Below are 72,089 nucleotides of genomic sequence, written 5' to 3'. Positions count from 1 at the left end.
GATAAGGGGAAAAAAAAGGATGGCATTTGTACAAGATTCAGAGGATGGTGGGAAATCAGCTGGGAGAAGGGTATAAGAGAAGGGAAGGATTTAACCTCACACATTTATGTTTTGGACATATGAGGTTGAATAATTCCCTGTTCAGAATTAATGTGCATGATACGGGCATTTGTAGGGAGTGCATTTGTCAAGAAACAGTGAAGCATATATTGTTTGAATGCAGATCCTATGAGGTGGAAAGGAATCTTCTAATTGCTAAATTGAGATGATTGGGACAGACAGAGCTTAACTGGGAAAGTTTGTTAGCATATCAACGTCATTGTAATATACATAATGTGCATTTGACTTTCTGAATTTTTTGATAATACTTGAGTTTTTTTGGGGGGTGGAATTTTGTGGGCATACTTTGTGTCTCTTTGCTCCACACGCCAACTCAGTAGGTGTCAGTAACACACCTATGTTGTTGTGCCAAACGCCACTAAACGTTACAACAAGAATCCTCACAATGACTCTGTTCTCAGTATTATTTTTGTTTTAATTTGCAGTTTGGCATCTAGTGGCTAATATGAGGGGGCATAATTTTAAAACGATTGGAAAATATATGTCAGAGTAAGTTATTTCCATGGAGAGTGGTGGGTGCATGGGTGAGTGGTGGTAGAGGCAAATACATTAGGGACATTCACGCGATTCTTAGTGAGGCATATGGATGATAGAAACATAGAGGGTTATACAAGAGTGACAGGTAAGATTGATCTTAGAGTAGGTTAAAATGTTGGCACAACATCATGGGCCAATGGGCCTGTACTGTGTTGTACTGTTCTATGTTTTGTCTGTCTTTGCCTGTTGAAACACTATTATATTTTTCCTATAAATTCCTGCATGATGCCATATATCTACCTCGAGAACACACTTACTTTGATCTTTGAAGTATTGGAGACATCCTCCATACTTCCCCCAGCAAACCCCCCCCCCCCACAATCACCACCTCCTCCCAGCCCTATAACAAACACTCTTTCCCAGTTCTGAGGAACTATGATCTGTATCTACTCTTCTCTCCTTGGACACTGCCTGACCTGCTGAGTGCTTCTTGTTTCCAATTTCCAGCATCTGGAGCTTTTGTTGTGTGAGTTTTTGCTTAGGACTTGGGATAAGTGATCAGCTGGTTAAATCTAGTTGCCTTGGGGTCACTGCTAAGATTTTGGAATTTGACTGGGTATTTTTAACGAGCCACATAACAGCACTGCGATCCTCCTGTGCATGATGAGGTAGCATTGCGGTGAAATATCTGCAATATGTAATGGAACCTTTTTAATAACCAGGTTATTGAGCAAAAAACCATTGTATGAGGCATTCATCTTCAGAATGGAAAATTCTAGAATGGAACAGACTCAAAAACAGTTTCTTTTCCCAAGCAAGGAAGGCTGCTCAACACCTCCACCCACTAACCAACTGCTCCACATCCTCCATCACTTTATCATCTCCTGTCAGAGTCACCTTATGCAAGATGCACCTGTGCCTAGAGTCACTTTATGTACAGACAATCAATCAATCTATGTATATAAGCTATCCTGCGCCATCAATGTCATCATGTATGATGTGAGCGATCATGGTCTTTCTATGACCATGATTGTTCTTGGCAAATTTTTCTACAGAAGTGGTTTGCCATTGCCTTCTGAACAGTGTCTTTACAAGACGGGTGACCACCAGCCATTATCAATACTCTTCACAGATTGTCTGCCTGGCGTCAGTGGTCACATAACCAGAACATGTGATATGCACCGCTGCACATACGATCATCCACCACCTGCCCCCATGACTTCACTTGACCCTGATTTTGGGTGGGGGGGGGTTGCTAAGCAGGTGCTACACCTTGCCCAAGGGTGACCTGCAGGTTAGCAGAGGAAAGGAGTGCCTTACATCTCCTTTGGTAAAGACGCAACTCCACCCTGACACTGACAAGACAAATATCTTGTGTATTTATAGTCACTCTAACTGGCTGCATCACCATCTGGTATGGGGGGGGGGGCTACTGCACAGAATCAAAACAGGTTGCAGAAAGTGGTGAACTCAGTCATCTTCATCAAGGGCACTAGACTCCCCAGCATCCAGGACGTCTTCAAAGAATTATGCCTCAGAAAATGCGCCACTCAACATTAAGGACCCTCCTCACCCAGGACATACCCCCTTCTCATTGCAACCATCAGGAAGGAGGTACAGAAACCTGAAGGCACAGGCACAGCTTTTTGGAAACAGCTTCTTCCCCTGTGCCATCAGATTTCTAAATAGACATTGAACCCATGAACACTACCTCACTACTTTTTTTTTGCACTATTTATTCAATTGAACTATTATATATGTAAATTTACTAAATAAGTTTAATAAATATAATAAATTACACAGTCTGGTTTTGAGAATTAGCACCTCAATCAGAATCAGGTTTAATATCACTGGCAGATGCCGTGAAATTCATTCATTCCATTCAGAAATCAGATGGTAGAGGGGAAGAAGCTGTTCATGAATCGCTGAGTGTGAGCCTGCAGACTCCTGTACCTCCTTCCTGATGGTAACAGTGAGAAGAGGGCATGTCCTGGGTGATGGGGATCCTTAATGATGGGGGCTACCTTTTTGCCTTTTTGAGGCATTGCTCCTGGCACATTGATACGTTGGAGCTAGTGCCCATGATGGAGTTGAATAAGTTCACAACTTTCTGCAGCTTACTTTGATCCTGTGTAGAAGCCCCTGCACCCCCCTCCATACCTGACAGTAAAGTAGCTAGTTAGAAAATCTCCTCCGTCTGTAATGTCGACAGTTTACTCTTTTCCATAGATGCTGCCTAACCTGCTGAGTTCCTCCAGCATTTTGTGTATGTTGTCTAGATTTACTTAAATATAAGTTAGTTTAATTAGTATATAATTTAAGATAGTTGCAGGATCCTGGACATTAGATGGTAATTATGTTGAATTGCGGCTGCTTCCCCATTTTCTTTTTTGGATAACATCAGATAGATTTTAAACTCACCGGAGCAGACTTTGCTGTCATTAACTATTCTGAAGCATTACAGCCACTGATCATCCATGGAGTAAGGAGAAGAACAGATGCAAATTGACTGCTAGGTCTTGGTTTCGTGGTTCCAAATTCATCTCAGATGATAGTCCTGCTACTAGTGACCAAGCTGTATCAGGTTGACATTTGTCTTGGGTTATTTGGGTCAAAAGTTGTAATCTCTGTGTGAAGAAGACTCTTCCATTCAACCTTGAGGTCACACTTTTCATTATTATGTACTTCTGGCACATAAATAACATATTTCATGTTATATGCTGGTGATCAAGGTTCAAAGTTCAAAATACATTTAGAACATAGAACATAGAACATAGAATAGTACAGCACAGTACAGGCCCTTCGGCCCACAATGTTGTGCCGACCCTCAAACCCTGCCTCCCATATAAGCCCCCACCTTAGATTCCTCCATATACCTGTCTAGTAGTCTCTTAAACTTCACCAGTGTATCTGCCTCCACCACTGACCCAGGCAGTGCATTCCACGCACCAACCACTCTCTGAGTAAAAAACCTTCCTCTAATATCCCCCTTGAACTTCCCACCCCTTACCTTAAAGCCATGTCCTCTTGTATTGAGCAGTGGTGCCCTGGGGAAGAGGCACTGGCTATCCACTCTATCTATTCCTCTTATTATCTTGTATACCTCTATCATGTCTCCTCTCATCCTCCTTCTCTCCAAAGAGTAAAGCCCTAGCTCCTTTAATCTCAATTCATTTATTATGCAAGTATGTGTGCAGTATACAACCCTGATATTCGTCTTCCCACAGACAGTCATGAAACAAAAAAAATCCATGGAACCCATCTCAAAAAAAAATCAACATCCCACCCCACGCACAGTAGCAAATCACGTAAATATCATCACGAACATCAAACACCCTCTTCACACAACAGAAACAGCAAATCACACAAACAGCAGCAACAAACTCCCCTTTCATACAACAAAGACAGCAAATCACACAAACAACAGCAAGAACAACAAACCCACCCTTCACACAACAAAAACAGAAAATCACACAAACAGCAACAACAACAAACCCCTTCACACAACAAAAACAGAAAATCACACAAACAGCAACAACAACAAACCCCTTCACACAACAAAAACAGCAAATCACACAAACAGCAACAACAATTAACCCCCTTCACACAACAAAAACAGCAAATCACACAAACAGTAACAACAATTAACCCCCTTCACACAACAAAACAGCAAATCACACAAACGGCAACAACAACAAACCCACCCTTCACACAACAAAAACAGAAAATCACACAAACAGCAACAACAATTAACCCCCTTCACACAACAAAAACAGCAAATCACACAAACAACAACAGCAACAAACCCCTTCACACAACAAAAACAGAAAATCACACTAACAGTAACAACAACAAACCCCCTTCACACAACAAAAATTATCAAATCATGCAAATGACAACAAGAAAGACCAGACAAAAATATAGAATATAAAAACATAAAACTGACAGAGTCCAATTTGAGCGACACTGCAATCCATAAATGACAGAACTTCAGTAACAGCCTCCGACAGCTTCATGGGAGAGAGTGGAATGCAGGGTCTTTCCGTCGGGTAGCAGCGAGCGAGGGACCGTCACATGCAGGCACATTTCGCCAGGCAGCAGCCAGTGAGAGGCAAACAACGCAGAACACCTGCACACCTTCTGCATTCACCTCAAGGTTTCAATCTTCCTTTAATCGGCAAGATCGATGAGAAATAGAGTCAACCATGGGCTTGCATTCCATCTCTAAGCTTCTTTGTTTTGAGGCCGCTCACCTTCTGGAATCTTCTCGGAGAGAGCAAAGTACCAGATCACTCAATTGATCTTCTGATTGTAGATCACAATACCAGAAGCTCAGTTAAAATAAAAAGATGGCATAGAAGAAATGAAATAAACGGTTTAGTGGGCAAATCAGAAGATGTGGCCTGAGGTAGCGTCACTCACTGGCGCTAACTTGGCCTGATTCTGATTGAGTATTTTTAATTATTATTGTGTTCTTTATCTTGTTCTGTTCCTTTTTGTGCTACATTGGATCTGGAGTAACAATTCTTTCACTCTCCTTTCTACTTGTGTATAGGAAACTACATTAAACAATCTAGAGTACAGAGAACATATTCACCCTAAATAATCCACTTTATCAGAAGTATCTGCTCTTATCAGAAGTATCACTTATTCAATTCTATAATCTCCAGACCCATTGAATGAATTACTGTAATGAACTAAAGGTCCAATTGGACTGGCCTCCGCTGTTTCTTTAATGAGGACGTGACAACTGGCGGTTACGGGTCCTGGATTTAATCAGCAGGAAGCAGCCACCCAGCTGTCTATCATTCACAGCCAACCATGAAGCCTGTTATTTAACAAAGGCTCATTTCAGAAGTGGTTAGGTAGTGCCCAATTAAAAGGAGTTGGAGAAGAGCGCTGCTACAAACTCCCACGCAACACCAGCTCCAGAGGTTACAGCAGGAGTTCTGGGTGAACCAGATCTCATTCAATCCATGGTAGTCTGCATGTGTTGTCTGTCTTGTTCCGGAGGACTGGAAGATTGCAAATGTCGCTCCGCTCTTTAATCCAAGATCCTATCAACCTCTCTATTAAATATATCCAATCACATGGCCTTTACAGCCATCTGTAGCAAAGAATTCCACAGATTCAGCACCTTCTGGCTAAAGAAATTCCTTCTCAGTTCTTTGTTCTAAATGGACATCCTTTTATTGAGAGGCTGTGTTCTCGGGTCCTAGACTCACCCACTTCTGGAAGCATCCTCTCCTCATCTACTCTGTCTAGGTCTTTCAATATTCAATGGGTTTCAATTAAATTTCCACTCACCTCAACCTTCTAAACTTCAGCAAATACGGCCCAAAGCCATCAAATGCTTCTCATGTTACAGACCAACGCCCTATAAAACTCAGCATTACATCCGTGCACTTATATTCTAGTTCTCTTGAAATTTATGCTAACATTGTATTTGGCTTCTTCACCATTGACTCAACCTGCAAGTTAACCTTTAGGGAATCCTGCACAAGGACTCCCAAGTCCTTTACACCTCTATTTTTTGAATTTCCTGCCCATTTAGAAAATAGGCTACTTCTTTATTTTTTCTACCAAAGTGGATGATCATAAACTTCCCAAACTGTAGTCCACCTGCCACTTCTTTGTTCATTCTCCCAATCTGTCCACGTCCTTTCACAGACACCTTTCTTCGTCATCATCACCTGCCCCTCCAACTAACTTGGTATTACCTGCAAACTTGGCCACAAAGCCAAAAATTCCATCATACAAATCACTGACATTTAGCATGAAAAGAAGCGGTCCCAAACCAAACCCCTGCGGACACCACTTGTCGCTGGCAGCCAAACAGGAAAGGCCCCCTTTATTCCGACTCTTTGCATCTTGCTAATCAGCAATTCTATCCATGATAGTACCATGGGCTCTTATCTTGTTAAGCAGCCTCATGTGAAAATCCAAATAAACAACATCCACTGACTCTCCTCTGTCCTTTGTTGTTCCTCTCCGCACCTTGTGGCACATCAGGCGGCACTTTGCCAGCTCTTCAGCATTCTGTCTGTTGCTTACAAGGCCGAGTGGCTGGCCCGATGCTGAACTAGGCGTGATGGAAAGTGTACCAGGAGTCAGCTGGATTCCAACCTGGGTCCACCAGCCTCGAGTTCCGGTGCTGATGCCTCAGCAACACTGGCCGGCATCCTTGGTATCCTGTCCGTTATTTCCTCAAAGAATTCCAATAGATTTGTCTGGCAAGACTTCCCCTTAAGATATGGGTTCCCAAATTGTTTTATGCAACGGACCCTACTATTAACCCAGATTTGGAACCCCTGTCTTTAAGGAAACCAAACTGAGTTTGGCCTGCTTTATCATATGCTCCTAAGTACCCCGAAACCTCATCCTGGACTCCACCATCTTCTCAGACACCAGAGTCAGGCTAACTGGCCTACAATTTCCTTTCTTCCACCTCCCTCCCTGAAGTTTAGAAGATTGAGGTGGGTGGAAATTTCATTGAAACCCATTGAATATTGAAAGACCTAGACAGAGTAGATGAGGAGAGGATGCTTCCAGAAGTGGGTGAGTCTACGACCTGAGGACACAGCCTCTCAATAAAAGGATGTCCATTTAGAACAAAGAACTGAGAAGGAATTTCCTTAGTCAGAAGGTGCTGAATCTGTGGAATTCTTTGCTACAGATGGCTGTAAAGGCCATGTGATTGGATATATTTAATAGAGAGGTTGAAAGGATCTTGATTAGTAAGAGCATCAAAGGTTACTGGGAGAAGGCAGGAAATTAGGTAGTGGGGGATAATAAATCAGCCATGTTGGTATGGCAGAGCATTCTTGATGGGCCGAGTGGCCTAATTCTGCTCTGGGACCGGATGAGATATACCCCAGGCTACTGTGAGAGGCGAGGGAGGAGATTGCTGATCCTCTGGCAATGATCTTTGCATCATCAATGGGGATGGGAGAGGTTCTGGAGGACTTGAGGGTTGCAGATTATTCAAGAAAGGAAGTAGAGATAGCTCAGGAAATTATAGACCAGTGAGTCTTACTTCAGTGGTTGGTAAGTTGATGGAGAAGATCCTGAGAGGCAGGATTTATGAACATCTGGAGAGGCATAATATGATTAGGAATAGTCAGCATGGCTTTGTCAAAGGCAGGTTGTGCCTTACGAGCCTGATTTAATTTTTTGAGGATGTGACTAAACACATTGATGAAGGTAGAGCAGTAGATGTAGTGTATATGAGTTTCATCATGGCATTTGATAAGGTACCCCATGCAAGGCTTATAGAGAAAGTAAGGAGGCATGGGATCCAAGGGAACATTGCTTTGTGGATCCAGAATTGGCTTGCCCACAGAAGGCAAAGAGTGGTTGTAGATGGGTCATATTCTGCATGGAGGTTGGTGACCAGTGGTGTGCCTCAGCGATCCCTACTTTTCATGATTTTTATAAGTGACCTGGATGAGGAAGTGGGAGGGAAGGGTTAGTAAATTTGCTGATGACACAAAGGTTGGGTGTGTTGTGGATAGTGTGGAGGGCTGTCAGAGGTTGTAGCGGGACATTGATAGGATGCAAAACTGGGCTGAAAAGTGGCAGATGAAGTTCAACCCAGATAAGTGTGAGGTAGTTCATTTTGGTCAAATATGATGATGGAATATGGTATTAACGGTAAGACTCTTGGCAGTGTGGAGGATCAGAGGGATCTTGGGGTCTGAGTCCATAGGACACTCAAAGCTGCTGCGCAGGTTGACTGTGTGGTTAAGAAGGTATACGGTGCATTGGCCTTCATCAACCATGGGATTGAGTTTAAGAGCCAAGAGGAAATGTTACAGCTCTATAGGACCCTGGTTAGACCCCACTTGGAGTATTGTGCTCAGTTCTGGTCACCTCACTATGGGAAACTATAGAAAGGGTGCAGAGGAGATTTACAAGGATGTTGCCTGGATTGGGGAGCATACCCTATGAGAATAGGTTGATTGAACTTGGCCTTTTCTCCTTGGAGTGATGGAGGATGAGAGATGACCTGATAGAGGTGGTTAAGATGATGAGAGGCATTGATCATGTGGATAGTCAGAGGCTTTTTCCCAGGGCTGAAATAGCTAACACAAGAGGGCACAGTTTTAAAGTGCTTGGAAGTAGGTACAGAGGAGATGTCTTATGGTCTAAGATATCAGATGTTAAGTCTTTCCCATGTCAAACACTTTCCCTCCTTGACGAATGGTCTGAGCTCCTCATAGGACAGGACCAACATCAATGGAAGCTCAGATCATGCCCCGATTTTCCCCAATCAAAGTTTGGGTCAGAGGTTACAACCCCAATGTCATTTGTGCTGGTAGATCATTCTGTGCGTGTGCATGAGTACCACGCAGGGATTACACTCGCTGCTTCAGAAATTTGGGGTGGTACGGTAGTGCCGTGATTAGCACAGTGCTTTACAGTACCGGCGACCTGGGTTCAATTCCCACCACTATCTCTTAGAAGCCTTATGTTCTCCACTTGGTCACGTGGATTTCCTCCGGGTGCTCTGGTTTCCACCCACGTGTGAAAGGCATATGGGTTAGTAGGCCACATGGCTGCAATCGGGCAGCATTGGCTCAGGGGTGTAATAGGGCAATGTGACACACGGATGTAATTGAACAACATGGGGTGGAAGATTCTGCAACCATGTTGTATCCCTAAATAAAATAAAATTAATTAAATAAAAGGTAATATGTGGGTGGTCTCTGGGCAGGTATTTGAACGCTGCCATTGATCTGTATGCAACATTAATCATAGTCATTGCCTGGTGCCCTGAACAAAGTTGCTCCTGATCTGCTGACAGGAGATGAGGTCCATGCTGGGTATGTCCATGGCAGTGTATTAGTTGTGAATATTGAGAGATCTGTAGTGATCTGGTTGCATCACCAGGTATCTGAGAAGACACACTGTGAAATCGTGCATACCACAAGTGAGCTGAAGGCCACCCAATTCATGTTAGGTTCTTTAAACACTCCCATCAGTCCCAATCTCCCATCAGCCCCAATTACACATCAGCCAAATCTTCCATCATCCTCAATTCTCATCGGTCCCAGTCCCCGTCAGACCCAATCTCCCGTCACCTATCAGGGCACTGGAGCAGGGATCCAATCGCAGACCTAATACTGTGCACACAGTGATATTAACTGAGTAACAAATCCCAAACAAATAAAGTCGGTGTCAACGTTCAGGCAGAAATCAAAACATTCAGGGAAATCCAAATACCAGAATCTGGAAACAGCCAGAGTCATTATTCAGACGGACATAGTACAGATACAAATGCTGGAGAGGCTCAGGAAAATTCACTGGCACAATCTGGCAACAAACAGGTGAAAACACAGCACTAAAATTCACTGAGCAGTAAACAGAGAGGCAGATGATAGGTGGAGAACAATGAAACAGAAGTGGCAGCAAAACAAGTAATAATAAGGAACAGATGAGAGGCGGAGTACTCAGTAATACAGGGGCCAGAGTAGAGCAGGAGCGGGGACAGCAGCACATGGGGCATGAAAACAAACAAGAGCGCAAAGAGTGGGGGAAAATGCACAAAAAGTCAAAGTTCAGCTGGAGGTACTGACATCACCCCAATCTCCCATCAGCCCCAATCACTCATCATCCCCAATCTCCCATCAGTCCCAATCACTCATCATCCCCAATCTCCCATCAGTCCCAATCACTCATCATCCCCAATCTCCCATCAGCCCCAATCACTCATCATCCCCAATCTCCCATCAGCCCCAATCACTCATCATCCCCAATCTCCCATCAGTCCCAATCACTCATCATCCCCAATCTCCCATCAGTCCCAATCACTCATCATCCCCAATCTCCCATCAGCCCCAATCACTCATCATCCCCAATCTCCCATCAGTCCCAATCACTCATCATCCCCAATCTCCCATCAGTCCCAATCACTCATCACCCCAATCTCCCATCAGTCCCAATCACTCATCATCCCCAATCTCCCATCAGTCCCAATCACTCATCATCCCCAATCTCCCATCAGTCCCAATCACTCATCATCCCCAATCTCCCATCAGTCCCAATCACTCATCATCCCCAATCTCCCATCAGCCTCAATTACCATCAGTCCCAATCTCCCATCAGTCCCAATCACTCATCATCCCCAATCTCCCATCAGCCTCAATTACCATCAGTCCCAATCTCCCATCAGTCCCAATCACTCATCATCCCCAATCTCCCATCAATCCTAACCTTCCATCGGCCCCAATCTCCCATCATTTTTAATCACTCATCAGACCCAGTCTCCCATCATCCTCAAATCCCATCAGTCCCAATCTCCCATCATTCCAAATCTCCCATCAGTCCCAATCTCCCATCATCCACAATCTCCCATCATCCTCAATCTGCTATCAACCTCAATCTTCCATTAATCTCAGTCTCCCATCAGACCCAATCACTCATCATCCTCACTCTCCCATCATCCCCAATCTCCCATCAGTCCCAATCTCCCATCAGACCCAATCACTTATCATCCCCAATCTCACATCATCCCCAATCTTCCATGAATCCTCATCATCCCCAACCTCCCATCATCCTCAAGCTCCCATAAATCCCAGTCTCCCATCAGTCCCAATCGCTCAACACCCCCAATCCCTCTGCAGCACCAGTCAAGCTGAGCTTCAAATTCTCCATAAGGTTCTTCGATGTTATTGTTCCATGGCTTTCAGGTGTCTACTGTAGGTGGTCCATGATTCAGCTCCATTCAGTAATGAAGGAAGGAAAACTTCTCTCTTGACACATTGGGGAATTTTTCAGAGTGTGCTGTGATGCTGTTGTCATCTGTTATGTTATAGTAATGGTGCTGACCTTGTTACTGGCTTTGAACTGGTTCTGACTTTGTTCTTGGCCTTGAATCCAGTGTCCAATTACACCTTCCTTTTACCTTCTCTGCCCTGAGAGGAAGCTGCAGTTACTCTGTCTCTCCAGAGAACCACGATGCCAAGTCCATCCTGGGAATTAAAGATGCTCCTTCACACATGTCTGCGCTGGCCAGATTTCTAATCTATTCCAATTACATTTGCCGATGTTTGACCCATATCCTTTTAGATCTTTCCTAACCATGTATCTGTCCGAATGCTTTTGGAATCCTATGATTGGATCCACCTTTACCATCTCCACCAACAGCTTGTCCATGGTCCAGCCACCCTGTGTGTGTGTGAAACAGTTAAATATTTACCCTCTCACGTTGAACCCATGTCCTTGTTTTAGGCTCCTCTCCCTGGGAAAGCCGCTGTGACCATCTTCCTTTTCTCTGCCACTCCTTATTTTAATAACCCCCTATCAAGTCATTCCCCTTGTCCAGCTGCAGGGACAAATCCAGCCTTTCCAATCGCTACTGGTAACTGCAGCCCTGGGTCTCTCCACTGTCCGTTTCTCTGCTGGCATTTAGAGTGTTACGTACCCCGTAACTGGGTTGCCAAACCAGCAGAAATGGATCACTCAGTTGGAGTCTGGATTACTAGAACTAAGAAAGTTTTATTAAAGAAACAAGCAACACAGTAATCGAAAGGATAATAAATGCAACAGTTCAGCAATGATAAACACACATGTGCACAGAATTAAGATAACAGCATCAATCAAGCTCTATCATTGTCTAGGGGTAAATGACCAATTTCAAAGTGACACAAAGTTCAGTCCAATTTAGTTCAGTTCGCAGTAATCGTTGCCGTGGCGATGGACAACGTGGGGGGGGAGGGAGAGAGAGAATGAGAACGACTGATCATTCAGAACGGCTTCCACTCACAGACGGGCGATATTGCTCACAAGCAGCTTTCGGGCGAGTCCTTTGTGATGTCACCTGAGGTCACCGACTGTGACCCCTCCTCCAGATGCGGTCGATCCTCTGCAGTGAACCTGGCACCCAAGCGAGGGTGGACACACACCGGGTTCCCGCTGATCGTACTTTTCCACTCTGTGCATTTAAGGCTGATCCTCCGATCAGCCGTCCAAGAGCTTCCCACCGACTCGTGAGAGGCGCACCGCTTCCAGGGTCTCGTTACCTCGGGTGTCGTGTGTGTGTCCTGCCTTAGCGAACCTGTCCCTTTTTATCCCCCTGCTGGGGTATCGCCTGTCCATCACTTCAAACAGTTCAGGGTTCAAAGGGGGAGCCGCTCTAGACAGCTCTCTCTCCCGTCCCTTCATTACACATCTCCAGATCGCTTGTCCATCACTTCAAACAGTTCAGGGTTCAAAGGGGGAGCCGCTCTAGACAGCTCTCTCTCCCGTCCCTTCATTACACATCTCCAGATGCTGCTTCATTGTTCCTTATCTCTCCTTCCCCTGAGGACAGGTGGCAGACCAACTGCTGATGCCACTGATGCTAGCCCAGGCCAGCAAACATCTTAATTTATGTGTATTCTCCTCACAAGAGCACCAATGAAGGTCCACTATCTCTGGTGGTGTTCATGGATTCCTTCTTCATGTCAGTAGCTCAGTTTTCACTACTCTAGTCATGCAAGTCCATAAGACCATAAGACGTAGGAGCAAAATTAGGCCATTCAGCCGATTGAGTCTGCTCCACCATTCCACCATGGCTGATCCTGGATCCTACTCAACCCCACACACCTGCCTTCTCGCTATCTCCTTTGATGCCCTGACCAATCAGGAAATGATCCTTAAATATCCCCACAGACTTGACCTCCTCTGCAGTCTGTGGCAGAGCATTCCACAGATTTACTACTCTCTGGCTAAAATAATTCCTCCTTACCTCTGTTCTAAAGGGTCGCCCCTCAATTTTGAGGCTGTGCCCTCTAGTTCTGGATACCGTCACCATAGGAAAGATCCTCTCCACATCCACCCTACCTAGTCCTTCCAATATTCGGTACCTTTCAATGAGATCGCCCTGCATTCTTCTAAATTGTAGTGAGTACAGGCCCAAAGCTGCCAAATGCTCCTCATAAGTTAACCCCTTCATTCCTGGAATCATCCTCTTGAACGCTGGACTCTCTCCAGTGACAACACATCCTTTCTGAGACAGGAGGCCCAAAACTGTTGACAATTCTCTAAGTGTGGCCTGACTAGTGTCCCCTTATAAAAGCTCAGCATTATCTCCTTGTTTTTATTTTCTATTCTCTTTGAAATAAATGCCAACATTACATTTGCCTTCTTTACTGAAGACTCAACCTGTAAATTAACCTTCCGGGGGTCTTGCACAAAGTCCCTCTGCACCTCCGATGTTTGAACCTCCCCATTTAGATAACAGTCTGCACTATCGTTCCTTTCACCAAAATGCATCATTTTTCATTATTATTATCATTCCCCAAGTCTCCCTGGTGGAGATTCAGGAATACCGTCACACTCAGATGCAGAAGGATTCTTCATTGCTGTTTCCATAACAATTTTGTTTGACCAGCCAGGGTTGTTAGCCCTGAGCTGAACCCCTGAACCTGGAGGACCGGTGGACCACTCTTAGTCTGGCCTCTACACTTTGACCTGTTTGGCATAGCTGACCCTACCAAGAGCCAAAGCATAAAGCCCTGACTCCAGTCAACACAGCTCTCTGGGTCATTGAGGCACGCAAGCCTACAAACCACAACAACATTATGGTCCTCTTGGAGGACAGCCGTGGTTTGCAGGCGACACTTTGGTGCGTCCCTTCTGCCCCAAACCTGGAAACAGCTCAGTTCAGTTCCATCTCAACCTCGCCTGTGGGAATCCCCTTGTTCCACCAGCCCCAATTTCCATGGCGCTTTCAGATGCACCTTTAGAGTTTTTGCACCTGGTTGTTTTTGCTTACTGCTGTGTTCCTGAGATTATCTTTTATTTTTGGGGGCTGGTAATTGGGAGAAACCAACTCTGAGATGTTAGTCTCGACCTGGTTTGATTTTCTTTTTCTGTCATTCATTCTTTGGGTTTTTCTTCGGTTCTGTGGATGTCTGTGAAGAGTAAGAATCTCAGGTTGCATACTGTATACATTCTCTGATATTAAATGGAACCATTGAACCATTGAAATTCCTCCTCACCTACTTAATTGGGTTAGTAGAACAGTTAATTAACAGATAAGTCTTTTCACATGAGGACAGTGTGCTCAGAGGCACTACTTTACCGATGATGTCTGTACACCTCCTAATTAATGTTGTACTAGCCCTCATCTCCACAAACACACAATGTTCCTGAGCTAGGAGTAATTATATATTCTCGTGAACATTACCAATGACAAATTAAATTAAACAATCCGCTGGGATTGGTTTCCTTTGCTGTAAGCTGATTCAGTTAACTTTTTTTTCCTGGAAATTGGAAGCTACTGGTCAAGTGTGTGTGTGTGTGTGTGTGTGTGTGTGTGTGTGTGTGTGTGTTTATCTCTCTCTCTGTGTCTCTTTTGCTCTCTCTCTCTCAGTAATTAAACAAATTATAAATTATAAATGTATATGTATCTACATTTATGTACATTGCCTATAAAAAGTTTTCACAACACCCTTGGAAGTTTTCATGTTTTATTGTTTTAGAACATTGAATCACAGTGGATTTAATTTGGCTTTTTTGACACTGATCAACAGAAAAAAAAACTCTTGTGTCATAGCGAAAACAGATCTCTACAAAGTGATCTATATTAATTACAAATATAAAACACAAAATAATTGATTGCATAGTATGATACATCAAATCATTACTGGTACAGCCAATTGGTTTTAGAGGTCATATAATTAGTTAAATGGAGATCTGTGTGCAGTCAAGGTGTTTCAGTTGATTGTAGTGAAAATACACCTCTATCTGGAAGGTCCAACTGCTGGTGAGTCAGTGTCCTGGCAAAAATGACACCATGAAGACAAAAGAATGCTTCAAGCAATTCCGTGAAGAGGCTATTGAAAGCACAAGTCAGGAGATGGATACAAGAACATTTCCAAGTCATCTTGGAGTACCTTGAAGTCAATCATCAAAAAATAGGAAGAATATGGCCCAGCTGTAAATCTGCCTAGAGCCGGCTGTCCTCAAAAACCGAGTGACCGTGCAAGAAGGGGACTAGTGAAGGAGGCCACCAAGAGACCTATGACAACTCTGGAGGAGTTACAAGCTTCAGAGACTGAAATGGGAGAGACTGCATACATTTGTTGCCTGGGTACTTCATTAGTCCTAGCTTTGTGGGAGAGTGGCAAAGAGAAAGCCACCATTGAAAAAATCTCACATGAAATCTCAGCTGAAGTTTGCCAGAAGACATGCGGGAGACTCTGAATTCAGCTGGAAGAAGGTCCTTTAGTCTGATGAAACCAAAATTGAGCTCTTTGGCCTTCAGACTAAATGCTATGTTTGGCATAAGCCAAACACCACATGTCATCAAAAACATGCCATCTCTACCATGAAGCATGGTGGTGGCTGCATCATGCTGTGGGGATGCTTCACTGCAGCAGGCCCTGGAAGGCTTGTGAAGGTAGAGGGTAAAATGAATGTAGCAAGATATGGGGAAATCCTGGAGGAAAACCTGCTGCAGTCTGCAAGAGAATTGTGACTTGGGAGAAGCTTTGTTTCCAGCAAGACAATGGCCCCAAGCATAAAGCTAAAATTACACAGGAATGGCTTAAAAACAAGAAAGTTAATGTCCTGGAGTAGTCAAGTCAGAGTCCAGACCTCAATCCAATTTAGAATTTGTGGCTGGACTTGAAAAGGGCTGTTCAATCACGATCCCCGTGCAATCTGACAGAGCTTGAGCAGTTTTATAAAGAAGAATGGGGAAAAACTGCAGTGTCCAGATGTGCAAGCTGATAGAGGCCTGTCCACACTGACTCAAAGCTATAATTGTTCCCAAAGGTGCGTCTACTAAATACTGACTTGAAGGGGGTGAGTAATTATGCAGCCAATTACTTGGTGTTTAATAAGTAGTAAATTTGGACGAGTTTGGAGAAATTTGTTTTCACTTTGACACAAAAGAGTCTTTTCTGTTGATCAGAGTGTAAAAGCCAAATTAAATGCACTGTGGTGTATGTGCACACAATGTGTGTGTTGTGTGTGTTTCTGTGTGCTGTCTGCTGTCTGTGTTCATGCATCTGTGCATGAACAAAATCCACAGCGATGTCTCTGCACTCTTGCTGATCGCGGCTGTCAGTGTCTCCTGGTTCCAGTCCACCCTCCCCTTTGTGCTCAGGTGCCGGGCTTTACCCTGATCTGTACACCTGTCCAACTACTGCATCTGACCAGTCCTCAGATCCCCTGCTCCTAGTAACGATGGGTTGGACGTTAATCCCGGGAAGACTCTCAAAATGATCCCGTGGCAGATCCCATGGTTGTTGCAGGTATCCTTAGAGGGTAGGGAGAGAGGCTGTTGGAGGAAGTTCTCTTTGTTCCCTGGAAGAGAACTAATTGTAAGGAGGCAGAAGGCTTGATTGAGAGTGAAGAGATGACAGTAGTGACAGAGTCTGGGACCGGAGCAGAGTCTACAAGGGTAGCCAGAGCTTCAGCTGGAAACACTTCTACAGCCCGGAGTGATTTGGAGCAGAAATAGGCCTCACCCAGGACAGTTCTAACTCTAAGTTAGATTCAAAAAATTCAAAGTAAATATACTGTATTATCGAAGTACTTATTTGTCATTATATACAACTCTGAGATTCCATTTTCTGCAGGCATTCACAGTAAATACAATTAAAACAAAAAAAACCCAAAATAATAATAAATAAATAAGCAATCAATATTGAGAACATGAAATGAAGAGTCCTTGAAAGTGAGTACCCAGCAGTGGTCCCAACTTGGGGTCCACAGATTCCTCGGTTACTGGTCGGGGTCCATGGCATAAAAAAGGTTGGAAAGCCCTGGTCTACAGGTTGTGGGAACAGTTCAGTGATGGGGTGAGTGAGCCTGGTGTTTGAGAGGTAATAACTGTTCCTGAACCTGGTGGTGTGAATGTTGATGCTCCTGTACCTTCTTCCTGATGGCAGCAGTGAGAAGAGGGCACGTCCTGGGCGGTGGGGGTCCCTGATGATGGATGTTGCTTTCCTGTATCAGTGATCGTGTAAACATGCTCAGTGGTTGGGTGGCCACTGAGTCTAAGGGTCCATGGTCTTCTGCTGCTGTAGCCCATCCACTTCAAGGTCTGAAGTGTTGAGCATTCAGAGATGCTCTTCTGCACACCACTGTTGTAACACCGGGTTACTTGAGTTACTGTTACCTTCTTGTTAGCTTGAACCATTCTGCCGTTCTCCTCTCACCTCCCTCGTTAACAAGACGTTTTCATCCACAAAACTGATACTTAATAGATTTTTTAAAAGTTCACAGCATTTTCTGTAAACTTTTAAGTGGGGGTTCCCAACCTGTTTGATGTCATGGAGCCTTACAATTAACCGAGGGGTCTGTGGACCTGAGGTTGGGGGCCCCCGCTTTAGAGACTGTTATTTGTGAAAACCCCCAGTAGTTCTACAGTTTCTGAGATACTCAAACCACCCCATCTGGCACCAACAATTATTCCATGGTTAAAGTCACTTGGATCACATTTCTTCCCCATCCTGATGTTTGGTCTGAACAACAACTGAACCTCTGGACCATGTCTGCATGCATTTATGCATTGAGTTGCTGCCATGTGATTGGCTGATTAGGTATTGGCATTAACGAGCAGGTTACAGGTGTACCGAATAAAATCAAATCTACACTCTAATCAAACAGCCCCTTGATAGTGACACATCTTTCCAAAATCAGAATCAGGTTATTATCACTGGTTGTGTCAGGAAATTTGTTGTTTTGCGGCAGCAGTACAATGCAATAAATAATTACAAGCAATTGTAAATTACAGTGAGTTACACTTAACCCCTAGGTTCGGCCAGCTTGCGTTTGTCTAGAGTAAGACAGCCTCTGTCTGCCAAACTGAGAAACCTTGTTTGTGTGGATGTTGCGTGATGTGTTGCCCAGTTACAAATCTGAACCGCAAAACATCAGACAGTATACCACATGCAATTAAACGATTGAACTTTATAAATCTTGATCGGACTATAGGGTTAGTAAAGAAAATAAAATGAAGAAGGGCCCATTTTAATGAAACAGTCTAAGGTGCACGTTGGAGGTCACAGAATCATCCATTAGTTCCCCATTGACCTCCTCAGAGCATCGCTGACCGTCGGACCCTCGTTCCGAGTCCACTCCATCCAGCGGTCCACCAACTCTTTCTATTCGTGTTTTCTCTCTTCATCTCTCACCGACACATGACCATGAAATCCCTGCTCCCAGACCCACAAGGAAGAACAACATGCCTCTCATTGGCTAGTAGACATTCCAAAGGTCCCGTTATCTCTAGTCATAACCCAAACTTTGCTGCTACAGAGAAGCTATTACCTTAGCAGTGAAACATTACAGAGAGGCCATTACATTAGCAGTGAACCCTTACAGCGTGTTACACTCTCCCCCCACCAAATTTAGTCATGTCCTCATGATGTCGAGATAATTCGGCAACCCTTCCTGCAAAACACAAAACCTAATCCAGGTGTAAAAGGCAGTGACATAGCACCACAAAACAGTAGGGGTCACACTCTGTTCCCCTGGTGCTACGTAGGCCAGCCTATCCAGTGGTCTCCTAATTCTCTGAGACCTCCATACCCCCTAACCTAACTCTTCAGGTTCAGACACTATTGGGGAGACTTCCGGTCTATCTGGCGAGGCCTCCCCCGGCCCACATGCCCGCCTGCAACTTGGACCCCTCTTTCCCGTGGCCAAGCCCCGCTTCAGCCTTTGCAGGGTCCCACTGCAACCCAGGCTGTCTCCCGCTTCACCTGACTCACCGGGAGAAGGGCTTCCTCAGTCCATGGGGAGTTAGCAAAAGGCAGCATATACCACATATCCAGGTCCTCATCCTCCGAATCAATATCCCTCTTAGGGGTGGGGGCCAGCCTAACCTCTCCTGCTGTGGGCCTTGCAGCCTCCCTGATTCCGGCCACTGCCTGTAAGGCGTTTGTACCTTCTCTCTAGACCGTGTGGGTTTCCTCCGGATGCTCTGGTTTCCAAAGACATACCGGTTGGTAGGTTAACCGATCATTGTAAATTGTCCTGGATTAAATGGGGGGATTGCTGGTCAGTGTGGCTCAAAGGGCTGGGAGGGCCTACTACATGTTGAATCTCACTAAAAAGAACGTGGCAGCCTCACCGGGAGGGGGAAACTGGTTCAGGAGTCTGACAGCAGTGTGAAGCAGCTGCTCTTGGGTCTGGCTCCTGTATCTTCTCCCAGAAGGCAGATGAGTCTTTGCTGCATTTCCTTGTCATTTAGATCAGGAGACTGGCATCTTAAGCCATCATCCAGGTATTGTCTCACAGAGGCTCTGTCGACGTAAACGTTAACACCATGTGCTCTAACCTGGGCATTAACCTCTGTGTGAGATATTCCCTTTAAGAAATCCACATACAACACCACCTCCAGTTCCACTCATCTTCGTTGCACATTCTCAAAAACATTCCAATAGGTCAAACAATTTCTCCTTTCATGAAAACAATCTGATTTTGTTCAACCAACGTTACTCACCCTAAACCTGTCATAAATTTCATCTCTTCCCCTATGACCAAGATTATAAAGCCATAAGATATAGGAGCATAATTAGGCCATTCAGCCCATCTACTTCACCATTCCATCATGACTGGTTATGGTCCCTCTCAATCCAATTCTCCTGTCTTCTCCCTATCCCCTTTGATGCCCTGACTAATCACGAACCTATCAACCTCCACTTTAAATATACCCAATGACTTGACCTCCACAGCCACCTGTGGCAACGAATTCCATAGATTCCCCACCCTATGAAATTCCTAAAGAAGTTCCTCCTCATCTTTGTTTTAAAAAGTTGTTCTATTCTGCGACTGTTCCCTCTGGTCCTAGATTCCCCCACTGTAGGAAACATTCTCCCTACTCCACTCTATGTAGGCCTTTCAATATTTGGATTGTTTCAAACCTCTCTCCTTCTTCTAAAACTCCAGTAAATACATGCCGAGAGCCGTCAAATGCTCCTTTTTCTGCCTCCTTTATTTATTGATTGATTGATTGACTTATTGAGATACAGTGAGGAACAGGCCCTTCCAGCCCTTTGAGCCTCACCGCCCAGCAATCCCTCGATTTAACCCCAGCCTAATCAGGGGACGTTTGACAATGAGAAATTAACTTACAAACTGGATGTGGCTTTGGACTGTGGGAGGAGACTGGAGCACCTGGAGGAAACCAACGCGGTCACGGGGAGAACATACAAACTCCTGACAGGCGGCGGTGGGACCTGAACAAGATTGCCAGTACTGTAAAATGTTGTGCTGGCCACTACGCTACCCTGCACCTTGTTTCCTTTCTCTACTCTTACGTCATTTGCCAACACCTCAGTCTTCAGGAACCATTCCAAAATCTGTAGACATTTGGAAAATGATAACTAGAGCATCTAGAATCTCCACAGCCTCCTGCTTCTAAATTCAGCGATGCAGATCACTGAGTCTCCTGGATTCATCTGCCTTGGACTCATTGGGGTGCAGCATTTCTTTACTGATATTAATTTCTTTTAAGTTCTCTTTTGTTCCAGATCCATGATTCTCCAGTATTTCTGGAAGTTATTCTGTGATGACACACTCTGAGGGGGTGGACTTTTTCTGTCATTGATCTCCATTCTATGTTCTCTCTCCTTGTGCGTAGGGGAGCCTTAGTCGTCACCTCCTCTCCCTATGTCTGCTGAGGCCTCCATTGTTCATTTTTATGTTCCTCTCATGCTCGATTTTCCTTTTTTCAGTCTTATTTTTTGTTGAATTCTAAAACACGCCCCACTCCTCTGCTGTCCTGCTCTTCTGGTCATGTTGTAAGCTCTGGCCTTGGATTTACCTCTGGCTTTACACGCCAAGTTCCCAGCCTCACTCCCTCACTGTAAGTCTACATAGACCAGTGCAGCACAGGTACTTGTTTGTCATTGGCTATTTCACTTGCTTTCAAATACCGTTCAATTATGTGATGGAGAACGCTCGGTAAACGCTCTCCGTACACATAGAGTCATAGAAAAGTACAGCCCAGCAACAGACTCTTTGGCCCATCTGGTCCATGTCAAAGCCATTTCAATTTCCTACTCCCACCGACATGCACCAGGACCATAGCCGTCCATACCCCTACCATCCACGTACCTATCCGAACCTCGCTGAAACTTTGAAATCGAGCTTGCATGCACTGCTTCAAATGGCAGCTCATTCCACACTCTTATCAACTTCTGAGTGAAGAAGTTTCCCCTCATGTTCCCCTTAAACTTTTCACCTTTCACTCTTAACCCGTGACCTCTGGTTGTAGTCCCAGTGGAGAATCCCTGCTTGCATTTACCCTATCCATACCCCTCATAATTTTGTATACCTCTATCAAATTTCCTCTCAACTTTGTGCACGCACACATGCACGCTCGCATGCACGCACGCATACACACACAGCTTTGTCATTTTGCTGTCATTACACTGAGTGTGAGCACTCCAGTGTCTTCTCTGCTATATTCTTATAATGGGTCCTAAGCTGCTGGGCTCAGTTTGTCTTTATGATGCTTTTCCCACCAAACACAGCAGAATATTCCATTTCTTTAGTAATGAGGATGTGTAAATGGGTACATGTTGTTTGTATACTGTATTTAATGTAGACATTGCTGTTTATTTTGTAATGATTGTAACTCATTGTGGGATGCAACATATTCTAATTCATGTGTAGTTTTAAGTTAACCTTGTGGGTAAGTAGAGACAGTATTGTATGTCCTGGTGTAAAAATTATGAGCAGGTCACTCTTGGTAAGACAGACAGAGATCAAGCTGCCAGGATTTTTATACTGGACATAGCATGTAGCTATAATTGTGATTTCTGGGAGATATCTTTTTATAAATATTGTCAGTTTTCTTTTCACTATTTTTGCTAATTTTTGCAAGTTTGACTTTTTTGACACACCGAATAAACACTCTTGCATGAGAGTGCTAAGCAACCCCAGCCATTTTTTCTTTTGTATTGAAATCCGTGTATATTAACAAATTAGCTCTGTATACAAGCCAGTTATCTACTGTGCAATTGAACAGCTCTATCTTTCCGACGTATCCAGCCATTTCTATCCTTTTTATTATTACCATTTGGTATAGTTTATGAACCCGTGAATTCTTCCATTTTCTATTTTTTTAAAACTCGATCGTGTCTTCCCCTCTGAAGAACATGTGCCGCACTGCTTTTTTTAAAAACTCAAACTTCGCACTGCAATTCAACAGGTAGATGGTTGTCCCAGGTTCGCTTTAAAAATACCTCGTCGCCTCTTTTATGTTTTGTAGCTTCAAAAGAAGAAAAGCAAGGAGCTGAGGGATGTGAGTCTAAATTTGTTCTTTACCGTAAGCAAGGTGTGCTTGTATCACGTGGTGGTGTCATGACGTATGCGACTTACATATTTTTTACAAATAGCCACAATGAATTATGCAAACAACAAACAATGCTTAATCAAACAATACATAGTTATAAGATTATCCAATTATTACTGAAATGTTAGGTACACAATGTAAGCCCACAGTCAGATCACAGACTAGTACAGCATACGATCAGGCCCTATAGCCCGCAATGACTGTGCTGAACACAATGCTGAATTAAATGAAATCTTTTCTGCCTACACATAGTCCATATCCCTTCATTCCGTGCCTATTCATGTCTAACACCTCATATCCAATCTGTTTCCACCTGTCCCCCCAGCAGTCTGTTCCAGGAACCAATCACATATTATGTGTTTAAAAAAATAGCCAGCAAATCTTCTCTCAACCCTCCCTCTCTAACCTTTAAATGTACATCCTCCAGTATTTTAGATTTAGACCATATGATATTGGAGCAAAATTCATCCATTTGGCCCATCGAGTCTGCTCCACAATTTCATCATGGCTGATCCATTTCCCTCTCAGCCCCAATCTCCTCATTACTTCCCGTCCCCTTTCATGCCCTGACTAATCAAGAGTCTATCAACCTTCTGCCTTAAATATACCCAATGGGTTGGCCTCCACGGCTACCTGTGGCATTGAATTCCACAGTTTCATCACTCTGTGGCTAAAGGAATGCCTCCTCATCTCCGTTCTAAATGAATGTCCCTTTATTCTGAGGCTGATTTCTATCCTAAGTAACAAGAATCCAACTGTCTGTTCCATCTATGCCTCTCAGAATATTATAAACCCCCTTTCTCTTGGGCCCTTAGATCCCAGTGGAGCATCGGCCATCGATAACCTCCCATCACGGTCATTCTCTGAAGTCGATGGCACGGTTGGAGTTCATCAACGATTCTGCAATCCATTGTATCCGCTGTACAGGGGTTGGCCTGCGTAGCTTTACCAGAGCCCTGTTGGCTGGCCTTACCCTTCTCCATCTCTCACAACGGGGATATAGAGTTGGACTTTGGGAGGTATAACCTCCTTGAAACCCCTCAACCCCTCAAATATGTTCCATCTCAGAGGGTCACATGAGCAGCACAGTGCTAATGATGTGTTGGAACGCAATACAGTTCAAACGTCAAGAGGTTATGTTGCAACTTTACAGAACTCTGGTTGGGCCACTTCTGGATTATTGCATACTGTTCTCTCGCCCCACTATAGGAAGGATGTTGAGACTTTGGAGAAGAGGTTTACCAGGATGCTGCATGGTTTAGAGGGCATGTGCTATCACAAGATAAACTTCGGTTTTTTTTCTCCGGAGTACCGGAGGCTGAGGGAGCGGGCAATCTGATAGAGGTTTATAAGATTATGAGGGGCATAGATAGAGCGGACAGAGAGTATCTGTTCCCCAGGGTAGAAATGTCAAAAACCAGAGGGCATGCACTGAAGGCGAGAGGGGGTAGGTTCAAAGGGGATCTGAGGGGGTAAGTTTTTTTACTCAGAGTGGTGTATGCCTGGTATGGTAGTAGAGGCAAAGGCATTACAGGCACCCTGGTGAACTTCTTCTGCACCTTCTCCACTTCCGTCCTGTAATGGAGTGACCAGAACTGAGCACAAGGCACCAAAAGCCCCCTAACCAAGGATGGGGCAGAGTTTAGCACAGTTCGCAGTGAATTCCTAATACATGTAATAGAAGGTGAATAAAGTTGATCCTTAAAGAGACTTTTACAGGGGTTCCAACCTGGGGTCCATGGACCCCTTGCTTAATGGTAATGGTCCATGGCATAAAAAAGGTTGGGAACCCCCGAATCTATATCTCTTGTGTGAACTGACACATCTTGGGTAAACTCACACTTTCGAGTCCACAGCTCTAGTGTAAGCCCATATTTCCTGTTGAAACTCACACTCTCATGCAGGGGTTCCAAACTTTTTTTATGCCATGGACCAATATCATTGTAGGTTTTTGTAACTAAAACAGCAGAGACATTTTACGTTTAAGGGAAACTGTAACAACTTCTTTATTCTCAACCAAGCACAGAACATAAAACGTGGTAAAAAAACGTCACAACATCGTGTCCTCACCTCAGACCAGCCTCTTAAAGTGAACCCCAACTCAATGTGGGTGGTTGTGAATTGTACACGTTTCCACCCATTGCATTACCCGTGGAGCCCAGATTGGGAAACTCTGCTCTAGTGTTACCCACACCTCCTGCAGAATTAGGATGAAAATATAAACAGTGTTAGCCAGGCAGGAACAGTTTGGATAATGATAACACTCGTACAGATCTGTAATCAACCATGGGTTTCAGGCACTCTTTAATCCATGCTTTCAAGCAGCAATCTCCGTGTTAAACTCACACAACAGGCATTGCCTTTTTCAGAACTCATCATTTATTGATGAAGCCATTCTGATCTGCAGACCTGCAATTTGTATCTAATTATTTCAAAGCTCGAGCCTCCTAAGCTTGAGGTGCTGCTGACACCCTGTCACCTTCCACTTCCTCTCTCTGCCTCACCCATGAATCACTCGAGGAGAAGTGCTCCTTGCTGCTCATTGCAAAACCTTCCCCGAGGAGGTGGCAGTGATTTCCATACGGTAGCTTGGGAAAGGTGGCAGCAGGGAGATTCAGGTCTGTTTGACATGGGCAAGCATGAGAACCACAAATGTGTCTGAGGAACCCCGGCTTGGTTGCCCCAGAGCCTGCCTATGCTAGTATTGCAATCACTCGAGTCGAGTTTGATGTCTATTGCTGGGTCCATCCGAGGCTGATCCGGGATCCACATGTCAAAGTCAGATTGGATATCACCAAGACTTGTCATGAAATCTGTTATTATGCAGCAGCAGTGCATTGCAATTCATAATAATGAAAACCGTGAATTAAAGTGTATACATAATACAAACGTTTGTAGTTCAATAAGTAGCACCAAAAAAGTTAGTGAGGTCATGTCCATAGGTTCAATAACCATTCAGAAATCAGATGGCAGAGGGGAAGGAGCTGTTTCTGAGTGTGTGCCTTCAGGCTTCTGTACCTCCTTCCTAATGGTAGCTATGAGAAGAGGTGGTGGGGGTCCCTAATGATGGACGCTGCCTTTTTGCAGCATTGGTCCTGGACGATGTCCTGGATATTACAGAGGCTAGTGCCTGTGATGGAGCTGACTGAGTTTACAGCTCACTGCAGCTCATGTTAATCCTCTGCAGTAGCCCCCTGGCCATACCAGACGCTGACGCAGCCAGTTAGAATGCTCTGTATGGTACATCTGTAGAAATTTGCAAGTGTCTTTGGTACAAAATCTCCTCAAACTCCGAATGAAGTATAGCCACTGCCATACCTTCTTTGTAGCTGCATCAATACGTTGGGCCCAGGATAGATCTTCAAAGATATTGGCACCCAGGAACTTGAAATTGTTCACTCTTTTCACTTCTGATCTCTGTATGAGGACTGGTGTGTGTTCCCTCGTCTTACCCTTTCTGAAGTCCACCATCAGTTTCTTAATCTTACTGACATTGAGTGCAAGGCTGTTGCTGCGGCACCATGTATCTAGCTGATATATCTCACCCAAGGATGCATGTCCAGGAAGTTAAGGATTCTTTTAATGGTGAATGCCTGTGCATGACTTTGTTTAACATGGGGAGGCTGATACATGGACAGCCACCACACGGTCATTGACAGATCAGGGACAGGGTCCAGTGGCACGGAATGTAAGATGAGTAGGGACCCTTCACTTCTTCAGCTTTCCTTCGCCTTATGATGTGTCATCGTCTTCTGCTAACTCCACTCTTTGTTAGATCGCTCTTTGTCTGGCACCCTCTCCCTCCCTAAAAACCTCACCACCATGGGTGACTCTACCAGGAGCTAGGCGTCAAATGGCTTAACTCCAGGTGGCATTGCTCTCAGAATCTCAGGAACTTACAAGGTCTCTCTATTCCAGAGGACCTGGTTATGAAAACCTCATGAGCTGGCGATGTGAATCTCTTCCTAAAGCCCATCTACACTGGAGATGGGATTGACCATGAAATTGTTGCATTCCGGAGCAAACTTAAGAAGAATTTGTGGCTGCTCTCAGTCCTTGTGTTCACAGCCATGCTCTCCTGTTCACTGGTCTGATCTTGTGGGGAAGCTTACTGCCAGCACACTGTGGACCAAACTCTTTCTGTGACCAAGGATCTGTTCCCTGACTTGTATTTTGGAATCCATCATGGCAGACGTGCCTTCACTACACAGCCTCGTGAGACCTCAGGACCCACACCACCAGGTTCAGGAACAGTTATTACCCCACAAGCATCAGGCTCCTGAACCAGTGTGGATAACTTCACTCACCACACTGAGCCTCAGGTCCCACACCACCAGGTTCAGGAACAGTTATTACCCCTCAACCATCAGGCTCCTGAACCAGTGTGGATAACTTCACTCAACTTCACTTACCCCATCACTGAAATGTTCCCACAATCTATGGAATTACTTTCAAGCACTCTTTATCTCATATTCTCGATATTTATTGTTTATTTATTTATTAGGAGGCAAAGAGTGGGAATAAAGGGAGCCCTTTCTGGTTAGCTGCTGATGATTAGTAGTGTTCCATTGGGGTTTGTGTTGGGACCGATTCTTTATACGTTATATGTCAATGATTTGGATGATGGGATTGATGGCTTTGTTGCAAAGTTTGCAGACAATATAAAGATAAGTGGAGGGGCAGGTAGTTTTGAGGAAGTGAGAGGCTACAGAAGGACTTGGACAGGTTAGGAGAGTGGGCAAAGAAGTGTCAGATGGAATAGTGTTTGGGAAGTGTGTGGTCACGCACTTCAGTAGAAGAAATGAAAGTGTTGACTATTTTCTAAATGGAGAGAAAATACAAAAAAAGCTGAGGTGCAAACGGACTTGGAAGTGCTTGTACAGGATTCCCTAAAGGTTAATTTGCAGAATTGAGTATGTGGTGTGACGTTAGCATTCATTTCAAGAGGATAAAAAAGCAAGGATGTTACAAAGCACTGGTGAGGCTTCTCTTTGGAGTATTGTGAGCAGGTTTGGGCCCCTTAATCTTAGAAAGGATGTGCTGACCTGGAGAGGGTGCAAAGGAGGTTTGCAAAAATTATTTCAGGATTGAATGCTTGTCATATGAAGAATGTTTAATGGCTCTGCGCCTGTATTCACTAGAATTTAGAAGAATGAGGGGTGACCTCATTGAAACCTATCGAATGGTAAAAGGTCTTGATGGAGTGTACGTGGAGAGGATTCTTTCTAAGGAGGGAGCGTCTAAGAACAGAGGACATCCTCAGAATAGAGGAGTGTCCTTTCAGAATGTAAATGGAGAAAAATTTCTTTAGTCAGAGTGGTGAATCTAGGAAATTTGTTGCCACAGACACCTGTGGAGGCCAAGTCATTGGGTATATTTAAGGCAGAGGTTGATAGATTCTTTATTGGTCAGGGCATGAAGAGATACAGGGGGAAGGCAAGAGGTTGGGGCGGAGAGGAATATTGGATCAGCCATGATGAAATGGCAGAACAGACCTGATGGGCCAAATAGCCCAATTCTGTCCTATCTTATGGTCTAATTATTACTATTTTGTCTTTTTTTTTGTATTTGCTCGGTTTGTTGTCTCTTTCACACTGGTTGCTCACCCTGTTGGTGCACTCTTTCATTGATTCTATTATGACTATTGGATTTATTGAGTATGCCCGCAAGAAAATGAATAAACTTTGATAATCAATTTAGTTTACACTTTGAAAGGTAAAGCGCAGTACTAACCACTGTGTGTGGCCTTTTCTGTCATAACAAACGCATGACTCATTCTGTATTGAGCCTCTGTAGAACATTTTCACAGGGTTGGCTGTCCATAGACATTTTCTTCCACTGTAAGTCTGTTGCACAATGGCAGCAATAGCACGATGCTTACCAATGGGCTTTCAATACGGCCAGTCACAGGCTCTCAGTTATTCTGTTATTGTCACCACAGCATGTCTGTTTGCCCGGCTTCAGATCTCTGTCCCATTTCATGACCGTAAGATATAGGAACAGAATTAAGCCATTTAGCTCATCAAGTCTGCTCTCAGCCTCAATCTCCTACCTTCTCCCTGTATTCCTTCATGCCCTATTCAAGAACCTATCAAGCTCTGTCTTAAATATTCCCAATGACTTGGCTTCCATAGCTGCCCATGGCAACAAATTCCACAGATTCCCCACTCTCTGGCTGAAGGAATACCTCCTTATCTCCGTTCTAAATGGATGTCCCTCTTTTCTGAGGCTGTGTCCTCTGATTATGCTTGTTATTAGAGTCACGGAGCGCCGTAGCACAAAAAGAGGCCCTTCGGCCCATCTTGCCATGCCAAACTATTATTCTGTCTAATTCCATTGACCTGCACCTGAACCATAGCCCTCCATACCCCTCTCATCCATGTACCTATCCAAACTTCTCTTAAATGTTGACATCAAGCCTGCAACCACCACTCCCTCTGGCAGCTTGTTCCATACTCTCACCACCCTGTAAGTGAAGAAGTTCCCCTTCAGGTTCTCCTTAAGTATTTCACCTTTGACCCATGACCTCTAGTTCTAGTCTTACCCAACCTCAGTGCAAAAGGCCTGCTTGCACTTGGCCTGTCTCTACCGTCTCATAATTTTGTATACCTCTATCAAATCTCCACTCGTTCTCCTACACTCCAGGGAATAAAGTGCTAATCTATTCAACCTTTCCTGGTGACTCCGGTCCTCCAGTCCCAGCAACATCGTCTTTTTTCCTCGAGTCCTGATGAAGGGTCTCAGCCTGAAATGTCAACTGTTTACTTTTTTCCACAGATGCTGCCTGACTTGCTGAGTTCCTCCGGCACTTTGTGTGTGTTTCTTTAATTTCCAGCATCTGCAGATTTTCTCTTGTTTGTCCTTGTAAATTTCCTCTATACTCTTTCATTTATTTATTGTTTGTATTTATTGTTGCATTTATTGCCATATACACTGTTTATTCCATGAATTTCCGGTGCACAAGGAGTTCCATTAAACCCTGGTGTACGTAACAAACTCTGAGGCCTCTGCCGGCTGGGCCTGACCATAGGTGTTGTAAATAGGCAGCCAGGCCAGTACAATATGGAGAGCGAGCAAACTCCCCCTCACCATACGTCTGATGAACACAAAGGAATGGCAGAGACTGCTACAGTTTGGCACCAGAAGTGTCGCAGGTGTTCCCAGTCAATGTTGAACTCAACGTAGGTCTGCCTCAGGCACCTTAGCTCCTTTATTTAACTCCCCCCCAGGATTTACTCCTGAAGCCTTCCCCATAAGTGGGTATAGCCGCAAAGCAGCGAAGGTTTGAGATCAGAGTTTTACCTTCTCCTAGGTGAGCTGCTGATCACAGCTGATAAATCCATCTGTCTGAAGCGACTGGTTTTCAGGTGCCAGTAACCCACCTTTGTCCTTTCTCCTGTCAGTGGAAACTGTTCCACGGGCTGAGTAGCTGAGCCACACGCGAAGGCCAGGAGCTGGACTTGGTTGTCAGAGGCTATTTGAGGTGCATGCCATTGGGAGCATTTAATAGGTAGTGGGAGCTTATCCCCATTACCACTCCTGGCTAAAACAACCTTAAGGAATCTATGTGACAAAGTAATCTAATCTAATCGGAAGGAACTGCTTAGCATGAAGAGCAGTCAGGTAGGAGCAGAATTTGATTAGACTCACATTGTGTCAAATAGCGGGGCCTCTGACACATCAAGGTGAGTGGCACCATGGTATTGGGTAGACTTGTCTTCAAAGGTGTCTAATGCTGACAAGGTTGTGGGACTGCTTCGTCGAGCGGTTTTGCTCCGTCCGCCACAAAAGCCAGGACTTCCCAGTGGTCACCCATTTCAATCCAACTTCCCATTCCGACATGTCTGTCCACGGATTCCTCCACTGTCATGATGAGGCCTCTCAAAGGTGGGAGCAGCAACTCCTCATGTTCTGTCTGGGTAGCCTCCAACCTGATGGCATGAACAGCAATGTTCTCCAACTTTCGGTAATTGCTCCTCCTACTCTCTTCCATTCCCCATCCTAACCCCCCCTTTACCCCTTCTCTCCTCCTCACCTGCCCATCACCTCCCTCCTCCTTCTCTTTTACCCATGGTCCCCTATCTCGGAGCATCAGATTTCTTGTTCTTTCGTCTCTTACCTCTTCCGCCTATCACCTCCTAGCTTCATACTTCATCCACCCTCCTCAAGCCTCCCACCTTCCCCCTTACCTGGTCTCACCTACCACCTGCCAGCTTGTACTCCTTCCTTTCCCCCTCCCTCCACCCACCCATCACCTTATTCCAGCTTCTTCCCCTTTCCTTTCCTGTCCTGAGTCACAGCCCAAAATGTTGACTGTTTATTTCTCTACATAGATGCTGCCTGACCTGCTGAGTTCCTCCATATTTTGGGTGTGTTGCTCTGGATTTCCAGGGTCTGCAGAATTTCTTTCGTTCTTGATAATGCTGCTTCTTTCTTCTTCCTTCACAGAACCTCTGGTCTGACTGATGATGGAGCGGTTCCTCTTCTCCCTGCTGGTGCTCAGCCTGGCCGTGAAGGCCCAACTTTGCCCGAAGCGCTGCATCTGCCAGAACCTCTCGCCTTCCCTCGCCATCCTCTGTGCCAAAACCGGGCTGCTCTTCGTACCTCCGTTAATCGACCGGAGGACTGTGGAGCTGCGGCTGACCGATAACTTCATCACCACGGTGAGGAAGAAAGACTTTGCCAACATGACCAGCCTGGTGCACCTGACCTTGTCCAGGAATACTATCAGCCAGATCATGCCGCTGACCTTCGGTGACCTTCGAGGCCTCCGGGCTCTTCACCTGGACAGCAACAGGCTGACCAAGCTGGTGAATGAGCACCTGAAGGGTCTGGTGAACCTTCGCCACCTGATCCTCAACAACAATCAGCTCCACCACATCTCTGAGGGTTCCTTCAATGACTTCCTCACCTGCCTTGAAGATCTGGACCTATCCTACAACAACCTGGAGTATTTCCCCTGGGAGGCAATCGCCAAGATGGTCAACCTAAACACTTTGACCTTGGACCACAATCTCATCGACCACATAGAGGAAGGGACGTTCTCTGTCCTGCACAAGTTGTCCCGGTTGGACATGACCTCGAATAGGTTGCAGAAACTTCCCCCTGACCCTCTTTTCTTAAGGACTCAGCTACTGGTCAATGCCAAGGGTGCTCAGTACTTCTCCCTGACTCTCAGCTTTGGGGGTAATCCTCTCCACTGTAACTGTGAACTACTGTGGCTCAGGCGGCTAACCCGGATGGATGACCTGGAGACCTGTGCGTCACCGCCCCACTTGATGGGCAAGTATTTCTGGTCGATCTCCGAAGAGGACTTTGTCTGTGAGCCTCCTCTTATAACTCGGCTTCAGGCCACCAAGGTGTTTGTGGTGGAGGGCCAGGGAGTGACTCTTAAATGCAAGGCCATTGGTGACCCAGATCCCTCCATTCTCTGGAGCTCACCGGAGGGGAAGCTGGTATCTAACTCATCCAGAACAATCATCTACGATAATGGAACCCTGGACATCCTGATCACCACACTCAAGGACAACGGCATGTTCACCTGCATCGCCTCCAACGCCGCAGGTGAATCGGCCGCCAACCTCACCATCGGGATCATCCCCCTCCCTCACCTGGTCAACTTCACCAGCCAGCAGAAAGAACCTGCCCCCGGATCGTCCGACATCACCACCTCCACTAAATCAGGCTCCTCCTCCAACAGCAGTGACACGAAAAGCTCTCAGGAGAGGAAAGTGGTGGTGACAGACTTGAGCACAACTTCTGCCCTGATCCGGTGGCCTTCTCAGCACCCCATCCCTAGGATCCGCATGTACCAGATTCAGTACAACAGCTCCACTGACAACACCCTGGTCTACAGGTAAGCGCACCTCATCGACACACCCTGAGTGCAGGTGGAGTCGACAGCCGAAACAGCCATATAATTTCAGCGGCCACTTTATTAGGTACCTCTCATATGAGGTTCAATGTATTGTACGTTCAGGGATGCTCTTCTGCACACCGCTGTTGTAATACGTGGTTATTTGAGTTACTGTTGCTTGAATCAGTCTGGCCATTCTCCTCTGACTTCTCTCATTAATAAGGCATTTTCACCCACAGAACTGCTATACATGGGACTTTTTTTTTTGTTTTATCAACCATTATCCGTAAACTCTAGACTGTTGTGCATGAAAAGCCCAGGAGATCAGTTTCTGAGATACTCCAACCACCCCGCCAGGCACCAACAATCACCCCACTGTCAAAGACACTGAGATCACATTTCTTCCCCACCCTGGTGTTTGGTCTGAATGACAACTGAACCTCTTGACCGTCTCCGTGTGCCTTCATGCATTGGGCTGCTGCCACGTGATTGACTGCCTAGATGTTTGCATTAACGGGCAGGTGTACAGGTGTGCTCCTCTACGTTGGTGAGACCCGTCATAAATTGGGGGACTGCTTCGTCAACGGCCTCCGCTCCATCTGCCAACAGCGGAACTTCCCAGTGGCCAAACATTTTAATTCCGATTCTCATTCCCATTCCGACCTTTTGGTCCATAGCTTCCACTCGCGCCAGGATGAGGCCTCCGTCAGGGTGGTGCAGCAACAACTTATATTCTGTCTGGCTAGCCTCCAATCTGATGGCATGAATATTTATTTCCCCTTCCGGTAAACAATTTTTTCCCTTCCCTCCCCTCTGCTTTTCTTCTATTCCCCTCTCTGGACTCTTACCTCTTCTCACCTGCCTATCACTTCCCCATAAGTCCCCTCCTATTTCCCTTTCTCCTATGGTCCACTCTCCTCTCCTATCAGATTCCTTCCTCTCCAGCCCTTTACCTTTCCCACCCACCTGGTTTCACCTATCACCTTCTAGCTATCCTCCTTCTTCTCCCCCCAACTTTTTATTCTACCGTCTTTCCCCCTTCTTTCTTGGTCCTGAAGAAGGGTCTCGGCCGGAAATGTCAACTGTTTATTCATTTCCATAGACCTGCTGAGTTCCTCCAGCATCTTGTGTGTGTTGCTCTGGATTTCCAGCATCTGTAGAATCTCCTACGTTTTGGACAAATTGGATTGTTTACTTTGGAGAGTAGATGCCTTGTTTATCAAATTATGGGGGCAGAGGTAGGGTGGATAGTCATAGACTTCTTCCCAGGGTGGGAATGTCAAATCCAAGAGTGTATAGGTTTAAAGTGAGAAGTGGAAACTTTAAAAGAGTTGTGAGGGGTAGGACCTTCTCCCTAGAGAAAGTTAAGTACAACAAGTACCAGGGAGTACACATCAAGGATGACCTCTTTGGTCCTTTAATAACACCTCACAAAACAAGATAGCACAGCAGCACCTCCACTTCCTAAGGAGATGGAGGCAAGCGAGACTCCCGTACCATCTTAAATGAATTTTACAGCAGCACCACTGAGAGCGTCCTGCAAATTCCATCTCTATCTGGTATGGGAACAGCCAAGCATTGGACTGAATGTCCCTACAAAGTACTGTGAAAATGACTGAGAGAATTATGAGGGTCTCCCGACCATCCATTGGGCATATCGATCAGGAGCACTGCGTACACAAGGCCCTCAAGGATCCCACCCATCCATCCAGCATGCTTTTTTACTTTTTACCATCAGGCAGGAGACTCCAATGCATAAAGACAAGAACGGTCGGATGGAAAACAGTTTCTTCCCTCAGGCCTTTAAGCTTCTGAGCTCCCTGCCGCATTCAAAGTGTCACCTTTCATCTGTTCTACACCTGACAATACTTAACTTATGCACTTTAATTTGTTTATTTATTCATGATTCAGCTGTAGATTTTATTCTTACTTTCCTAAATTATTGTGTGTTATATGCGTGGTATGTGTACTACTGTGCTTTATGCTCTGGTTCAGGGAAACGTTGTCTGATTTGGTGGTGTATATGTAAACAGTTAAATGACAATCAACTTGACTTGACTTCATTAACACAGAGAGAAGTGAGTGGCTGAAAGGGACTGCCCTACGGGCTGGTGTACGTAGATAATGAAGAGCGATTTTGACAGTCCATTGCACATTCAGAGAGTGCTGGGATATGAATCACACATATGCCGATCGGTTGAGTGTAATTTGGCATCATGGCTAGCACAGACATTGGGCTGAAAGGCCTGTTCCAATGGCTGTAACGTTCTACATTTGGAGTGGCGCTAATATCTGTCCTGTGCTTGGTAGGACCTGTCAGTGGAGTGGTGAAATAGAGAGACCAGCTAATTCTGAAGTGCCTTTACAGTCAGCTCCGACCACTGCTTGTGGCTCCATTACAGCTTTTATATTTCCATTTCTCTAGGGCACATCGTGCAGGGAGGCTGCCTGTAGTTCCGGTACCCGGTAACGCACAAGAGCAAAATCAGTTCACCTCGCACCCACATTACTACCTCCGATATTCTCTGCTTCCTCAGATTAGAGTCATTGATCAAACCAGCACAGAAACAGGCCACTCGGCCCATCTAGTATATGGTAGACAGTCATAGATCAAACAGCCCAGAAGCAGGCCACTTGACCCATCCAGTCCATGGTACGCACAGGCATAGATCAAACCAGCACAGATACAGGCCACTCGGCCCATCTAGTATATGGTAGACAGTCATAGATCAAACAGCCCAGAAACAGGCCACTTGACCCATCCAGTCCATGGTACGCACAGGCATAGATCAAACCAGCACAGATACAGGCCACTCGGCCCATCCAGTCCATGGTATGCACAGTCAGAGAGCTAAGTAGAAGGGAAGCAGGCTCGTCGGCCCATCCAGTCTATTTCTACCTGGCTGGTCCCAATTTCCTGTGTTCGGCCCATATCCCTCCAAGTCCCACCCCTCCGTGTACCCCTGCAAGTACTTCGTAAATCACACTATTGTACCCTCCCCTGGCAGCTCATTCCATACACTGACCACCCTCTGCGTAAAAAAAATCTCTCAGTTCCCCTTTAAATCTTTGCCCCCCACCTTGCACCCTAAATCTATGCCCCACCCTATGCTGGGGAAAAATCTGTTATCATCCACCTTATTTACACCTATCATCATTTGCGACATTTCTTCAAGATTCTCCTACGTTCCAAGGAATAAAGCCCCAGCCTGGTCAGTCTCTCCCTGTAACTCAGGCTCCCTAGTCCTGGCAAAATCCTCAGGAATTCTCTCTGCTCTCTCATAGACCTTAAGATAAAGGAGCAGAATTAGGCCATTTGGCCCATCAAGTCTGCTCCACCATTTCATCATGGCTGATCCATTTCCCTCTCACCCCCAATCTCCTGCCTTCTCCCTGCAACGTTTTATGCTCTGACTAATCACGAATCTATCGATCACTACCTTCAATATACCCAATGACTTGGCCTCCACAATTGCATGTGGCAATGCATTCCACAGATTCACCACTCTGTGGGTAAAGATATTCCTCGTCATCTCCATTCTGAAAGGAGGCCCCTCTATTCTGGGGCTGTGTCCTCTGGTCTTAGACTCTCCCACCAGAGGAAACATCCTCTCCACATCCACTCTATCGAGACCTTTCTCCATTCGAAAGACTTCAATGAGGTCACCCGTCAGGCTCCTCATATGATGAGCCATTCAATCCTGGAATCATTTTTGTGAACCTCCTTTGAACCCCCTCCAGTTTCACCACATCCTTTCTTAGATGAGGGGCTCAAAACTGCTCACAATACTCCAGTGACGGCTCACCAGGGCTTTATAAACCCTCAACATTATATCCTTGCTTTTATATTCTATCCCTCTGAAATGAATGCTAACATCGCATTTGCCTTCCTTAACACCAACTCATCCTGCAAATTAACCTTTTGGGAATTCCAGTTTAACTGCACCTTTCCCATAACAGGGTAACCAAAATTGCACACAGTACTCCAAGTGTGGCCTTCCTAACAACTTGTACAACTGCAGCATATTGTCCCAACTCCTAGACGGTGTCATGATTGATGAAGGCCAATGTGGTAGATGCCTCTTTCACCACCACACCTACCCGTGACTCTGCTTTCAGAGCCAATGGATTTGTACTACAAGATCGCCCTGGTCCATAACACCCGTAGTGCCCCCCTCCCCCATTCATAGTATAAATCTTATGCTGTGATACAGGACCTTCTACCGGACATCAGGTAGAAGATCCAAGTGCCTCAGGACTTGCACAACTAGGTTCAAGTACAATTATTACCCCTTCAAGCTTTTGAATAAAAGGGGATAACTACAGTCACTTGCTTATCCATTGAGATGTTTCCACAACCAATAATCTCATGTTAAATACTCTTTTTCTCATTATCTCAAGTTCTCATTATTTATTGCTATTTATCTTATCTGCATTTGCAGTTTGTGCACGTTGGTTAATCTTTCATTAATCCTATTATAATTGTTGTTTTATTAGATTTGCTGAGTATGCCCGCTGGAAATTGAATCTCAGGGTTGTCAATGGTGACAGAGCTATATTCTGATAATAAAATTTACATTGAAATTTTGATCTTTGACTTTGTTTAGCCAGAGAGTGGTGAATCTGTGGAATTCATTGCCAGCAGCGGCTGTGGAGGCCAAGTCATCGGGTACATTCAAGGCAGATGTTGATAGATTAAGTGGTCAGGACATGAAGGGTGATGGGGAGAAGGCAGGAGATTGGGGCTGAGAGGAAAATTGGATCAGCCATGATGAAATGGCGGAGCAGACTTGATGGACCAAATGGCCTAATTCTGCTCCAATATCTCATGGTCATATGGGCTTTTCAAAATACATTGCCTCACCCTTAACTGATTTAAAGTCCATTTGCCATTCCTTGGCACACTTCCCAAAATGATACTTCTACAGCTGGTGTCCATCTCATCCTGGTGTGCCCCCTCTAAGAATGGTCCACAGACTAACCACAAACTGGAACCATACGGTAAACTCAACTGTCAACACATTTAACCCAGCCAATAAAGCTTCTGGGATGGCACATGTTATCTGAAAGCGTCATGACTATCTGGGACAATTTTAAAGTATGTTTTTGAATAGAGAGATTGAACACTGATGTGTTAAAAGAGTATAAAATCAGGTGAATATCCACTTTTACCCAAGCCCACGGTGTCAAGAATGAGAAGGTGCTTGCTCCTATTAGTCAAGGCACTCAGTTCAAAAGTCAAGAGGTTACGTTGCAACTTTATAAAACTCTGGTTAAATCACATCTGGAGTATTGCACACAGTTCTGGTCTCCCTGCTATAGGAAGGATGTCGAGGCTTTGGTGAGGGTGCAGGAGAGGCTCATCAGGATGCTGCCTGGATTAGAGGGAATGGGCTATCATGAGAGGCTGGATAAACTTGGGTTGTTTTCTCTGGAGTGTCGGAGGCTGACGGGAGATCTGATAGAGGTTTATAAGGTTATGAGAGACATAGATAGAGTAGACAGGGAGTATCTGTTTCCCAAGGCTGAAATGTCTAATACCAGAGGGCACGCATTGAAGGTGAGAGGGGGTAGTTCAAGGGGTATGTGGGAGGTAAGTTTTTTCACTCAGAGAGTGGTGGATGCCTGGAATGTGCTCCCTGGTACGGTGGTAGAGGCAAATACATTGGAGGCTTTTCAGAGATGTTTGGATATGCATGTAGATGTGAGGAAGATGGAGGAGTATGGACATGGTGTAGATCGGAGGAATTAGTGTTCGGGTGTTTTTGATTTGGTTTGGCACAACACTGTGGGTCAAAGGACTTGTTCCTGTACTGTACTGGTCTGTGTTCTGTGCTCTAAGGTGAGAGGGGAGAGTTTAATAGCAACCTTTCATTGCATCACAGGAAACAGATCCCCGATGCACTGAGATAAGGGGAACCTGAGGGGCAATGTCTTCACTTGGAGAGTGGTAAGAATGTGGAACGACAGCGCAAGTGATGGATGTGGGTCTGATGGCAACATTGGAGAGAAACTTGGATAGGTATATAACGTAGATGGATGCCCATGGAGGGCTATGTTCTCGGTGCAGGTCGATGGGACTAGGTAGAATAATAGCTGGCATGAACTCGATGGGCTGAAGGGCCTGTTTCTCTATAGATTTGAAAGATTAGCTGTATTTGTCATAAGTGGGGCGTCAATGAGAACAAGCTAAGTTTACAACTCACTTACAAGGAATTCTGCAGATGCTGGAAATTCAAGCAACACACATCAAAGTTGCTGGTGAACGCAGCAGGCCAGGCTGCATCTCTAGGAAGAGGTACAGTCGACGTTTCAGGCCGAGACCCTTCATCAGGACTAACTGAAGGAAGAGCTAGTAAGAGATTTGAAAGTTGGAGGGGGAGGGGGAGATCCAAAATGACAGGAGAAGACAGGAGGGGGAGGGATGGAGCCAAGAGCTGGACAGTTGATTGGCAAAAGGGATATGAGAGGATCATGGGACAGGACGTCCGGGGAGAAAGACAGGGGCGGGGGGAAACCAGAGGATGGGCAAGGGATATAGTCAGAGGGACAGAGGGAGAAAAAGGAGAGAGAGAGAGAGAAAGAATGTGTGTATATAAATAAATAATGGATGGGGTACGAGGGGGAGGTGGGGCATTAGCGGAAGTTAGAGAAGTCAATGTTCATGCCATCAGGTTGGAGGCTACCCAGACGGAATATAAAGTGTTGTTGCTCCAACCTGAGTGTGGCTTCATCTTGACAGTAGACACAAAATAATCTGCAGAAGCTGGGGTCAAAGCAACACTCACAACATGCTGGAGGAACTCAGCAGGTCGGGCAGCATCCGTTGAAAAGATCGGTCGACGTTCTGGGCCGGAACCCAGTCCTGACAAATTAATTCCACATCCCATTCCCATTCTGACGTGTCTAACCACAGCCTCCTCTACTGTAAAGATGAAGCCACACTCAGGTTGGAGGAACAACACCTTATATTCCATCTGGGTAGCCTCCAACCTGATGGCATGAACATTGACTTCTCTAACTTCTGCTAATGCCCCACCTCCCCCTCATACCCCATCGTTATTTATTTATATACACACATTCTTTCTCTCACTCTCCTTTTTCTCCCTCTGTCTCTCTCACTATACCCCTTGCCCATCCTCTGGGCTTCCCCCCCACCCCTTTCCTTCTCCCCAAACCTCCTGTCCCATGATCCTCTCATATCCCTTTTGCCAATCACCTGTCCAGCTCTTGGCTCCATCCCTCCCCCTCCTGTCTTCTCCTATCATTTTGGATCTCCCCCTCCCCCTCCCACTTTCAAATCTCTTACTAACGCTTCCTTCAGTTAGTCCTGACGAAGGGTCTCGGCCTGAAACGTCGACTGTACCTCTTCCTACAGATGCTGCCTGGCCTGCTGCGTTCACCAGCAACTTTGATGTGTGTTGCTTTACAACTCCCCGCAGCTTTCGATCCTGTAAAGGAATGGGGGCTCTACCGCACGGGATCGAAAATTCTGCAGAGAGTTGTAAACTCAGTCATCTCCATCATGGGCACTGGACTCCGTAGTATCCAGGCCATCTTCAAGGAACCATGCCTCAAAAAGGCGGCAACCATCCTTAAGGACCCCCCTGCCATCACCCAGGACATGCCCTCTTCTCTTCGCTACCATCAGGGAGGAGGTACTGGAGCCTGAAGGCACACACTCAGCGATTCATGCAACACGCATAGAATGCTGGAGGAACTCAGCAGGCCCGGCAGCATCTGTGGAAAATGGTGAACAGTCGACCTTTAGGGCTGAGAGCCTTCAGCAGGCCTGGATCTCCGCCCAAAACGTCGACTGTACTCTTGTTGCCTGACCTGCTGAGTTCCTCCAGCATCTCGTGTGTGTTGCTCGGATTTCCAGAATCTGCAGATTTTCTCGTGTTTGTGATTGGGCCAAAAAGATTCAGGAACAGCTTCTTCCCTTCCGCCATCCGATTTCTGAATGAACACTGAATTCATGAACACTACCTCACTGTATTTTTATCTCTATTTTTGCACTGCTTGATTATATAATTACTGTAATTCACAGTTTTTGTTTCGATTATTATGTATTGCTTTGTACTACTGCCGCAAAGTCAACATAAACCTGATTCAGACGTGGCCACGAACCTGCAGGAGCGGCTCACACGGGGCAGCAGGCTCCTGCGATTTCCCTGATAAACCCAATCCCACATGATTCGGTCGTTGTTCCCACCTCAGCCCCAGGTATCCAGAGCTATCGATACTCTCAAAGAGGCCAGGTACTTGCAACCTTGACATCCACAAACATTCATAAACACTCAGAAGTGTTCAAAAATAATTGCAGTTTTTAAAACAGTAAAAATTATTTTAAACATTGAAAATAATTAAAACACTTAAAGCACTAGAAGCCACTAAATCGAATGCGTTGAAGTACATTTCAGTTATTTAAATATGTTTCAATTAGGGTAAAATTGTATAAATTAACAGGAAGTGGTCAGGTTCTCACTGTATTGAAGTGGACAAGTTTGTTTGATGTTGTGGTGTCCGCCAAGCTTGGCCATTAGCTTGCAGACGTTTCATCGCTTGTTGAAGTGACACACTCAGTTCGCAGTTGGCGTTTCTCTCTGGGAATCCTTGAGTTTATACAAACTCCCGTTCACTTGCCGCGGTCCAGACTGGCTACCCCTTTCAGCTGACCTGTTGGCTCGCGTTTCACTGGCTCTTGGGGGCTCGCAGATGCCGCCGACTTCGAGAGCACGGAGGCATGATCCGCTATCGCTGATCTCGGTACCTGAAGACCGCCTTAACGGCGACACCGCGGAGGTTCTGGCGCAGGCAAACATGAGGCAGGGACGAGGAATTTCAGAGGCGTGGCTCTCTTCCGATAACTCCGTAAAAACAAACATATCGATATAGAACCCCTAAGGGCCAAAGGAACTCGAGGCAATAGTATTTAAAGGTCAGCTGAAGGGGTAGCCAGTCAGGACTGAGGCAAACGAATGGGTCGGGGGGAGGCTATATAAAGGCGATGACTCTCCCAGAGAGAAACAACAACCATTACACACTGAGGATGTCATCTCGATTGGGGATGAAACGTCTGCAACCTAATCGCCAAGCTCGGCGAACACCACGGCATCAAACGCCTCAACCCGAGCTACCAATATTCACCAGCATCCTGGACACGTTTGTGTTCCAGTGGTTCTCCACTTAAAATTTTTAAATTTTCAAGGATATTAATGAGCCTTAAGGACCTGAGTTAGAGGGAAAGTTTGAATCGGTTCGGACTTTATTCTCCTGAGTGTGGAAAATGAGGGGAGATTTGATAAATGTATACAATTACGAGGGCGCAGATGGGGTAAATGCAAGCAGGCTTTTTCCACTGAGGTTGGGTGAAACTATAGCTAGAGGTCATGGGTTAAGGGTGAAAGATAAAATATTTGAGGGGGACTTCTTTACTCAGAGGGTGGTAGAATGTGGAATGAGCAACTAGTGGAAGCAGCGGATGCGGGTTCCATTGCAACAGTAAAGTGTGTAGGTGTACAGACAGGAGGGGTGCAGAGGGCTATGGTTCTGGGGCTAGTTGATGGGATTAGGCAGAATAACGGTTTGGCATAGACTAGGTGGGCTGAAGGATCTGATTCTGTTCTGCAGTGCTCACAGGGAGTCCTGCACTGTCATGTTTGAGACCATTATTACACAGGTGATCCTCTGAAGTGATTCCGACTGCGTTGGTCACTGGAAGAGGGGTCAGCGTTAGCCAGTGTTTGAGAATGTGGTCAGTCCTCATTAGAAAAATGCCACTGTTTGTTAATTATATGGGATCATGGTCTTTCCATGACCATGATTCTTCTTGGCAAATTTTTCTACAGAAGTGGCCTTCTGCTGGGCAGTGTCTTTATAGGACAGGTGACACCAGCTATGATCAATACGCCTCAGAGATTGCCTGTCATCAGTGGTCACATAACCAGGACTCATAATATGAACCAGCTACTCATACAACCATCCATCATCTGCTCCCACACTGACCCTGATCGGGGCAGGGGGAGGTGCTACACCTTGCCCAAGGGTGACCTGCAGGTTAGCGGAGGGAAAGAGAGCCTTACACCTCCTTTGGTGACGTAGTTCAACCCAGAAACATCACTGTGTCTCTCTATATTCACTGGGTGTAGCACTGCCTCGCGATGTCTCTTCTAATCTCCAACCATCAACTTGTGCATGGGGAAGGTCCCTCCACATCCTACCACAACAGAACTTCCAGCAAACCTCTAGAAAAGGATATGGAGGACCAGTAGATCAGTGCTGAGTGTATAAACATGTCAGGGCATTTAGAGGTCAAGGAGGAGGAAGTGCTGGGCCTCTTAGTGAGTATTAAGGTGGATAAGTCCGCAGGGCCTGATAGGATTTACCTTAGGTTATTGAAGGAGGCAAGATGTGAGATTTCTGGGTCCTTAACCAGTATCTTTGTGTCCTCTCTAGGCACAGGCAAGGTCCTGGAGTACTGACAAGTGGCTAATGTTGTACCTTTATTTAAGAAGGGAACAAGGGAAAATCCTGAGAACTATAGATGTCATGGTCCGGAATGGGGTCCCTTTAAACTTACCTTGTTTATGTTACGATCCGGAATGTTGATTCCCTGTTTTCCTGTGTCCCTCGGCTTTGGTGATTAGAGGCAATTAACGCTTGGCTAAACCGGTAATTTATAGTCTCCGGCTTTCAGCGGTGTGCCGATGCCATCTGGCCGGAACAAGCCTAGTCTCTGCTGAAGCAAGTGCCGGTAATTCTCCCTTCTTCACCAGAACAACCCTGTCCAGTTACCTTGCCGAAGTGAGCCTGCAAAGTTTCCTCATCAAGGTGGGTCCGTCAGTTAACCCGCCGGAGAGAATCAGGAGCCGCTGTCTACTGTTCCTGGGCCGAGTCTAGAGCTCGCCACTACCTGGAGGCATCCAAGTACCACGTCCAAGCCTGGCTCCGGTGGCATCCAAGTACCATGTCCAAGTCCTTTTCCTGGCAGCATCCAAAGTCAAGTCCTGGCCCCGGCGGCATCGGAGTACCGAGTTGAGTCCTGGCCCTGGTGGCTTCCGAGTTCCAAGTCGAGTCCTGGCCCCGGCGGTCTGTGATTCCTGTCCTAAACCACCTCCCCCACCGTCTGAATCCCTTCTCTGCTTTTCTCACCTCTAGCCCTCGTCTGCAGCCCTCGCCTGCACTTCGGTCTAGTTCTATCGCCCGAGCTAGATAGGTACTGTCTGGTGTTCATTCGTTTTGGTCTTGTCTTGTCTTGTCCTCGCCTCCGTGGGGGTAAGTCTGGCCGTCTTGCCGTTGCCCCGCCGTGAGTCATGTCTTGTCTTGTCCTCGCCTCCGTGGGGTAAGTCAGGCCATCTTGCCGTTGCCCCGCAGGGGTGCATGTCCTGTCGTGTCTTGTCCTCTCCTCCGTGGGGTAGATCTTGCCATTGCCCTGCGGGGAGTCATGTCTTGTCTTGTCTAGTCCTCGCCTCCGTGGGGTAAGTCAGGCCGTCTTGCCGTTGCCCCGCGGGGGGTCATGAGTCCCGGCCCTATGTCCTGTTCCCAAGGAGGAGTCCCGGCTCTGCTCTGTGTGTGAGTCCTTGTCCTGTTTGCTATTCCTGCTTCTGCTTTGCTCTCCTGGTATCGAACAATAAACTCAATCTACTTAACCTCACAAGATGTGTCTTGCATTTGGGTCCACCCTTGCTCCCGATGCCCCCGCCAGTGTGACAATAGACTGGCAAGTCACACAACAGCAGTAGGGAAATAGCTGGAAAAAAGGATGTTGGGACTTTGGAGAGGGTGCTGCTTGATTTAGAGGGCATGTACTATCAGGAGAGGCTGGATAATCTCGGGTTGTTTTCTCTGGAACGGTGGAGGCTGAGGGGAGATCTGATAGAGGTGTATAAGATTATGAGAGGCATAGATAGAGCAGACAGAGAGAATCTTTCTCCCAGGGTTGAAGTATCTATTACCAGAGGGCATGAATTGAAGGAGAGAGGGGGTAGGTTCAAAGGGAATATGAGGGGTAAGTTTTTTACTCAGAGAGTGGTGGATGTCTGGAATGTGCTGCCTGGTTTGCTGGTAGAGACAAATACATCAGAGACTTTTAAGAAACATTTGGATGGGCACATGGATGTGAGGAAAATGGAGGGATATAGACATGGTGTAGGTAGGAGGGATTAATACCCTGGTGGCATAAACATCAATTTCTCTAATTTATGGTAATTTTTGACCCTCCTCCTTCCATCTTCTTCCATCCCCCCCAACCTATTCTTTTCTCCTGCCCTGCCTGTCACTCCCCCTGACCCCCCAACTTCCCTTTCTCCCACGGTCCACTCTCCTCTCCTATCAGATTCCTTCTTATTCAACCCTTTACCTTTTTCACCTATCACCTTCCAGCTTCTCACTTCACCTCCCCCCCCCCCCACCACCCTCCTGGCTTCACTAATTACCTGCCAGTTTATATTCTGTCCTCTCCCCACCCCCCCAGCTTTCTTATTCTTTCTCCTTCCCCCATTTTTTCCAGTCCTGATGAAGGGTCTGGGTCTGAAACGTTGGCTGCTTATTCCTCTCCAAAGACACTGCCTGACCTGCTAAATTCTTCCACCATTTTGTGTATTACTTCTTCTAGTGCAGAAATCAACGCCCGTTGTTCCTAGCACATTTATTAACCAACTGCTTGATGTCATTCCTTTCAGACTTGTCACACCATCTATTTTTACCCTCAGACCCTGCATCTATTGCCCCACTGCTGTGGTTCCTGTCCTGCTGCCACACCCTCCCGAGTAGCACTAATGAACCTCGGTGCAGGCATATTGGTTCCTCTCCAGTTCAGATGCAAACTGTCTTGTGTGTACAGGCCCCATCTGGGAAGAGAGCCATGTGTTGGACTGCACTATGTATCCACTTCTCATCTTACTAGCATTTGGCATGGGCAGTAATCCTGCGATTAGAACTCTGGGTGACCTGCTCTTTAAGTTTCTACCTTGCTGCTTAAAATCCCTTACAGGACCTCATCCCTGTTCATGCTGAGAGCGTTGAAGTTTACAGAGACTTGGCATGACATCTAAAACTTCGACAAACTTCTGTAGATGTATAGTGGAGAGTGGACTGACTGGGTACATCATGGCCTGATATGGAAACACGAATGTCTTTGAACGGAAAATCCTACAAAAGGTAATGGATTTAGCTAGTAAATCATCGGTAAAGCCCTCCCAACCATTGAGCACATCTACATGAAACACTGTCGTAGGAAAGCAGCATCCATCATCAGAGATCCCCAACACCCAGGTCATGCTCTCTTCTTGCTACTGCCATCAGGTAGAAGGTACAGGAGCTTCAAGACTCACACCACCAGGTTCAGGAACAGTTACTACCCCTCAACCAACTGCTCTTGAATAAAAGGGTACAAATACACTCACTTGCCACATCATTGAGATGCTCCCACAACCAATGATCTCACTTTACGGACTTTTTATCTCATTATCTCATGTTCTTGTTATTTATTGCTATTTATTTATATTTGGATTTGCATAGTTTGGTGTCCTCTGCACTCTAGATAGATAGATAGGTACTTTACTGATCACAAAGGAAATTAGAGTGTAACAGTAGCATTACAAGTGCTCGGATATACAAGTGAACAAATATTAGAAAAGAAGTAAGATATCATATAAAATAACAGGAGGGGGGTCATCAGTTCCCCAGTTATAGGTTGGCTCATTATAGAGCCTGATGGTCAAGAGTAAGAATGATCTCATAGAACTCTTTGGAGCAGTGCAGTTGTCTTAGTCTATTACTAAAAATGTTTCTCTGTTCAGCCAAGGTGGCATGCAGAGGGTAAGAAACATTACCCGGAATTGCCATGATTTTCCGTAGGGTCCTTTGTTCTACCAAAGCCTCCAGTGTGTCCAGTTTGACTCCTATGACAGAGCCAGTCTTTCTAATCAGCTCAGTGAGTCTCTTTGTATCACCCATGTTGAAGCCATTGTCCCAGCACACCACTGCATAGAAGATTGAACTGGTGACAACAGACTGGTAGATCATGTGAAGGAGAGACCTTCATACTGCAAAGGACCTTAGTCTCCTCAGGAAGTAGAGGCAACTCTGGCCCTTCTTGTATACAGCCTCTGTGTTAAGCCTGTCATCCAGGTGCAGCCCCATGTACTCGTAGTTGATCTTTCGTTGATCCTGTTACAGTTATTATTCTATAGATTGGCTGAGAATGCCCACAAGAAAATGAATCTCAGGGTTGTCTATGGTGACATATATGTATTTTCATAATAAAATTCACTTTGAACTTTGGTACCAAAATGGACCACAATCTCTGGATGTTCACCTACCCCTCTCAGAATGTCTTGTGAATGTTGTGAGACATCCTTGACCCCGGCACCAGGGAGACAGCATACTGTAGTATTTTCGAACAAAACACGGGAGAGTCGTTTTCTGTGCTTAACAAAAGCCACTGCCCATTACTTTCATTATGAGCAAACCGAAAGCAGTCACCTTAAACTGAAATCATTATGTCAGACACCATCTCTTAAAGTGAACATAACAATACAATGCCAGTGTTTGTGAATTATGTTGAACAGTTTCTATGATGAACAATGTGTGCCATCTGATACCCATTCAGTTACCCTACATTACCATCACAGGGCTACAGAAATGCCTGCCTGTGCCTCTGACTGTCTGAGGTCTTTGTTGACCAGGGTCGACCATAGACGTTGCGTCCTAGCTGTTGGTACACAAGCCTGAGCAGTACAATGTGGAGAGCAAGCTGATGCCCACGTAGCAAGATCCCCTGTCCACGCATCTGATGAACCCAAAGGAACGGCAGAGACTGACACAGTTTGGCACCAGCAGCATCACAGGAGTTACCAGTAAACATTGAATGCAATGTAGGACTGCTTTAGGGGCTTCAGCTCCAGATTTTTCCCGCAGGGGTTAATTCCCGAAGACCTTTTTAGACAGAGGGTTGTGGATTTATGGAATTCGTTGCCACATACAGCTGTGGAGGCCCGATCATTGAGGGTGTTTAAGGAGGAGATTGATAGATATCTAATTAGTCAGGGTGTCAAGGGATATGGGGAAAAAGCCAGAAACTGGAACTAGATGGGAGAATAGTTTAGCTCATGGTGGAGTGGCGGAGCAGACTCGATGGGCCGAATGGCCTACTTCTGCTTCTTTGTCTTGTGATCTTGTGATCTTGTGACTTCCCCATGAGTGGATATACTGGCAAAGCAGCGGAGTTTTGAGATCAGAGTTTTCCTTCTCCTCGATGAGCTGCCAACTGGGGCTGATGAGCCCCATCTGCCCGAAGCGACTGGTTTTAAGGCGCCAGTAACCCACCTTTGCCTCTTTTCCTGTCAGTAGAAACGGTTTTGCTGGGCTTAGTAGCTCAGCCACACGTGAAGGCCAGGAACTGGACTTGGTTGTCAAAGGTTATTTGAGACGCACGCCATTGGGAGTGGAGCATTGAATAGGTAGTGGGAGCTTATCCCCATTGCCACCTCGGCTATAACAACCTTCGCAACCAATGAGCCCCTTACTTTTGAGTCCCCAATCATCATCGCCCTGCCTGACCTCACCCTTTCCTTCTTTGCCTCAGAGCTGTGCAGGGTGTCCCCAACCCTGTTACTGGTGCTGACCTCTGGAAGGTTACCCTGCCAACAGTATCCTAAGGGATATACCTGTTACAATGAGGAATGAACACAGCACTGTCCGCATACTTCCTTTGTTTCACCCTCCACCGCCACCCCTGATCACGGGAGCAGGTTGTAGATGATCGTATGAGCAGCTGGTACATATCACAAGTACTGGTTGTGCAACCACTGATGCAGACAGACAATCTCTGAAGAGTGTTGATAATGGCTGGGGTTCACCCATCTTGTAAAGATACTGCCCAGAAGAAGGCAATGACAAACCACTGCTGGACATGGAAAGACTATGATCACCCACATCGTACGATACGTTACTTAACAAGTGAACAAATTTGTTTTTACCTGCATGTTACCTTTGTCTCTTTGCTGAAGACTTTTGAGCCGAAGCCTGAGCTCCCCATTCTCACACAAACCATCTCACCTCGGTCCACCTCTCATACTGGCCCACTCTCACACTGCTCACTCTCATACTGGTCCACTCTCACACTGGCCACCCTCACACTGGTCCACTCTCACACTGGCCACTCTCACACTGGCCACTCTCACACTGCCCACTCTCACACTGGCGAGTCTCACAATGGCCCATTCTCACACTGGCCACATGCTCACACTGGCCACACTATCACACTGGCCCACTCTCACCATGGTCCACCTCTCACACTGCCCATTCTCACACCGGCCAGTCTCACACTGGTCCACTCTCACACTGGCCACTCTCACACTGCCCACTCTCACACTGCCCACTCTCACACTGGCCACATGCTCACACTGGCCACATGCTCACACTGGCCACACTATCACACTGGCCCACTCTCACCATGGTCCACCTCTCACACTGCCCACTCTCATACCGGCCAGTCTCACACTGGCCCGTTCTCACACTGGCCACGCTCACACTGGCCACATGCTCACACTGGCCACACTCACACTGACCACACTGTCACACTGACCACACTATCACACTGGCCCACTATCAAACTGGCCCACTCTCACACTGGCCACTCTCACACTGGTCCACTCTCACACTGGCCACTCTCACACTGCCCACTCTCACACCGGCCAGTCTCACACTGGCCACGCTCACACTGGCCACGCTCACACTGGCCACACTCACGCTGACCACACTATCACACTGACCACACTATCACACTGGCCCACTCTCACACTGGCCACTCTCAAACTGGCCCACTCTCACACTGGCCACTCTCAAACTGGCCCACTCTCACACTGGCCCACTGTCACACTGTCCTCCTCTCATACTGGCCACTCTCACTCTGAAAATACTCAAACATTCTCAAACCTAATGACTATTCAGTTAGGTGAACACAAAAATGTCACTGGCCATTAAACCAAACCCTCAGAGAAAGTCATCGGCAGCATAAATCGAAACGGAAGGTTGAAAGAGAAAGTAATTGCAACAAGATTTGGAATTTCCAGCGTTGGTAGTTGATGGGGGAGTACATTTGTCAGTGGTGCACTGAAGCAGAAATATATTCCCATTATAACTGTGGTTGCCTCTCATTTAGAAATGTCATCTCATACCCACACAAAGTTAATAGAGCCCACAGACCACTACCAGAAATACTCAAACCTGCGAAAGAATGCAACCACAATTCATAAGATACAGGGAGCTTTAGCCTGTATGTAACTACTGCTGTCTCGGCACTGGGAGGGGTGACAGGATCAGGCAGACAAGACTGTTACTACCTGGAGAAGACATAACAGGACATAACACGAGGCTGAACTCCTTTTCAAATCATTATTCTCCCCTCACTGGGAGTCCGTGATAAAATAGTGCAGAGGAAGTTTTAGACCTCACGTAACCTAAACTGTTCCTGCCCTTGATGTGTGTGATCAGATAATGTAGAGGGAGTTGATACTGTATATAACCAGTCCAGTCCATACCTGAATTGTCTCTGCCCTTGGAATGTATGATCAGACAGTGTAGAGGGAGTTTGATACTCTATATAACCTGCACTGTCCATACCCTGGGAGTGTGTGATCAGACAGTGTAGAGGGAGTTTGATACTGTATATAACCTGCACTGTCCATACCCTGGGAGTGTGTAATCAGATAGTGTAGAGGGAGTATGGTACTGTGTATATCCTGCACTGTCCATACCCTGGGGGTGTGTCATCAGACAGTGTAGAGGGAGTTTGATACTGTGCATATCCTGCACTGTCCATACCCTGGGAGTGTGTCATCAGACAGTGTAGAGGGAGTTTGATACTGTGTATATCCTGCACTGTCCATACCCTGGGGGTGTGTAATCAGACAGTGTAGAGGGAGTTTGATACTGTGCATATCCTGCACTGTCCATACCCTGGGGGTGTGTAATCAGACAGTGTAGAGGGAGTTTGATACTGTGCATATCCTGCACTGTCCATACCCTGGGAGTGTGTCATCAGACAGTGTAGAGGGAGTTTGATACTGTGTATATCCTGCACTGGCCATACCCTGGGAGTGTGTGATCAGACAGTGTAGAGGGAGTTTGATACTGTATATATCCTGCACTGTCCATACCCTGGGAGTGTGTAATCAGATAGTGTAGAGGGAGTATGATACTGTGTATATCCTGCACTGTCCATACCCTGGGAGTGTGTAATCAGACAGTGTAGAGGGAGTTTGATACTGTGTATATCCTGCACTGTCCATACCCTGGGAGTGTGTAATCAGACAGTGTAGAGGGAGTTTGATACTGTGTATATCCTGCACTGGCCATACCCTGGGAGTGTGTGATCAGACAGTGTAGAGGGAGTTTGATACTGTATATATCCTGCACTGTCCATACCCTGGGAGTGTGTGATCAGAGAGTGTAGATGGAGTTTGATACTGTGTATATCCTGCACTGTCCATACCCTGGGAGTGTGTCATCAGACAGTGTAGAGGGAGTTTGATACTCTATATAACCTGCACTGTCCATACCCTGGGAGTGTGTGATCAGACAGTGTGGAGGGAGTTTGATACTGTATGTATCCTGCACTGGCCATACCCTGGGAGTGTGTGATCAGACAGTGTAGAGGGAGTTTGATACTGTGTATATCCTGCACTGTCCATACCCTGGGAGTGTGTAATCAGACAGTGTAGAGGGAGTATGATACTGTGTATATCCTGCACTATCCATACCCTGGGAGTGTGTAATCAGACAGTGTAGAGGGAGTTTGATACTGTGTGTATATCCTGCACTGTCCATACCCTGGGAGTGTGTAATCAGACAGTGTAGAGGGAGTATGATACTGTGTATATCCTGCACTGTCCATACCCTGGGAGTGTGTAATCAGACAGTGTAGAGGGAGTATGATACTGTGTATATCCTGCACTGTCCATACCCTGGGAGTGTGTAATCAGACAGTGTAGAGGGAGTATGAGACTATGTGTATATCCTGCACTGTCCATACCCTGGGAGTGTGTAATCAGATAGTGTAGAGGGAGTATGATACTGTGTGTATATCCTGCACTGTCCATACCCTGGGAGTGTGTAATCAGACAGTGTAGAGGGAGTATGATACTGTGTATAACTGGTAATGTCCCACCCCTGGAAGTGTTTCATCATACAGTGTAGTGCAGCCTTTCTCAACCTTTTTGTCCTGGAGGAACCCTTGAAATTATTTTCAGGTCTCAGGGAATTCTTGCATAAAAATTATTATATTTAAAGCTCATGGTACGTTAGTGTGATCAGTAAGTTGTAGGTATAATAATCCAAAAATAATTGGCTTGGCTCTTTAAAGTAGAGAATAATTTGTAGCCAGTCTTTCTTAAAAAAAAGTTAAGCCTTGCTTATCTTTCTTGAAATTACGCTTTCTTTCTATTTCATAAATTTTAAAAATTACTAAGGCAAACATAATAAATTTCTCATTTCTGGGTTGAACTTGAGAGAAGCACATATGGGTTTCACATTCAACTGAAATGAGACGATTTCTATCCTTGCTCTTGATGCTTGTTAAACAAGAAAAAACTTGCTCACACTGGTAAGAAGTTGAAAACTGCACAAAATGTGCATTGCTTTCCTAAGAATGGCAGGGTACTCTTTCACAGAAATCCAGAACTTGTCCAGGGGCAGGTCAGTAAATCTCATCTTGAGTGCATGATCAGAGTGCAGTTCACAAAGTTCTTCCTCTTCTCTCAAAGTCAAGTTCTCAGGCAGCAGAAGATTCAGAGAGAGCTCCTCACCCAGCCATACACTTGTGTTGAAAGGGAGGAAAAATACTGTTCAATTTTGTTCTGCAGTTCTTCCAGGTGATCTTCAATAAGACTCGAGACTTTCTGATATCCTTTCTCACTCTCAAGCCCAAGCAGCAGTGAAAACATTTCAAGATTTCCTTTTCCAGCATGATTTTCCCAAAGGTTCAACTTCCTTTTAAATCCAAGAATCTTGTCACTTGAAGTCAAAATATTTTCTCCAGAGCCTTACGGGGACTTGCTCAACTGGTTCATACAATAAAAACTGTCTGTTAAGTAGGCTAGTTTCTGCAGATATTCTTCCTCTTCAAAGCACTTTGCAAAATCTGGCCTCCTATTTTTTGTAATTCACCTTCCAGCTCAAACACCCTGTTGAGAACTCTCCCTCTACTGAGCCTCCAGGTTTCTGTATGGAGCAGGAGGTTGGTGTGCTCTTTGTCCAGGTGTTCACACAGCTTTTTAAACATTCTCCAGTGAACTGGTCTTAAAGCTACTAAACAACTTGCTTCCTGAATCCTTTTACTGACTGTGACTTTATTTTCAAAAGTTTTAATCTGTTTGTTTTGAGATTCAAATTATTGTTTAAAATAATCAGCACTTTTACGTGTCATATGGCTGTGATTTGTAGTTAAATATTTGAATTTTACTGGAGCCACAGCTGTATTTGTAAGTTGTTTGCCATGGAATAGGACAACTTGGATCACCAGTCTATGTAACTGGTGGCAGCTCTCCACCTTAGGACTTTGCAGAGATACCCGTACCGTGACCACCCTCCAAGATGGCATGCGCTGGCGACGCACTTTCTCCACCGGGGACACTGGCTGCAGGAGGGCACACGACTTCCAGTGGACAGCATCACGTTGAGGGAACTGCCTCGGTTTTACTGAGAGCTGTTGAAGGTATGGGGTCTAGTCTCATTCAGACATGATGCTCCTGTGCTCGTGGGGGACGGTGCTCAGGCTGCGAGGGAGATTGGTCCCGATCCTGTTACAGTGGGTGTGTAGGCTCGAGGAAGTGGAGAGTTTCGGCTGCATCGCCACCTGATGGGCCGGGAGAGCTCGTCAGAACCAGGCCTCGGGATACAATGAGGATTGGGTGCCACGTAACGTGAGCCGTCTCGCAGGGATGCCCACTGTGCCCCTCCGTGATGCTCCAAAACGTTTCTTGTAGGGGCTGCTCCTGCACACCTTTCACTTTCTTCCCTTCGTCTGCTGACCAGACTCACCTTGGTGGCCTGTTTTACCATCTGGCAGCGAAGGAAGTTCCCAGTGGAAATCTCTATACACAAGGGTCCTTCCCCCCGTACAACAGGGACCTGGGGTGGAAGGTGTTGCATCAGGCAGTACCATACAACAGGTTCACTGACCACCCCCCCCCCCCCCATCCACCTGTCCGGGAGGAGTCAGTGTACTGTGCTTACACGGAATACAAGAGGTTGCAGCCGCTCTTTGAGGTTCTGAAGGGGCTGCTGCTCAGCTTCTGGCTGCACTTTAGCCCTGTGCCCTTCATATACGGGCACCCAGTATGGAAGGGTGCGGGTCGTGAGGAAGATCTCCCGGTGGGTTTGCTCCTGGGCCTCGCCAAGATGGACATTCACGGGTCTAGGTGGCGGAAGGTGGAGGGCACTGCCCGGGCCGACGACCTGTCTCTTTTCCGAGGATGCGTTCATGCCCGGCTGTCCTTGGAGAGGGAGCATACAGTCATAATGAGGGATTTCCAGGAGTAATGACCCCCTCCCCTCAGGAATTGACGGTTTTATGGACAATAGTAATCATATTTTAATTTGAATTTATTCACTGTCTTGAAAATAATGTTTGTACTTTGTGTATTTGTTGTGTAAATAAACTTTTATGGTAAATAAACTGTTTTTCTGTCCATTGTTGCACGAGTGCAGTGAAATGACTGAGAAGAATGTAATTCTTCATCATTAACCTCATCAGAATTGTCCGTAGGCCGAGGCCTAGAATCCTCCCCTTCCATCTCACACCTCCTCTTCAAAAATCGCCACACTGGACCGTAATTGGAATGAAAATTTCCCTGCAAGTTTCCACCACACTGGTGGAGTGTTTTTGCTCACCAGTTAGTCAGCGACGTGCAAGGGGAATCTGGGAGAGGTAATTCAAGAGGGAGGTGCTGACATCACAGCCCAAGTTGGGCGAGTCCGTTCAATGCTTGCAAAACGTGCTTCACGGTCCTCATCAGCCTACCGTGATTCCTCCATGCAATACACCGCTCACTAATTATCAGCCCACCATCCTCCTGCCGTGCAATACAGCGCTCACCAATTATCAGCCCACCATCCTCCCCTCTGTGCAATACACCGCTCACTAATTATCAGCCCACCATCTTCCTGCCGTGCAATACAGCGCTTACCAATTATCAGCCCACCATCCTCCCCTCTGTGCAATACAGCGTTCACTAATTATCAGCCCACCATCCTCCTGCCGTGCAATACAGCGTTCACCAATTATCAGCCCACCATCCTCCCCTCTGTGCAATACAGCGTTCACCAATTATCAACAGCCCCCCTTATCTCGCATCAAAACCTGAGAATAAACACGGTCTGATTGTGCACTGCCACTCTGGGCTGAGAGACCTATCTCCATCGAGAATGTTAACAGGGCTGCTCGGTCACTGCCCACCAGTACAAGCACTAGCATTGCGCATTACGTGAAGTTCAAAGAAATATGTTTACTTTTTATAATCACATTCTCTCGCAGTACACTGGTTAAGAAACCCTGGTGTGGAGGGAGATTGATGCTGTATATCACCTGTACTGTCTCTGCCCTGGGAGTGTGTGATCGGACAGTGTAGAGGGAGTTTGATACTGTATATAACCGGTACTGACTCTGCCCTGGGGGTATGTGATCGGACAGTGCGGAGGGAGTTTGATACTGTATATAACCGGTACTGACTCTGCCTTGAGAGTGTGTGATGGGAGCGTACAGAGGGAGATTTCTATTATATTTAACATATACAGTCCCCACCCTGTGAACGGTTGATCAGACAGTGCAGACGGAGTTCGATACTGTATATAGCTAGTTCTGTCCCTGCTCCTGGGCGTGTGAGATCCGACAATGTCGACAGAGTTTGATACTGTACATAGCATGTATTGTCCCTGTCCTGGTTATGTGTTATGAGACAATTCAAAGTAACCTTGCTTTATATCTTACCTGTGCTGTCCCCACTCTGCAAGAGTTTAATGCTGACTCTGGTTTGGAAAACTGTTCCAACCCCCAGCACTCTCATCGCTCACCTTTATGAGAGCACACCAGCCATAAATGTCGGCAGTTGTGGTGCAGAGGATTCACTTATTATTCTGATAGATCTTTTCTTTTTGTGTCGATTCATCAGTTCTGAATAACTCCAGCCGCTGCACATCGCACTGTCATTAGCACGCCAATACTTTGTACTCTATCTGCCTCAGGACAACACTGAGTACAAGAGGACGTTGTAATGACAGACTTGGAGAACTGACAATCAACAGGATTATTCAGGAACTTAGGTCAGACGGGGAAATGAACAGTCAATGTTTCAAATCGGGACTGAAAGATAGGGGGAAGATTGCTGGTAGAAAATGATGAAGGGAATGGATGGGACAGGCGATAGGTGGATGCAAAATTGGATTTGATTCCGAGTTTGAGGAGATTTGGTGTGTCACCAAAGACACTCACAAATGTCTACAGATGTACCATGGAGAGCAATCTAACCAGCTGTGTCAACATCAGAGACTGGGAGATGGTAGTCTACGAGGTAGCATTGAATCCATATTTTATTACAAGTTAGAAGGGAGCCAGTTGGTATCTTGGAGCACACCAGCATTGCCATACATTTTGTCCACCATCTGCTTCCCTGGGAAAAAATTTCTCTCGCGTGTCCATTAACAGCCACACGATTCTTTAGCCGCCCACGCATTGGGAGTATTGGGAGCATTGCCCCGTGGCTTATTAACCTGGCCTGATGATAATTGGGAGCACCCAGGGAAACCTCAGGGGTGACAGGGGGAACGTGCAAACTGCACACAGACAGAGACTGAGACAGTATCAAACACAGAACTCCAGAACTGTGAGGCAGTGGTTTGTCCCTCCCCACCTCAGACCTTACCGCCCCGCCATCAGACTATCCTGCCGCACCATCAGACCAAAATAGCCACCATCAGATCTTCCTGCAGCACCACCAGACTGCTTCCCACCATCAAGACTGTCCTGCCGCATCATCAAACCATTTAATCCACCAACAGACCATCCCTCCCCACTATCAGACAGTCCCGCGACTTTTCCTCTGGGAAGTCGTGGCATGGATTTTATGTTTTAAAATGTTGATGGTCACTGGTTCATGTTTAATAACTGTACAGGAGGCATCATGTGTCGAGTAAGCAATGTGATTGGCCTTCCGTTGTCGTGAAACTTTTTCCGTTGAGCACTGGACTTGGAGAGGTTCAGAAGAACCACACCCTGTCCTATTCAGCAGAGATGTTGGGAGGGTTTCCAAGGGAGTCTCCTGTTAGGTGTATGTCCAAGGTTTGTGATCTAATGGGATTGTCAGTAGAGAAGCTCAAAGGTCCATTTATTATCCAAGTATACAACTCTGAAAATCTTCTTCTCCAGATAGCCATGAAACCAAGAAAGAAAAGAATGGCAGCACGATCATCGACCCCCAAATCCCACCTCCCTGCACAAAACAATGAACAAAAATGGAACAGGCACATTAACCCCAAATTCTCCTCCCCGTGCACAAATAAATGAGATAGATCAGGCTCAAAACACAGAATACAAAAAAAAAAGTCCGCAGTCCAAGCCAACATTCAAAAAGCAGAAAACCTGGGCAACATTCTCCCTTTCCATAGCAGAGCGATCTCACCAGCAATAAAAAGGCAGGCGGCCAGCTCTTCAATCTCCCTTGCCACTTTAATCAGTGAACAGCGCAAGACTTAATTGGCAAATTGAGTCAAACATCAGCTTGCAGCTTACTCGCCACGAGGTTCCCGTACGCTGACTCTACCTTCTGGAATCCCCTTGGAGACTGCTGAAGCACCCGTATGATCTCCAAACTTCAAATCACAACATCCAAGACGAAAATCAAATGTAAGAGGCTTAAAACAAGTGAAATATACAGTTTCATGATCTATCCAGAAAATGTTGACAAAGGAGCATTGAATGCAGGCACCATCTTGACCGGAACAAGGACCAAAAGGGCTTCTGCCCTTTATTAGTCTGGGGTAGGATTGAGAGGGGAGAGACTCAGAATAGAAGGGTGTCTCTTTATATCAGAAATGAGGAGGGATTTCTTTAGCCAGAGGATGGTGAACCGTGGAATTCATTGCTACAGACAGCTGTGGATGCCAAGTCATTAGAGATTACAGTAATAGATTCTTGATTCATCAGGGCGTCAGAAGATTATGGGGAGACAGCAGGAGAATGGGTTGAAAGGGATAACTAATCAGCCATGATGAAATGTTGGAGCAGACTCGATGGGCTGAGAGGCCTAATTCTGCTCCTATGTCTTATGGTCTTATGATTGTCATCATCTTGGTGAGAGGTGAATGACACTTCTTCGTTCTCCTGTCCCCTATCCGTCAGAGATTGGTGTTTAATATTCAGTTTAAAACACAGAACAGAACCGCACAGGGCAGGCCATTTGGCACACGTTGTGCCTATCTTAGTGCCAATTTATACGAAGAATTGAAGTTGGTTAGTGTCAGGATCATGGAGAATTTGAGGGAAGTGCTTTTGGTTAAGGAACAGTGGGAGTTTGGAGCAGTCAGTCTGGGAGATGCGACAGGCAAGGACCTCAGCAGTGAGGAAGGACATGGGTGAGCTTCAAAGCTGTGGATGGTGACGTGGCAAGAGACCATTTGTGGTCTTTAGGGACAGTTGTAAGTGTGTAAATCTGAAAACTGACAATACACAACTTCCTTAGAGTGTATCCCTGCAACAAAGAACAGAACAGCAATGAACAGGACATTCTATCCACAATATTGTGCTGATCCTCATCTAATTCATACTGAATGTTCTCCACCTGGGTGTGATCCATATCCCTCCATGTTCATGCAATTGATGTGTCTATCTAAAAGGCAGGGTGCTGGAGTGGAGATTTGTCTCCACCAAAGGAGGTGTAAGGCTCTCCTTCCCTCTGCGAGCCTGCAGGTCACCCTTGGGTGAAGTGCAGTACTCGGGCGAGGTGCAGTACTTGCTTACCTCCCCGCCCCCAACCCCCCCCAGATCAAGGTCACATGAAACCATGAGAGCAGGTGGTGGATGGTTGTATGAGCAGCTGGGCAATATCACAAGTCCTGGTTATGTGATCACTGATGCCAGGCAGTCAACCTCTGAAGAGTATTAATAATGGCTGGGGTTGCCCTTGTTGTAAAGACACTGCCCAGAAGAAGGCAATAGCAAACCACTTCTGTAGAAAATTTTACCAAGAACGATCATGGTCACCATAATCACCCATATCACATGACACGGCACGTAATGATAATCATCTTCAGCTAAAAAGCTCTTAAACTTTAAACTTCCTATTTTCACTGCTATCCCTGGTTACCCATCTTAGGGGCATGGTTATTTAATCTCTGGGTAAAAAAAAAACCTTCCCTTTATGTCACTTTTAATCTTCCCCTCTCTAACCTTAAAAGCATGTCCTCTGGTGTTTGACATGGGGGGTGGGGGTGCAGTAGCAAAGCGGTTACCGCCATGCTTTATGGCGCCCGCAATCAGGAATCAGGGTTTAATTCCCACTGCTGTCTATAAGGAACTTGTACGTTCCCTCTGTGACCATGTAAATTTCCTCCAAGTGCTCCAGTTTCCTCCCACATACCAAAAACAGATGGTTCAGGTTAGTGAGCTGTGTAGTGAGCTAGTGAGCTAGTGTTAGTGAGCTAGTAGGCACTCTATTGGCACTGGAAGTGTGGTGATATTTGCAGATATAAAGCTGATCTTTATTTATATTTCCAGCATGGGGAAAGTCAACTCAGGTTTAGTATCAGTGGCATATGCCGTGAAGTTTGTCGTTTTGCAGTGGAAGTACATTGCAGTGCATCAAAAAAACTATAAATTACAAAAAGAATATGCAATGTACATTATATATAGCTAGGGCACCTAAGACTTCTGCCCAATACTTTATTGGTCAACGTGGAGTGGAGAGCAAGTTTGTAAATCTGGTGGAAGCAAAGGGTGTTGGGAATGGTGAGGGTGGAGCATGTGGGAGTGGTGTGGGACAGGTGGCAGAGAAGGAGTGATGGGATGGGGTTGGAATTGTGCAGGTGCAGACAAACCCAGCCCTGAGACACCAGGCAAGATCATTTGATTGCAAACAGTTGGTTTGTTGATCATTACAGAATGTCTCTCTGGTGCCTCCAGCTCCTTCCCCTCACTATTCCCCTTTTCCCAACCATGATTTCCCTCTCCCTGCCCCCTTCCCACTCTCATTCCACAGAAGAGACCAATTTCTGAATCAGGTTTATCATCACTCATGTATGTCTTGAAATTTGTTTTTCTTTGTGGCAGCAGTACAGTGCAATACATAATATTGCTACAGTACTGTTCAAAGGGACAAGTATCTTATACACAGCGATCAAAAGAACAGAAGTCCTGGTTATGCGACCACTGACGCCAGGCAGACAATCTCTGAAGGGTATTGATAATGGCTGGGGTCACCCGTCTTGCAAAGAAACTGCCCAGAAGGCGGCAATGACAAACCACTTCTGTAGAAAAAATTGCCAAGAGCAGTCATGGTTATGTATAGATCATGATCGCCCGTCGTATGACTTGGCACAGAATGATGATGGTGTTGATTGTGCTGAAGTCTTAGGCACACTAGCTGTATATAGGTTTGTGGCCCAGTGTTGTGATTAAATAAGTAGCGCAGAAAGAGACCAAAACAAATACTGAGTTAGCATCCATGGTTTGTTTCAAAGTTCAAAGTAACTTTTATTGTCAAAGTACCTATGTATCACCATATACAACCCTGAGATTCATTTTCCTGTGGGCATACTCAGCAAATCTACCGAACAGGATCAAGGAAAGATCAACCAGACTGCAGAGGGCAACAAACCCTGTAAATGCAAATATCAATAAATAGCAATAAATAACATGAAATAACAATATAAAGAGTCCCTCAGTGAGATAATTGTTTGTGGGAACATTTCAATTATGGGCAAACGAGTGTAGTTATCCCCTATTGTTCAAGAGCCTGATGGTTGTGGGGTAGTGTCTGTCTGTGAACCTGGTGGTGAGTCCTGAGGCTCCTGTACCTTCTACCAGCAACGAGAGCAGAGCATGTCCTGGGTGTTGGGGATCTCTGATGGTGGATGCTGCTTTCCTATGACAGTGTTTCATGTAGGTGTGCTCAATGGTTGGGAGGGCTTTACCCGTGATGGACTGGGCCGAGTCCACTACCTTGTGTAGGATTTTTCGGTCAGAGGCATTGGTGTTCCCATACCAGGCCGTGATACAACCAGTCAGTACACTCACTGATATACACCTATAGGAGTTTGTCAAAGTTTTAGATGACATGCCAAATCTTCGCAGACTCCGAAGGAAATAGAGGTGCCATCATGTTTTACTTGCAATTGCATTTACATGTATATTCATTGTCCATTCAAATGTTCTGACTGCTGCTGTTGAGTCCTGATGAAGGTTCTCGCCCCAAAGCATCGACTATCTATTAATTTCTATAGATGCTGCCTGACCTACTGAGTTCCTCCAGCATTCTGTGTGTATTGTTGCTATACCTTAGGGTCCTATGTGGGAGAAGGCAGGAGAATGTGGTTGAGAAGGTTAATAACTCAGCCATGATGGAATAGCGGAATAGAGTTAATGGGCTGAATGGCCTAATTCTGCTCCTATGCCTTATGGACTGTCTAAAATTTAAACTGGTTTAAGCGAAGTCCCCATTAATGACACTTCATTTTGCAAGAGATGAATTTGACTAACTGAAGGCTTTCTGTCTTTCAGAATGATTCCATCCACCAGTAAAACCTTCTTAGTGAATGACCTGTCTCCAGGGCGCGACTATGACCTGTGCATCCTGGCTGTCTACGACGACTGGAGCACGCTGATGACAGCGACCAGAGTGGTGGGCTGCGTGCAGTTTACTACGGAGCAGGAGTACTCCCACTGCCACTCCATGCACACGCAGTTCCTTGGCGGGACAATGATCATCATCATCGGCGGCATCATTGTGGCCTCCGTCTTGGTCTTCATCATCATCCTGATGATCCGCTACAAGGTGTACAGCAACGCAGGTGAGGGCAAGACGCCGGTCAGCAACGTCTGCTCTCAGACCAATGGCAGTCAGCAGGGAGGCATGACGCGGTCCAGCTCCAAGCTAGCCGAGGGGTCAGGTGAGTGCACGCAGGAGATTTTCGGTGACTGCCCCAAAGGCTCGGTGACTGTGCTATTAAACCTGTCGGGGGAACGGTGCGGCAGCCCTCCGAGCAGCAGCGGAATGACAATGGACTCTCTATCTCACACACAGAGGAGGACAAAGCCGAGCCCAGACCTCCAGAAAGAGGCACAGTTGTCTTCTGAAGAGAGAGCGACCGAAGGAAGCACCACTGACTCCAGCATGTCAGTCTGTCTGATCAGGGCGAGCAAGGGTAACTTGCCCCGGAGAGAGAGGCAGATTAAGCTTGGCAACGTTCCTGTTCTGCCCTGCGAGTTCCCAAGGTCCCAGCATAGACACTCCTTTGATGGAGACTATTCTCTGTTCCAGAGTCACAGTTACCCAAGGCGGGCGCGGACTAAAGCAAGCCTGACCGGCAGCGGGCAGAATTTGAACTCTGATGAGTTTGCTCTGGAGAGCAAGAGAACGACATACGGCAGCACAGAGTGGATGCTGGAGAGCACAGTGTGAGCTGATAGGACAGCATCATGACTGGAGGGCGAGCACTCGGCCACTGGTACCCCTTGGCGGGAGGCCGCGGGCAGGGAAGCCCTTGGCGCACTTGGCAATGCCTTAAACCACCACACCACCGGACCTTGTCAGGGTAAAGATGACTGATGCACAACACCGGGGACAAGGAGGGGCCCTCACCGCACCCTCGAGTTCTTTCTTAACTTCGTCATTATGTGTCTGCAATCCAAAGCGACTGGCGTCAATCTGTGGTGCATTCTGAGCACGTCGTTTCACAGCTGCCTGGAAAAACATCTGGTTTGCACTCGTTTCCGAAGAAGGCAAGGCTCGGCCATTTATTAAAACTGGAAAGTAACGGTGTATCGCATAAACGTATGGAAAGAAACGGGGGTCAAAGACTCAGACGATGCCAGAGTACTTTTCAGTGACTACTAATTTCATGTTTGATATTTGTTGTATCTGGCTGGCCTGGATAAATTTCTGTGTAAGTGTCTTACACTATATCTATAAAGGTATCTTGATGGAGATATTTGTATAGATATATGTATTGCTATTCTACATTTATATACCTATATAGTAAAATGAGTCGTTCCACCCATGATGTTTTTAAAGACCCCCTTGGAACATGTTTTTATATTAAAAACCTGTGCCATCACTTTCTCCGGTGTAAGTTTTCTTTTGATTGTGTTGGTCAAGTTTATTGTTATTTAACTAAGTACATGTATACCGCCAAAGGAGACAATACTTCTCCAGATCCCAGGGTGCAAAGCACCGTAGTACACACAACACGCGTATAAGGTTCAAGGTACATTTATTATGAAAGAATGTGTGCAGTAAACAACCCTGAGATTTATCTTCCCACAGACAGCCACCAAACAAAGAAAACCATGGACCTGTTCAAAGAGAAACATCAAACCCCCCACCCCCACGCAAAAAAAAACAAATTGCTTAAACATCAACGAGAACATCAAACTCCCAACCACCATCACGCAAGTAAGCAAACAATTCACGCAAATGGCAACAAGAACATCAAACCCCAATCACCCCTTGCTCAAGAAAAACAAACAAAACAAATCACATATGCGGCAACAAGGAATGGGCAAAAACACAGAATATACAACATAAAACTGAAAGAGTCCACGACAGTCCATTCAATAAATCCCGACCCAGAACTTCAGTTCCATCCTCTGCTACATTACGGGACAGAGTGACCACTCGAACGCAGGGACCTTCCCTTGGGAGGAGCGAGAGAGGGAGAGAGAGAGAGAGAGAGAGAGAGAGAGAGAGAGAGAGAGAGAGAGAGAGAGAGAGAGAGAGAGAGAGAGAGAGAGAGAGAGAGAGAGAGAGAGAGAGAGGGAGAGACGGACACACACAGATCACTGGCACCATCTTGACCTACAATAAATTTGGAAAGTATGAATTAAATCTACAAATGAATTACGTATACATCAACAAGGTAAAGTGCATGAATTAAATATTGTAGGTTTCAGTACAAATTATCTGGTGACACTTCGAATGCGATGTGGCAGGGAGTTCAGAAACCTAGAGGCCTGAGGGAAGAAATTGTTTTCCAGCCTGACCGTTCTTGTCTTTATGCATTAGAGTCTCCTGGTGAACACTTCACATGACAAAGGGAAGGATATCATTGAACAGGAAAAACTTCAGGGAAGATTTCAAAGTTCAAAAGTTCAAAGTAAATTTTATTATCAATGTACATATATGTCACTATATACAACCCTGAGATTCATTTTCCTGTGGGAATACTCAATAGATCTGTAGAATAATTACCATGACAGAATCAAGGAAAGACTGCCCAACTTGGATGCTCACCCAGAGTGCAGAAGACAGCAAACTAAGAAATAAGCAAACTAAGCTAACCTTGGAGAAAGTTCAAAGGAGGTTCACGAAAATGATTCTGGGATTGAAATGCTTATCATGTGAGCAGCATTTGACGGCTCTAGGCCTGTACTCACTGGAAGTCAGAAGAATGAGAGTGTTCTCATTGAAACCTATTGAAAGTTGAAAGGCTTGGCTAGAGTGGATGTGGAGAGGATGTTACCAGTGGTGGGGAGTTTAGCACCAGACGACACAGCCTCAGAATAGAGGGGTGTCCTTTTAGAATGGATACAAGGAGGATTTTCTTTATAGCCCGAGAGTGGTGAATCTGAGGAATTCCTTGCCAAAGGTGGCCGTGGAGGCCAATTCATTGGGTATATTTAAAGCAGTAGTTGATAGATTCTAGGTCAATCAGGGCATGAAGGGATACAGGGAGAAGGCAGGAAATTGAGGCTGACAGGGAAAATGGATCAGCCATGATGAAATAGCAGGACAGGCATGGTGGGCCAAATGGCCTAATTCTGCTCCTATATTTTAAGGTCTCATGGTCCAACTGTGCAAATACAAAAAGAAAGAAATGATATAAATAAATAAATAAGTAACATGTAATGAAAACATAAGATGAAGTGAATCCATAGGTTGTGGGAACACTTCAATGACGGGGCAAGAGAAGTTGAGTGAAGTTATCCTTTGGTTTGAGAGCCTGATGGGTGAGGAATAGTAACTGTTCCTGAACCTGGTGGTGTGAGTCCTGAGACTCCTGTACCTTCTACCTGATGGCAGCAGTGAGAAGAGAGCATGACCTGGTTGGGGGTCCCTGATGATGGATGCTGCTTTCCTGCGACAGCGTTTCATGTAGATGTGCTCAGTGGCTGGGAGAGGCTTACCAGGATGCTACCAGGACCAGGGGGGCTGGGTTGCAGGGAGAGATCGACTAGGCTGAGCTTCCACAGATGTATAGAGTCATGAAAGACACAAATAGGATGAAGGCACACAGTCTTTATTCCAGGGAAAGGAAAGAAAAAAACAAAAAAAAAACTAGAGGGCACAGATTAAAGGTGAGAGATGAAAGATTTAACAGGGACCTGAGAGGAACCCTCTTCAGGTTCATTGAGGTAATGAGCTACCAGAGAAAGGGGCTGAGGCAGGTGAATTAACAACATTGGAAAGACGTTTGGATAGGTACATGGATAGGAACAGTTCAGAGCAGAGGATGCCAAACTTTCTTATGCCATGGACCAATACCATTAAACAAGGGGTCCGTTGACCCCAGGTTGGGAATACCTGTTTTAAAGGAATATGGGTCAAACATCAAACACTGCAGTACAGTACAGTACAGTGCAGTGCAGTGCAGTACAGTACAGTACAGTGCAGTGCAGTACAGTACAGTACAGTACAGTGCAGTACAGTACAGTACAGTACAGTACAGTGCAGTGCAGTGCAGTACAGTACAGTACAGTACAGTACAGTACAGGCCTGTTGGCCCACAATGTTGTGCCGACGTTTTAACCTTCTCCAAGATCAATATAACCCTTCCCTCTAATATAACCCTCCATTTTTTTCTATCATCCATGTGCTTATCTAGGAGCTTCTTAAATGTCCCTAATGTATCTGCTTCTACTACCACCTTCGGCAATGTGTTTCATGCACCCACCACTCTCTATACTTTGCTCCAATCACCTGAAAATTATGGCCCTTCGTATTAGTCATTTCTGCCCTGGAATAATGTCTCTGGCTGTCCACTCTAGCTATGCCTCTTATCATCGTGTACACCTCTATCAAGTCACCTCTCATCCTCCGCCACTCTAGACCAGAGGTTCCCAACCTGGGTTCCATGTACGCCTCAGTTCATGGCATAAACATGGGTGGGAACTCCTACTCTAGAAAAGCCCTAGCTCCCTCAGCCTATCCTCATAAGACATGCTGGGACTGACGTGATGGACACGATGGTCGACACGGACGAGTTGGGCTGTGGGACCTGTTTCATGCTGAGATACTTTTTGACAAATCTTTGTAAAGGGCAAGGGCTCACTGGGAGGAAGCTACACCGCTGGTGCTGAAATATTTCCTGCACGTTGGACTTCGACAGTCTTCCTGCCTCTGCCACCCACACACCGTGCCTCTGGGGGCAGTATTGCCTGGTCTGTGGTTCAGCACTGTTCCTTTTCCAACAGAAGTGGAAAACTTTTGAGTGCTTTCCAATCAAAAATACTTGACAATACTTGACTGTTGTAATAGAAGAGTTGTTTGTACCCAGCAAGCTATGTCATAGAGACAGGCCAATCCTTGGATAGCAGAATGGGAAAGAACCTTCTGCTTCCCCTTTGAACCTACTGACCGGAGATCTTTGACATGAGTATGAGGGCAGGTGGAGCCTCAGTGTAATAACTCAGCTGAAAGAGGGGACTTTAGATGTCCCACACTGAATCTTCATCCCTCACCTTTAAGTCCTTGGATTTGGACCCAGAGGAGCAAGCTGCTGGCTCGGAGATGAGAGTGTCAGAGTGGAGACAGAGAAAACCCTGTTCTCTCCGGCCACACACAACCACAAATTTCATGGGAAAGAAGAATTTTGCAAAGGCATGCTCTCTTTGGGAGCAGCTGAAACCTCAGTTGTGCTCATGCCAGGGAGGGGTGGTGGGAGTTAGTGTTAGACTGTGGGAGGTGGGCAACCATGGGCAAAATCTCAGTCTCACAGAATTAAGCCAATTGTGAAAAAACCACCTATTAAAAATGAAGTTCCAGTCCACCCGGAGAGTAAGGGTAACAATCTTTCATTATCATCAAGATTGTACCTGAGAGATACAGAGACTTCAGATGCTGGAACCAGGAGCACGCACGATGTTCTGGAGAAACCCGATGGGACAGGCAGCATCTGTGGCAGGTAAAGGACGGTAGATGTTTCAGATTGAAACCCTTCTTCTGGACTGGATAAAGGTTCTCAATCTGAAGTAATTTACCAGTTTGAAATGTTCACTGTCCAATTCCTTCCTTAACAGGTCAGATGCTGTCTGACCTGTTAAGTTCTTCTAGAACATTATGTGTTGCTTCAGACCAGAACTTCCCCATCCCCTTCTGCTCATCGCAACCTGCTCACACTCTGCCTCTGATTGCCCTGGACAACAAAGATTTTGCTTCCTGAATACTTTGGATATATCTTACGGATTCTGGGCTGCTGATCATGAAAATCACCATGGAAGTTTCCTATCAAGCACCATTTTTTTTTGAAATCGCTGGTATTTGTTATTTCAATTCATAATTCAAGTTAGAATAACTGATGCCAAGATTAAGGAAGGCATTTTTGTTGAGCCACAAATCAAACAGATCATCAATGACAGGCAATTCGAACACCTTCTGGTGGCACTGGAAGGCATTTAATTTTGTTGCTGAAAATTTTCTTGGCAACTACAGAGCACCAAACTATGTGCAGTTGGTTGATAACATGCTTCAAGCATATAAAACCAAGATTCATTTTCTGCATACCTACTTAGACCTCTTCCCTGCAAATCTTGGCGCTGTCAGCAACAAGCATGGTGAAAGGACATTGCAGCCATGGAGAAACGGTATCAGAGCAACTGGAATCCATCAACGCTGGCTGATTATTGTTGGACACTTAAGCGAGGAGCCTCAGACACTGAGTAGAAATGAAAATCATTAACAAAACATTTTTAGCTTAGTTGAAATATTGCAAAGCATCAGCACCATTATGCAATTCAAAGCATTACGTTCAATAAAGGTTAATCTTTTGTTTTTCCAAATTTCTACGTGATACAAGTAGTCTGAAATTATATTTGAGCTCAGCTTCAAAGCTTCTATCGTAAACAAAAAATATTCTGAGAAAGCAACACTTTTGAAAAGAACTTGTTGTCCATTGTCACTCCCAATTGCTGTGGAGTATGTTCCCTGCACCAGGTCCCTGCCTACTGTCCCCTGCCTCATTCCATCTGTTGCCTCCTGATTGGACTGGCTGTTTACCTCTTCCTGTGCACCTCAGTGGAAACAAGGAAAATGACCTGGGAAAGGATGGGAGTTGTTGAGGATATCAGCAGAAGCTGCCTGGTGCTTCATCTCCATTTATCATTGAGTGGCGCTGTGTGGACTTGCAGATCAGGACACCTAGATGTTAATATCAGCAAAGACCAATTTTACCGGTAGGACTATTTATCATCAACCTTTAAGCTTCAGTTCAATGATTCCTCTCTCCTTGTCACTGAAAATGTTAATATTGCTCACCAGGGAGTCCTGCATGAAGCAGTTCTCTGCTTTGGCGAAAATATATTTCTGTCTCTTTGCTGGTTTTAATTATTAATTAGTGTTTGCATTATTAAAAGTTCTTGCTAAAGAGTGAGGTGAATAAGTTTGTCTCTGGAGCTGTTGAGTATATTGAATGTGCTCAGAGCTCTTCAGTCAGACGGAGGTCATTCATAGTAACTGTGTACCAGCAGTCCGCGGTTTCTCTCTTCACCTGTGCGTACACACGCCAGATGGGCCTGTGTTGCATGTCACATAATGGTAAAAATATACCTGCAAGTAATCCCATTGCATGAACAACAAAGGTTTATTACAACCTCACTGCACCCAATGAGGGACGTAGAGCCTTAGAACAGAGAACAATCAACAGAGGAACAGGCCCTGCAGCCCACAATGCTGTGCTGAACCAATTAAATTAGTTCAACAATTCAATTTAATATCAGGGAATGCATGTAGAAAACAACCTGAAATTCTTATTCTTTGTAGACATCCACAAAACAGAAAAAAACACTAAAGAATCAATGATAGAAAAAGTTAGAACCCCAAAGACCCCCTCCCTCTCCCACACATGCAGCAGCAAAGCATCAGACCTGCCCCTCCCCTTCCCCCACTTGTTCCAGTGAAACGCTACCAACCAACAGCAAAGTTCCCAGAGACCATCATCATTAAAAGAAACTGCTGTCCATCCCAATACCTTTCCATCTCAGACAGGCTCTCCCTTACTAACGAGGGAGAGAGATATCGCTCCTGCTATAGTGAGAGGCAACAGCTCACTGTTTTCATCTTACAGTCTGCAGCTTATTCGAGCTGCCCTGTCTTGTGAATCAGCAGACACTCTCTCTCACCATTCAGAGAGAGAGAGAGGGAGAATCAGTAATCAAATGGCTAACTAAACTAATCTCTTCTGCCTACAAGATGTCCATATCCTTCCATTTTCCTTGCATTCATGTGCCTATCAAAATGTCTCTTAAAAATCTCTAATGTATCTGCCTCTACCTCCATCCCAGGCACCCATCGCTCTCTGTGTGAAAAAAACCTTGCCCCTCTCATTTTTCTACTGAGGTTGGGTGGTACTACAGCTCGAGGTCATAGGTTAAAGTTGAAAGGTGAAATGTTTAAGGGGAACATGTGGGAAAACATCTTCACTCAGAGGGTGGTGAGAGTGTGGAATGAGCTGCCAGGGCAAGTGATGCATGCAAACTTGATTTATGTTTCAGAGAAGTTTGGATAAGTACATGGCTGGTGGGGGTATGGAGGGCTATGGTCCCTGAGCAGGTCAATGGGAATCGTCAGATTAAATAGTTTGGCATGGACTAGATAGGCTGAAGGGTCTGTTTCTGTACTGTACTCTTCTAAGACTATAACATCTCCTTTGAATTACCCCCCTCATACCTTAAATACATGTTCTCTGGTATTAGGCATTTCTGCCCTGGGAAAAAGATACTCCCTGTCTACTCTATGCCTCTCATAATCTTATAAATCTCTGTACTCCCATGGCCACCATCAGCTCCTGTGCAAACTTGGCTCATTAGCCAACCACTGGACTCAGCAGTGAGAAGGCCACCTTTCTTAAATAATATACTGTACATCTAGGGTCGGTATGATTTGGGTCCAACCAAACAGGAAAGTTGGGACGTTTTGATTAATGGAACCCCAATTTCAGCGAATGCTGCATAAATACTGCCCATACACAATTATCAGTCGGCAAGAAATAACAGATCATACACCACATTAAATTATAAAGAAAGTATATTTACTAACTTCAGCTTTATCAAATAGTTATCATGAGGAAGAAAACAAGAAGAAAAAAAATAAAATGGCCCATTAGAATTAAACAAGCCTAAATGTGCACATTGCTGGAGCCTGTACTGTCCAAAAGCTGGGTATGACTATTACTCACGGTGTTCAATTCTCATCACCATTCACCGGTAGAACTTTCCATCCTGGACTCCTTCAACTCACGAAGCACTCCTTGCAATTGTGTCTTCTTATTGGATCAAATGTTATATCCATCTCTCCTGATCTTCTTCTCTCTGCATCTCCCGCCAAAAAGACCATGAACCCCACCAGTGTTCATCGCAGCTTTTTCTAGAACTTTCTCCCAATTCTTCCATCCTGATTGGCTGACACAACATTCCTAAGTTGAACATCATCGCTCCTTATCTTTGGCCAAAACTATCAGCAGGACATTCTGCCTCTAAAGAAAGCTACTAAATGAAATACCTAACGGCATTAGCAGTAAAAATTGTAACACTTGTATCAGATCTCCCCTCCGACTCCAGCATTCCAGAGAAAACAACTCAAGTCAATTCCTGCTATCTTAGATCTGTTAGTTCAATTTAGTAACTTCTCTGGTTACAAATTGAATCTTAGTAAGAGTGAATTATTCCCTTTAAATAAGCATGTACCTATTTATGGACGTTTACCATTTAAATTGGTTACTGATTCATTTATAAACTTAGGGATAACAATTACGAAAAAATATAAAGATTTATTTAAAGCTAATTTTTTACCTTTAATTGATCAGATTAAACTTTTATTTACCAAATGGTCCCCAATCTCTTTGTCTTTGATTGGTCGGATTAATGCTATTAAGATGATCATTTTGCCCAAATTTTTGTATATATTCCAATCGGTTCCAATTTTTATCTCAAAATCTTTTTTTGATAACGTAGATTCAAAAATTTCCTCATATATCTGGCAGAATAAAAATCTTAGGTTAGGTAAAAGATATCTACAGAAATCTAAAAAGGAGGGGGGGCTCACCCTCCCAAATTTTAGATTCTATTATTAGGCAATTAATATTCGATATTTAAAATTTTGGCTACAAGATTTGGACGCATCCTTAAACCCTCATTGGGTAAATCTTGAATCTAATTCATTGCAAGGGTTTTCCTTGGGTTCGGTTTTAGGAACTTTACTTCCTTTTACTTCTTTTAAATCATATAAACAAATGAATAACCCAATAGTTAAACATACTTTATGTATATGGTTTCAATTCCGAAGATTTTTTGGGTTTAATCAATTTATTCTAGCAAGTCCCATTATATCAAATTTTCTTTTTCAACCTTCCACGATGGATCAAGCTTACTTTGATTGGAAAACCAAAGGTATAATATCTTTTCGCGATTTATTCTTGGATAACTGTTTTATGTCTTTTGATCAACTCTCTAATAAATATAATTTACCTAGATCTCACTTTTTTAGATATCTACAGATTAGAAACTTTTTAATTACTGTCTCTCCTAATTTTCCACACCCATATCCAATGGACACTTTGGAAAACATCTTAGATTTAAATCTTTCTCAGAAAGGTGTAATAGCAATTATATATAATTATGAATCTATGTCCTGATGCCTCTAATAAAATTAAAGCTGACTGGGAAAGAGAACTTGAGATTAACATACTGACTGAAAAATGGGAAAAAATTCTTCAGTTGGTGAATTCATCCTCTGTATGTGCTAAGCATAGGTTGATACAGTTTAAAGTAGTCCACAGGGCTCATATGTCCAAAGATAAACTATCTCGTTATTACTCTTATATTAATCCAATATGTGACAGATGCCA

General features: G+C 45.5%; 1 protein-coding gene across 1 annotated transcript; it reads left to right on the top strand.

Annotated features, from left to right (window-relative positions):
- Nucleotides 1-31,365: 31,365 nt before the first annotated feature.
- On the top strand, nt 31,366-62,434 carry LOC140206404 (leucine-rich repeat and fibronectin type III domain-containing protein 1-like). The gene is made up of 2 exons (XM_072274770.1): nt 31,366-32,759; nt 61,534-62,434. Exons 1-2 carry the CDS (start codon nt 31,369-31,371, stop codon nt 62,432-62,434), a joined length of 2,292 nt encoding a protein of 763 aa, XP_072130871.1. The 5' UTR covers nt 31,366-31,368.
- Nucleotides 62,435-72,089: the final 9,655 nt, after the last annotated feature.

This window comes from Mobula birostris, chromosome 12 (genome assembly GCF_030028105.1).
Source record: "Mobula birostris isolate sMobBir1 chromosome 12, sMobBir1.hap1, whole genome shotgun sequence".
NCBI lineage: Eukaryota > Metazoa > Chordata > Chondrichthyes > Myliobatiformes > Myliobatidae > Mobula > Mobula birostris.
The sequence above is the reverse complement of the archived record's forward strand: the minus strand, read 5'-3'. Positions and strand labels throughout refer to the sequence as shown.

What these genes read in the sequence shown, in the direction of transcription:
- LOC140206404 (XM_072274770.1), top strand. Translation starts at nt 31,369, where the DNA reads ATGATGGAGCGGTTCCTCTTCTCCCTGCTGGTGCTCAGCCTGGCCGTG. An exon ending in GACAACACCCTGGTCTACAG is followed by an intron (nt 32,760 to 61,533) that starts GTAAGCGCACCT and finishes TCTGTCTTTCAG; the next exon opens with AATGATTCCATCCACCAGTA.